Genomic DNA, 72,089 nt, shown 5'->3' with positions numbered 1-72,089 from the left:
TATTTTTTGAGCTGCCAATCTTACCTTAAGCTAGGCTAATCATGTCCTGGCTCCAGCTCCAAGCAGAGGCAGAAAAGCGCTATCAGTAAAAAGGATTTAGGGTAGAGCAGAAAAATACAACTTAACCAGATCAGATTAAAAAGCAAAAACAGGTAGCGGATGCAGCAACAATTCCTTGCACAAAACAACCATGATGTGCTGTGTTTCTCTCAGCAGATATATATTACTTCCTGCTTTCTCCCAGCTGAATCTCAGGAAACCCTGCGATTGTGCAAGAAAGTGTGTGCATTGGTTACATGCTGCAGTAAATTGGGAAGTGAAATAAATAAAAGACTTCATGTTTGGCAGGATGAAGAGCAACTAAATCCACTAACACCATTGATGGAAATTCATTCTTGCTCAGGGATTTGTTAAGGTGGCATCTCCTGCACTTAAATAAAGGACATTTAACACGTCTGAGTTCATTCCAAGCTCATATACACAGACATTAGTGTTGCCTCGGAAAATAACTTATTTACCCAAGTATCTGTTATGACCATTTTTAATTTCAGACAGAAAAAGCTTGTTCTCTCTGGGGTATTTCCATCTGTCATTCCATCACTGCTACCTCTGCTTTCCTTTGTTACTCAGGAACTGATGTTTACCTACCGTCATGCTGACTGTCCCGATATTTTGACATCCGTCATAGCAGTTTTGTCAGAGGAAACAGTGAAGTAACTTTTCAATAAATATCTTCACATGCTTTGGCCTTCAGCACATACAGTATAAGTTGCTTGACCTAAATACAGCATTCTGTAGTGTAACAATAAAGCCCATAGCTCTTTTCTGCTGATACTATACATCAAATATGTATTTGTCCTAGAAACCATGAACAGAGACTTATACAGACTTCATCATAACCCTTGAAGCATATGAAAGCTTTTTCCTTCCTATAACACTACACACAAAATTCAAATTCAGAATAGATTTCATGATACACTATTTAAAAATTAGTTGCTTTCTGTAATTTAAATCAGTTGGGTATGATTAAACATGATTAAGCCTTAACTGGCTTACCACTAGAGCCACTTGATATGAAATCAGTACTGATATTCATGATTATGCAAATTTTTTTTTCTTTAAAGTCTCATCTCAGTTCTATACAAATCCCCTCCTTCTGCAATATATTTTCCACCCCTCATTAGAGCCATACTTCCTGGGGAGGAGATGAGAGGTTGTGTGGGAGGAGAGGAACCAAGATGTAGGAAGACAAACAGAACGCAAACTGAATGCATGTATGCTCCGCGATGGATGACAGCACTGACAAGGCAGCCTACGAGATCAACGTTTCGCTAGATTTATAATGAAGCCATTTCAAATAAGACTCCATGACCTGTGCAGGGTTCCCCAACCTCTGCTGTCAATAACTGGCAACAAAATCTTTAAGCGTCTTCGGTTACTTTAGAGACCTTTCAGTAGCACCGAGTTACCTCTCTTCCCTCCTGCACGACAAATGTGGATGTTTTTCTTGGCGGAAAAAGAAAATGCACAAAATACACAAATATTCTCATTAAATCACAATAGATAAAGCAAAAGATCCAGTGTTGTGGCTGAGTTCTGTTGGGCATACAGCAGAACTGGATGGGCATCATAAGGCTTAAATGGCGTTATCTCTCTCAGAAGGTAATGATATCCAAATGATTATTTTGCCGGCACATTGCACATACACACAAGATGAGACTGCTGAGAGAGTCCTCATAAAATGCTTCAAATTGCATTACAACAATAACACAATGGATTCTGTAAGAAAATTGCTCTATATGTCAAGGCATAGCCATTTGCTAAAGTATATTCTGCTTCAGCAACCACGAACAGGAAGAAATTTGCAAGTGGAGCCTTTATACCTGCTTAGCAAACAGATGGGCTTATTCTCGCCAATGACAAATATCTTTGAGGTCACTCATTGGTATTCCTTCCTTCCATGTTATCAGGGGTTATTATTATTTTTCTCTCCAGATGCTGTATCATGCGATTCACCTTTCACTAGGCCCCGAAGCAACGCGTGTCCTTTCATTTAAGCTGCACACTTTTGCAGCAGTTGAGCTTTACATGAAGTTTGCTCAACATGACGGACCACTGCTAACCGTGTAACCTGACTCATTCTGTGTGTTCATTTTTTTTATTTCCATAGCTGCTTCACACATATCACATGTGAAAGACCCAACATTTTTGTGAAAAGGTACCAGACTGAGGCTTAATTGGTAGTAAATTTCCACAAAAAAATCTATTTAAACTGGTTTAGTAGAACTGTATGGTAAGTGACCCCCTCTATACATTTTAGCTTTCCCTATCCAAGTAAATTACAGATGGGATGGTGTATAGTGAAATTTAAATTTGGCTGCACATACCCAGAATACAAATATGGTTCAAAACCTGCCTTAGATTTTATCCAGATTTTGGTAGTAATGTGTAAAAAGCTGTTTGGTAAATCTCAAAAAGACCAGAAGAAGAGCAACTTAGTAATTTAGCAGTTCATTTGAAAGCTCAAACACATGAGCAACTACCATGAAGAGACTCAAACGATTCCCCACCTGAGCACAGAACAGTTAAAGCAGCACGGTGTACCTGTCCAGCTGCATGTGTTGTAATGTAGCTGGTGACACTTCCTCTTGTCACTTCAGGCTGAACTACAGCTAATTTCAGTGCAATTTCAGGGTAACTTTAGCCGCTGTTATCTCAGAGGACAGACCTGGTTGAGGCTGCTTTAACAGACCGCTTACTGACATACTCCAGGTTCACTTGGGACGAGTAAATTTTACGGCCTTTTAACATCTGCTTAGAACATGTCAAACTTTAGCAACATTTTTTTTTTTAATGAATCTCAATTGCTTCTTGCATTGATGCATCTGAAACACCTGGAACGGTCAATGTAAATCGGGTCAGTGAAATAATGGGAGCAGTTTCATTTTACAGTAGTCATATTACCGGTGCTGTCCAAAAAGTTATAACCCTTCATCTTCACTGGAAACAGATGGCTAATATTACTGTTGTTGTTATCATCTAATAAAAAAAGTGCATAGAAGGAAACAATGTTTAAACCTGCAACATAAAACCACACTTTTGATCAACACTAGACAAACAAAGGCACCGGTTATGCTGTGAGAGATGAGCCAGGTATAGCTGTTTCTTCATATAAGGGCTAAGACAGTTGTTTATTCAAAGGCATCACAAATGCCTGTAGCTGGGGGTGTATGTCCTGGCAGCCTAGGCCAAACAAACCTTTAAGATTAAAAAAGTAATAATAATCAAATATCAGCTACAGGTCAAATTCAGCGTAATGAGTTTCATTTATAGACACCAAAGTGTTTAACTGAAAACGTCACCATCTCCAGCTCTAGTTTGTGATGTTTGACTTGATTATTTTGACCTTATCTGCGGTATATCACATGCTCACGTGTTTAAAGAAAACATCCTACCCCTAAAACTTATGATCACGTTTAACTTATAGATTGTGCATCAGTTGTGAAGCTCTTGAGTAACACCAGACTAAGAGTAAATAATGCTATAATGCGGAGCCAATAATTAGGACACACATACTGATTTGCATATTTGCAGCTCTAGGGCAAAGTACAACAAAGCTGGAGACTTACTTACATTTAACTCATTAAATATTCAAACATCTTTCATTTATTTATTTGCTTGGCACACACTAAAAAGTATTTTATTAGCACGCTTAGTGTTTCTTGTTTCCTACCAGTTATGGGCATTGCTTGAAAATACATGTGCTACTTCACTGTGACAACTTTGAAGTAATATATATAAATAAATCCTTCCATTTTCTTTCGTTTATCCAATCCAGGGCCATCCTGGCTGTCATGAGGCAAGAGCCAGGGTATCCAGGTTGTCAGTATAACACAGGGCTAACACAGAAAGACAGACAAACATTCACACCTAAGGCTAGTTTAGAATCAACAATTAACTTAACAAGCATGTGTTTAGATTCTGAGAGGAAGCCAGTGTACCCTGGGGGAACCCCTGCTGGCAGTAGGAGAATATGTAAACTGGTGGATTCATACCTAGGATCTTTTTGCTGTGAAGGGAAAGTGAACCAATAAACCACTGCGCCATCGGTTTACATAAATGTGATGAATTTTCACCATAAAAAAACAGAATTAAGTTTCTCTAATGGGCTAAAAATCTCTAAATGTCTCCCTTTTGCTTAACAAAACAGTTTTCTGTTAGTCAGTAACAGATGAGGGCACAAAGGTTGCCATTGTGTTTCCATATTAGGAACATTTCAGTCAACTGCTGCCAGCCTGAGGCTAAAAGAAAAGAGAGAGATGCTGACATGGTGCTGTTGTCTGTGGATGTAGGTTATTTCCAGGCTGGTTGGCAAATAAAAATGATGAGAGCATTAAAAAAAATCACAATGTGGCTCAACATTTTCAAGGAAGTATTTAGTGTGAAGGAAAAACAAGAACCAGTTACATGCTACTTACTGCAGATATCATGCTCATTTAAACGTGAGATTAGCGTTTCAGCGTTATGTTCCAAGGATAACTTTAGAGTCGAAACGATGCTGCTGGCTGCAAACATAACTTTAAAAAACAAATGTTTTTACCCCGTTCAAGATTTTTTATTTTTACTTATTTTTTTCCCTTTTTTTCTGAAACAAGCTGATATTCATGTTGCAAGATAATTTGCATTTTTCCAGGGTTTCTTTTTCCTTCATACGTGACTCATCTATTTTAACACTCGAGTGGACAGAGATAAAAGCACTGCAAATCTGACATTTTATATTTCACTTTACATCACTGTCATATAGGCTGTAGCTTATGTAAGCTATGGAAATATGTCCTCAATTTGAACGTTCACATTCGATTTCATACAACTTAAACATACCACTCCTGTTGGGAAGAGGTTATGGGAATGTAGGACAATGAGGACATTCATTTGCAGGAATCTAAGAGACATATGCTGTGCATGTAAGGCAGTTACACTTGTTGTGGTGCATCTGTAGAAAATGGGACATCAAAATTGAACATTAAAACTCGCAGTATGAATTTGCCCATTACTGTCAGAATTATAATGCTAAACAAATTAGTTTTAGACTCTAGGTTGCTTCTTTAATGTGTCATCAATATATTCAAGGAGAAGTGAGAGTAAGTGCTGTTACATAAGGATGGCTACGTGAAGTGCACTACAAGTTAAAACAGAGTGGGGAATGCTGTGCACTTATCACTCTAAGTGGTGACCATCTTGACTACATAGCATAGAGTAGGTAGTAGACTGAAGTCAGGTCACCAGTCCCGATGACAATGTCAGTGGTAGCTGGCTTTGTTTCTTTTTTCTTTTCTTTTTTTAAGCTTTGATGTCACGTTAGGTCATGTTTGGTATTTATGTGTGTCAAATTATTATCTTCAGTCTACGAGAATTTAGTCATTTGTGAGGTCAGGTGCATTAAAAGTAGAAAATATGCACAACCTATGGCAGCTAGAATTACACTTACAGTCAAATGTTACAATTATTAATTCTGTTAGTTAAATTAAACGTGCCATTGCACAAAAGTCTGAAGGCACTCAGCATATCTTTATATTTTACTTCAAAGGAGAAATTTTTAAAGCAGTCTTGAGCAACAGTTCTCTAGTTTTCATAAGATCTTTGAGAGGTTTTCTTTGGACTGTGGCTGCTTTTTCATTTCTTTTCAGTCCAGTCCTTGTACCTGATCATTTGCAAAGGAATGTTTTTTGTTTGTAAAGCCATTTGCACACTGAGTTATTCAAACATATAAAAGGTGTCTAACTCAAGAGATGAATGAGTGTTGTGTCTATACATAACATAACCTAGCCTAGCAAACAATGACAAGAAGCCATTATTAAGGAAGGGAAGCAGGAAGAAAAGGCTTAGGTATGCTAAACTACACAAGACTGCTCTGTCATGTTTTGGGGCTGCATTTCGGCCAGTGGTGTTGGGGACCTTGTCAAAATCGATGGAACTATGAACACAGAAACCATCAGATATTGACCCACCGTGCACCATACAATTTGAAAAGTGTCTGATTAGCAGCTTCCCTTTTTTTAGTTTGACAGCGACCCCAAAAATACTGTCGGCGCAGTAAAAACATACCTGAATTGAAAAAAAAATACAATGGAAGAATCTTGGTTTGTTCAGAGCCTGGACATCAACATTAGTGAAGCAGTGTAGGATCATCTCTACAGAATAGAACAAAAGGCAGCCGACGTCCAAAGTAGGGCTTCAAATATCCATTAAGGAGCCTAGAGAACTATTGGTGAAGACTACTTAAAGACATTCCAAGAAAACCTTGCCCAAGAGAGTTCACAAAATATTGAAGAACAAAGGTAGTCAGACCAAATAGTGAATTTCAAAGTCATTAAAATTGTACAACCCCCTTTTTTTTTACCTCAAAATTCATTTTCCAGGAAATCTTCTTACCCGTCCTTCAATAAAGGATTAAGGGGTGATTCAACACTTTTGCAAGGTACTGCATGTAGACTAGGATACATAATGCATTACATGGATGTGGGTTAACAGATAATAAGAATTCAGGTACAGACCTTTCAACTTGCCTGGTGGGCTGAAAATCATGATTTAATGGAAAATTACAGAGCTTACCAGACGGTTGTTCACATTCCTTTCTCACTCTTAATATTTGAGACTTTAAGTAACCATGTTGCCAGAGCTATGCAGTCCATAGTTAAAGAAGTAATAACTCTTTAAAACACATCTTGCACCCTGGCTGTCAGCATAACTGACAACCTCTGCAACTGACCGTTCAACCATGGGTCATCGCCAAGACACCATTACCGAAAGAAGACAGGAGCACACAGTTCACACTCAGCGAGGTGCTGCAGGGTCCACATATCACTGATCACTTCTGCTCCACAAGGACAACCCTAATGGCCACACACTTGATAGCTTGTTTTTGTTGCCGTTGTTCTATACTGCATCATACACACAAACCAGACTCACATTACCACTGAGATCAACCGACACTATAAGCTCTGAGGTTAGTGTAACCACTCACAAATGGGAGCTTTTTGACTGCCATTTCTCTGGTTGCTTACAGGGAGTATCTGTCTTTTTAATGCCTAGCAGCACTATCCAACAGCCATAACAGTAATGAGATTTACACACAGTGCAATACGAAACATGGGCATTCAAAAGCTCTGGCCAATTAAAGGTGACTGGAGGTTAAGAAGACAGGTCAGGGAATTATGCTAATATCATGACTTGGATTAAATGTCATACAATAACAATAACCTTCAGCAAATGACTTGTTAGGTTTTGACAAGCGGGGTTGACACTCTGGTGGGAGGACATAGTCTCTGGCCTTTTAATTTGATATAAAATGATGGTGCAGGCAAGAGCACAGATGATGGGTTTTTTTCCTTTTTTCCCCCACTTGCCCTGGACTTTGAGGTGCCTGTGTCACAGGTGGTCAAATTAGTGTCATGTTGATTTCGTGACAATTATAATCCCTGTAGCTCGGGTCCCCTTTGGTTCAGACATTTAATGGCTGGTGTTAAATCAAATATTTTGTCCTTTCCAAAAGAAAAAAAAAAGATTGTTTGAAGTTTGGTTTTCCAAAGTAAAAATAAATTGTACTCAATGTCTTGAAATTTCATCAACAGGATAGCGCAGACATTTCCAATAGTGTGATTAGACTGTATATGTGTTTCTTCACTTCTGCATCATTTCTCTTGCAATCTCTTCTCACCATCTCTCTCAGGCTACACTAATGCAAGATACATCTGTAAACTGCTTCCAACTTGGCACATATTTATGTGAATACATGTCTGGCAAGAGCATCACCTACCACTCTGTGTCAGTGGTCATTTCAGCAGATGCCCAAAACAGTTAAATAATACAACACCATGGAGCACATCCAGTATTCCTCTCCATCAAAGTACAGCCTAGTTTAGCTACTCTCTCCTGTCATGCCACTCAGGCTACATGCAGTAATGGTTCTCTCATTTCTTCTCCATCTGAATTCACAATTAATACAACGGAAAAAAGAAGCAACGATGCGCATAAATAGGTAGCTCACCCCAAACTCTTGATGAAGTCTTTCTTTTACAAAGCAGTAACCCAAAAAATCTATGAGGAGGTTCTTTTGACAACTAACCAGCCTATTTTACATTATTCATCCCTTCAGAGAGTGTGTACACCCAATAACCTATTCTAACTTCCAGTGTTTGTGTCCTGGATGTCTTGTTTCTTGTTTTCCCACTCAGTATTCATATCAAAACTCTACACTGTCCCGGCAGACCCTGCAGTGCAAGTAGAAAGCCATCGGTGCCTTCTATCCGACTTTCCTCAGACTGAAGGCACAAATTCAGACTCTCATGTTTATTTGTATTCTAAAGTATGTTTAATTTCAGCACAACTGTTCGGTTTGTCTTTGGAAATAATAGATAAGGGGAAAAAATGTAGAATATGCACCAAAATCCCAACTCTCACCTCAGTGGGTTTCTGAGATGGTTGCTACACTTCTGTAGCAACTCAATTATACCCACTGAACAACGATTATGCTCGTGTTTAGTATTTGCCATACTGATGACGGGAAAATTGAGTTGTGATTTACACTTTGAAAATACTTACAAATACAAAATTCAACTCATTTCCTGTGAAGACATTCCCACACTTTAAATGTCTACTTCTAAAGTTATTTAGGAGTTGTGATTGTGCAGCATTACTGAAAAATGTGCTGAATCTCAGTATTAAAAGCATATTTTAGCATTCATAAACCGTGTAAGTTTTGCAAGCAGTTTAAAGTGGACTCATTTCCAACTCTATATTTTTTATTATTGAACTTTAGTAGACTAGACTGCATGATTCACATTTAATAATCCTTATTTATCTTATACCGGGCCTCAGCACAGCCCCTCAGCCTATCCACCATTTGAAATTCTAGCTCCTTTCCCTCTAAGACAACTTTTTTTCTGTTGGCTGCCCCTCATGAACAGAAAGTATGATCAGCAGATGGATGGATCTGCTTTGCTCACATTCAGAGGTGCGTGTCTCTCTCTTCTCTCTCTGACATCATACAGACTGAAAGGTAGGAAAAAACTGCGAGACCAGCTGTTTAGAGCAGTCTGAATCCTGAGCTTTTGTGCATACGCTGACCTTTGGTTATAAGCGTCCAACTTTGTAAAACTATACATATATATGAAAAATGAGAAAAAGCATCAGAGGTCACTTGCAAAATATATTTTACTTGCCACATGTTTTTAACTTGTGCACACAACCCCTTCTTGTCACCGCAAACCTGCCTTTCCTCATCTGTTCACCGCCACACCTGAGCCTCGGTATAATCACCTCACTTGTAAAAGATGGCATATGCTACCGTCACTTTGTTCGCGCCTTTTTTATGGTGTTCTGTCTGCGTCTTTACTTCTGTCTGCCTGAGCCCCCTTTGTTTTCCTTCTCAGTTTACTTTCAAGTACCAGATCTGAGATGGAGTGTCACGGAAACCAGTCAAAACACATAAATCAAAAAGCCGAGACAAGAAGGGCTCTTGAATTCATGCAATTTGTTTTGTAGCGAAGACAATCAGAGATGAACATTGTAGCTTAACATGTTATATATATATTAAAAAAATATATCCGAAAAATATCGAGCCGTGGGTCTCATTTCAACTGCGTTTACCAGCCGCCTGCATCGTTACTGACAAAACACAACCTCTCACTTTTTTTCTCTACAACTGTTGCTACTCCTGGGTGTGTGATATACATTAGCATTCCCGCACGTTGATGGCCTATTGTGCTCAATTGCTGAGCAAATTGCTCAATCAGTTGGCTGCAGATTGAATTTACTCATGACAGTGTGTGGTGTAAACATCCTGCTGTTACTTTTCCCAACTAAGTGAAAGGAGACATATAATGCACATACACTAAGACCTAAGAATGGAGACAATGTTGATTACAAAAAAGAAAAGATTGTGCTACATCCAAGTCTTAACAAGTCAAAGCTGTTAAATACTTGTGAGTGACAAAAGAGTTCAGACTGGTGATGCACTGAGTCTGCGCAGTCGCTAGTTTGCTGACGTCTTTATGTTTAGATGCAACTGCATTGCAGGTCCACAAATTATGGTTTTACTCATACGGCTCTAACCTACTCTCCAGTAAATCTGTCAAGCACTGTTGTCCCCACAGTTATTCACACACACAACACTCCTCCTCTTTCTTCTCTTTTTACTACTGTGAACTCAACCCACGGAAAACATACAAAGCAGAGGCATTTCATCTGCTGACGACATTCAAAGACACGTTGGCTGCATTTCTGGCATAAAACGCTGGATACAGAGAAGTGACATTTCTCAGCAGAGCGTCTTACTCCCCCACACCACTAAAACCCCCACTGACACCCAAGAAGGCCCCCTATGGCTCTTTGTTGTCTAACACTCAGTGAGTACAGATGCCTCTGTGAAGACAAAGATGGCGTCTTCTCTACTTGTTCAATGGTTATTTCATTTAAAGTGTCAATCCAAGTCTAGAAATACTGGCAGTTGGTAAGAGTCAGAGGGGGGCTTGTCACTATGCTCTTTGAAGCATCGAAGGGTGTAATTTGTGTGACGGAGGTTGTCATAGTCCACAAGCAGATGGGAATACTGATGACAAAGCAACCGCACAAGTTGAGGTCTTATAGTCTGATCTAATGTGAATATAAAAACACATTGTTGGCTAGTCGTTTAATGCTTTCAGAAACTCGTGTAATTTTTCAATCAAGAGTCATTTGGCATGATCCAATGTGCAATATTTTGAGCTTAGTGTATATCCATCCATCCATTCATCCATCCATCAGTTCATCTTTTTCCGCTTCTCCACTTCAGTGTTGTGGTGCTGCCATTCTGTCACAGGGCTAACACAGAGAGACAGACAACCATTCACACTCACATTCACACCTATGGGAAATTTTAGAATTACCAATTAACCTATCCCCGATAATTGCACGTCTCTAGACCTTGGGTCAGAAGTCAGAGGAACTGGCGAGAATCCACGCAGACATGGGAAAAACATGCAAATTCCACACAGAAGTGTGTGGAGATGTCCAGATGCTGGACCCAAACCCAGAAACTTCATGCTGTTAGGCAACAGTGCGCTTTTTCAGTGTGTCTTCTGTCCCTTTTTCCTCCCCTAACCTCAAACCAGTTGCAGCAGATGGCAGCCACTCCCTGAGCCTGGTTCTGCTGGTAGTTTCTTCGTGTTAAAATTGAGTTTTTCCCTCCTACTGTCGTCAAGTGCTTGCTCATAGGGGATCATCTGATTGTTGGGGTTTTCTCTGTATTACTGTGAGGGTTTTACTTTATAATATAAAGCTCCTTGAGGCAACTGTTGTTATGATTTGGTGCTATGTAAATAAAGTAGACATCACACTAGAGTCCCAATCCTTATTGCATTTTATGAACTATTCAAAATTTTAAAACATTTTGGAAACAGAGTTACAAATTCTCTAACACAAATCTTTCAATTTGGGCTTTAAACCTAATCAAGCATAGTTTCACCTCAGACAGGAGAGCAAGAGTTCACAAGGTTCAAGGTTGTTCAGCCAATCAGCAAATGCCATGCAGGATGTGTCATTTCACTTGCTTTAGCCTGTCCATGCTGTAACCTGCATGCCACTTTGCAACCCACTTTCACTCCAGCCCCATCTGTTGTCATAGATGCATGCTCTGTCCTGTTTTGTATGGGGGTCTTGCAGCTCCTCTTCCCAGAATAGAGCCATAATACCAAATGTGAAGTTCTGCAGATGGCAATAACAATCTTCTTTTAACTGCAATGGTCTTTACAGTGATAACATTTTGTATGCTTGCCTCTATCTTTAACAAGCAGTTGGGGGATTGAGAATGGGAAAGCAGTGACTGCCTTTTAACCCCTCTTTTTATTTTCAACTTATTTATATTTCAGTTACTGCTGCCAGATGAGAAACCGTACTAATCCTAAGCAGGAATCACAACAGTCAGAGCCAGTGTGATAAAGGTGTTTATCAATTTATAGACAGCAGGACTTATCTCACAAAGGGGGACATTTGAGGACCCTTGGTCTACATTACATTATAAGCCTTGAGGCTTATAATGTAATGTAGTCTGAAGGCAAAGGCCCATCTCTTACAGGATGTCCTTCCTGCTGTGAGGAGATAGATACCGCACATTGAGATATCATTTTTTATCTTTTTGCTTAATATATTACCACTGAACTGAATTACCTACTTTTTATAGAAGAGCACATACTGTACCATGAAATGAACTCCCAATGAAAAATGTTATTAACCTTTTTTTTTTTTTGAGGAGATTGATGGTCTCAGAAAAACTCTCTTTTATTTGTTTCTCTTGTAAGTGCACGTAGCTGCACTCCAAACACTTAAACCCACAGTTCATTTCAATATATTCTAATGAAAAAAAGCCCTGCACGTTGCCACATGTTGTACGTATAGAGGATTTGGATGGATTTGCTCTGGTTTAATCCAAAACTTGTTTGGACACAATGCTCAGTGCTCGATAACTGATTACAGACAGAGAGGCAGAAACTATCAGTGTTGATTTTCATCTTTTCCTGATGAAGCTGCACAATTGTTTCTAATTAGTAGGTGGTGTCTAACAAGGGGACAGACTAAAAAACACTGTAACTAGTGTTGTAGCAGTTCTTTGCTTAGTTTTTTCTTTAAATATTGGTTATGTGTCCTACCATCAGTGCTTTTTGAGCTTAGCGTCCCTGTTTTATTTTCATGTTGTGAAATTGCCTTACAGGAAGAGACGCTGCTAAGCATATTTACGTATCGCACAGCAAATAATTCCTAAGTTTGGAGAGGCAGAATGGAGGAGTGGAAATAAAGTGAAAGCATGTTATGTTTGTCGATGTCTAATGAAGTGTTTGGATTCTAGCCCTATTGAGAAATACTGATTTAGATTATTCTTTGTACAGACTTTTTGTTAAATGTAGAATATGTTCTGTCCATATGAAATTTAATGGAGAATATGTTCAGCACTGATGCTGATGCCTTATCTAGTTTCTCATCGTGTCATCCCCACTAAGAGTTATCAAGCTTTGAGCAGCAGGGCATAGGCAGTGACAGCAATTACTATCCCCCCAGAAGAATATAGACTGAGAGTGTATAGGAATGATGGTGGGGTCTTTGCAATGTTGCATGAACAGCAACACTGGGAAAAATGATGGCAGAGCCTTCTTCGTGCAATGTGGCAGCAAGTATATCGAAAATGAGTGAGTACTGACAGCCTGAACACACCAGCACACGTCAAACCTTACATAAATTGAAATTACATATATGGCCTAAAATATATATATAATACATTGCTTTAAACAAACATAAGCAACATCTGCTTCATGTGATCTTACTGATGATTTTAGGAGGTTATAGTTTTTAGAAGGGATGACAGACGTCATTGCTCATCACAAGATGCTCATGAAACTACTGGTAAGATTTACTTTAGTTGCTGCTTGACAGATTGCTTTCCTTTTGTCTCCAGTGGCTGTCCTGTAGGAACTGAGGGGGTCACTGTCAGTCTTTGTCTGTCTGCGTGGGTTTGCACACATCTATCTCAGTTTGTCTCTCTCTGGGAGTATCTTTTCGCTTGCCTCTGTTCATTGATATCCGTCTCTGTCTTTGTATGTGCATCAGTGCCTGAGTTGTGTAGAAATGAAAGTAGACCATACTGTAGCTTTTCAATCACAAGGCCAAATTCGAGTTGCGCTTAAGAAAATTAATATTTTGCTTGATTTTTCTCGGTACATGTATCATTCCACTGTGCATGTTTTTGCAAATTTATTTTTAATTCAGGTGGATAAATATTCATTTTATTGAGTTATGAGCTGCGAAAATCTGGTCTTTTTGCACCTTAACAATGTCAGCAAAATCGTTCTTAATATTCCTTTAAATGAGCAGAAGCCGCCTCAGCAGAGCAAGAATTTAACTTCTGATTGTACTGAGGGTTCATCTTCTCCAACTAGATATGATTAGAATGCATGTATCAGATCCCAGGATAAACATTATTTGAATCTTAAGCAGTCTGCTCATTGTTGAGAATATGGTAGTGTTTGATGTGCGGCAGGCATAGCTGCAGGATTGTAGCAGTTGTCAAAAAGTCTGAACGTCTTGACAAACAAGCTGGAGTTACAGAGGCTGAAGATCAATGGAATGTCTTATCTTGACGCTTTGAAAAAATGCTAACTTTTAACTTAAAATGCAGAGTTCTTCTTTTTAATTTGCTACATTTTAGTCTCCATAAGATTAGGAGTTTTTGTGTCTCGGTTCATGTCATGCTCAGCCAGTTTTTGCTGTGTGGTAGTATTATTGAAGCGCACCTGAAAGCATCACGTTTGAAGGCAGGTATCACTTTGTCGAAAAGTTAAGTTGCAAAGTAGGTTATTGAATCTGCCAGCACAGGCTGTTTCTGTCATGCTCTACCTCAGTATAAATTGTATTTTTTTTAAATACTGGTTTACAGTTTAATGCATGAATGAATTAATTGGGCCTCAGAAATATAACACACCACGTGCAACATCTTTACATTTTTGGGGTAATTCTCAAACCCCGCCTCTCGCCCTATGACAGCTGGGATAGGCTCCAGCACCCCCCGCGACCCTGAAAAGGATAAGCGGAAGCGAATGGATGGATGGATGGATTCTCAAGCCATTCTCAAACTATAGGAGACAGTGAACATAACAACACACAATCGCTTTGCCAGACCTCAGAAATACCACAAACCTTACTTTACAATTCTAAAAAAAAAAAAGTAATAAATGCATAAATTTTCCTCTCAGTGAAAGAAAATAAAAAAAATTCAAAACATCTAATTTAATATAGTTGATACTATGGCAGTAAACTACCTAATAATTACTAGGAAATATTGGTGTTTTCAGTCTGCAGGATTTTCCTTTTTGCATAATTACATCCCAGTTTTACACACAATGGGCAACATGGTGTGAAGGCTGAAAAAGCATTTGAGTTTCTTTCTACATTCTGACAAGCAAGTCACCCGAGACTTTAAACTGCCTTTCTGCGTTGACCCTTTGATGGTCTGGCTTTATGTTTCACTGCCTTACACAACTTAAACTGATACTGTGCAAAGTCTCAAGACACCCCACACTTTATATTGTTCTTCCAATGAGCCAGACTTTCTTGTAATTTTTTTAAAAGGGCTTTTGAGCAATAGTTCTCCAGGCTTTGCAAAAGACTTTGAAAGTTTTTCTTCAGACATTGGGTTCTTTTTCATTCATTTTCAGTCCGGTCCTTGTACTGGATCATTTTCAGAGGGATTTTTGTTTTGGTTGCTAAGCCACTTAATACTGCTCATGAATCATTCAAGCGCAAAAAGGCACCTAACCCAAAGGACGAATCAGTGTTGTGTGTACACATAACAAACAACTTAGCAAACAACCAATTTAATATTATATTTTTACACACTTTATTTGCAGCCTGTGGCAAAAGCACAGACTTAGCTTAATCTTTGAAAAATGAAAAAAATTAACACACTTTGATATGCATAAAACAGCATATTTGCCCCAAAGAGTTTTACCTGGTATATCTCAGCAAGGTGTGCAGTGTATACTTAAAAAAATTTGAGGAAACTGGACAAATGGAGGACAAAAGAAGAAGTAGCCAGCCTAAAAGAACTATTTACAGTGGATGAACAGTATCTGACAGTCATGACCTTAAGAGGTAGAAAACATTCAACAAAAACTTTACATTGGGCCCGAGACGTGTGTCTGCCTCTTCAGTTGCTCCACCCGCTGCTTACCAAAGAATCATCAGAAATGGTTGCACAATTTCAGACATACATGGCGGAGATTTGTACAGTGAAGTAAGATTTGGTCTAATCCAGGTAACTTCAGAATTAATCCTGTTTTGTTTTTTTTTTCTACTACAAAGGTGGTTTACTTCTACCTGGAGTATATCGCTATGGTAACTTTCCGCAAACCTAACTTGCTCTGTAGCAGGCATTCGATATTCAAGGGATCAATGGGTATGAAATTCCCACCTGTAATCTGATACTGACCAATCAAAGTCATCATTCCTCAGACCTCGGTGTGAGGAAAGGAGGAGGGTCCAAAAAACAAAGTCTAAGTGTGTCTCTGATGAGATTTATTTATTTATTACATTGGCTGCAAACAGCAATACAAAACTATGTCACTGTTCTAAAAACATTAATATATGATCATAAAACATGAACTGATATCAAATTTGAACATAGTGTACTGCAGGCCTACATTTGAATTCTGGTTTTATATTTATTCTTCACTTGGTCTCATCAGGGCTGCAGCTGAAATAATAAAAACTAAAACTGTCTTTAAACATTAATTTAATGGAATACTTGATTATAATCCATCAGATTCTCCCATGCCTTAATGATAGAGTTGTGCTGTTGAAAAGTCTGTTAACTTAAGCAGTCGACATTTTTGCCAGTTTTTGTTCCTGGCTTCAAATATGCTAGATTTTATAAATATAGCCGATCTTGTCCAGTCTTACTGACCAACACGTTTAAATCGCACATGCAAGCTTTTCATACTAAACCACTATTTTTCCTCTTTCACACACACACACTCACACACATACCTCTGCTGTGTCTGCAGCAGCTGTGTTGCTTTCAGTCTATATTATGTGAGACCTGACACAAGACCTGAGAGATGCATCTGACCCTTTGGCTGATCCATCTGTTCACTGAAGCCTCATCAGAAATGGTCTCAGTGGAGGGGTGGCTGTAAAGAAGCCACTGTTAAGGAATGGAAACAGGGAGAAAAGGCTGAGGTATGCCAAAATAGTCAAGAATGGACTGAAAATCAGTGGTAACAGGTTTTTTAGAGCGATAATTCCAAGTTTGAGGTTTTTGGCTCAAATTGTCAGCAATATGTACAGATGAGGTCAGGATGGAGGTCCAACAATGAATGCTTTTGGCCACTGTGCTTCCACTGTAATAAATCTGGGCTGTATTTTAGCCGGTGGTATGAGGGATCTTGTCAAAATTAATAGAATTATCAAGGCAGAAATGTGCTGGCAGATTTTTATCCACCATGCAATACCATCTGAAAATCATCTGACTGGCTTAATTTTTAGCATGGTAATGATCCCAGACACACTGCCAAAGAAGTAAAAGGATACCTGGATGCAAAAGCACATATCAGTCATTGATTGGCCTCCCCAGAGCCTGGACCTGAAAAGCAGTGTATAGCAGTGTGGAGTCAACTTGGTAGAGAACGTAACAAAAAGTAGGAAACATCCAAAGATGCCATTTAAATGTCGTTCAAAAAGCCCGGAGAAATATTTGTGAAGGCTACTTAAAGAAATTACAAGAAAGCTTTTCTAAGAGAGCTGAAAAAAAGAGTAAAGGTGCTCAAACCAAATATTGACTTTCAAGCAAAATACAAACTTTGTTGAGTTTTTGCCTCATGTACGGTATTTATATATATATGTTTGCATGTTTGCACAAATTGCTGCACCTGTTTCCCATTTATCTCATCATAAACTATAAAGAATTAAGGGGTGGTTTAAGAGTTTTGTATATAATAATATTAGACATGTCACAGTCCACTATATTGTAACGGTGGATGTGAACCTGTGTAAATTGGTCTGATTAGGCAAAAAGGACGCAGTAAAATCAAAAGATTATCGCTGCTGAACTTTTAGCTAATTTCTAAACCCTAAGCCACTGCAGCCACTGCATTGCTGCCGCTCCAGAAAGGAACCCCGCTGTTAGAGATGACGACATATTGAGCCCCATTTTATCAGCACCCTCACTTAGGGCTTTCTGGTATGAATACAACACTGAGGAGATTCTGCAAAGAAGGCAAGAAAGATCTGCGTCTCTGAGTCAAGCAGCTTCCCTGAGGAAAAATATTACCGGGGCAGATGGAGAGACGGTGATCGGTGAAGCATGCGCAGATACAGCACAACGATGCTCACGGAGATTGAAATTAGAGGATAAACCTAAGGAAATCAGACCATGCTTGCGCGAATCTGTGACTCATGCCAGAGAAATGGTCAACAGGCCAATCAGATAAAGTGTACAAGAGAAATGAAAAGGGCTCTTACCTTGATTTCATTCTCTCTCTTATATAACCCAACGCACAACTTTACTATGGCTTTGATATAAGGCAGCCTTACAAGATCAGCGTGTTGAAAAGCACAATACATATCTATCCATTTGAGTTATGAAGAATGGCAAAGATAAGCAATTCATCAACATCCCTTCTTGGCTCATTTGTTTTGTCCCCATATTTGTTGCTCTCAAAACACAGAAATTTTACAGAATGTTTTTCCGAAACTGTGGTCGTTGCTTTGAAATAAAGAGAAACATCACTGACAGATACGCCTGTGAAGGCAAATTGCTTCAAAATTAACCAAATGTGCCTTCCAAAATGAACAGGTGTGTGGAAACCACTGAGCTTTGTTTGGCAATGATCTTTGTTTAATTTAATTAGCATAATTTAAATATAATGCCAATGCTGTGAAGCAGCTTAATATCTACTCGTTATAAGAGCCAATGTTTTGGTTTTTTTAAGTCCCACATTTTCGGTCAGAGATGAGTGTGTGTTTAATGATGGAGTGGAGTGTATGCAAATAGTCCACATGCCACCTTTTAACAATATTGTATCTGGTCTATTGCAATCTAAACAAGTAGCCAGTGTCATCTGCTGAACTGGCAGCCTCTCCTATCTCCGCCATCGTTTATCTGTCTTTTGATTTATGTAGCCACTACAAGGCTGCAGTTTGGTTCTCATCTCTGATCAAAAGCACAGCGCAGATGTCGTACTGGATGAACGTCTCCAGCTGTTCAAAACACCGCAAGCGACTCTTCGAGATACTTTGAAAGGAGATCACGCGCTCCGCTCTTGCACACACAGAATGCCTCACCTGACATTCAAACTCCAAAATTATATTTTACTTTATTCCATTAGTCAGTCTTGTGTTGAAATTTTGTCACTGCTGCTTTCGCCGAAGCCAAAACAATAGAGATTATTCTAATCGAATTAATCAGGTGTGCATTCCTCGGGGATCACATAATATGTGTGAGGTGATTTTTGTGCTGTCAGACTCACTGACTGGAATTTTAAACTGAGTGAACTTGATTGAAGGATTTGAATCATCAAGTATTATTCATTTAAAAAAAGTAGAAATTAAAGAACTATTCTCTAGTGACTCTAAAAGGCTTTCAAAGTCACAACTTTTTAACCCTTTAAGCATCTTTTATGTTATAATTCCTACGCTGCCACTGAACCAACACACATCATATGTTTGTATTAAATATCAAAGGACCTACTAATTTTCAGAAAACTTTAGCTTTAAAAAAAATGATGCCATTGCACAAACTACTGAAAGTGTCTCCCAAAATTCAGAGAACACACACTACTAGCTCTCAGTAATGTTTTTTTTATCTTTAGAAAGAAATTAAATTAAAAGTCTAATAATGAATAACCTAATTAACAAAAAAAAAAAGATAACATTGAGGAGCACAACTTTTCTCGCCCCTCTTTTTTTTGGGACTTACTTATGCAACTCTTCGGATCCTTGCTTTGGCCAGCAATTAAAACCAAATTTGCAAATTTTCCCTTTGATGCAGAAGGAACATTATTAGTCCTGCCAAAGTTAACTGGAGTATGAACAAGGCTAAGTTCTTCGCATGCTGTTATTCCGTCCTTTAGGAATCCTTGTGAGAAATGTGCAGAGGCAGGGAAATCCTCTTTCAGTCTGATAGAGTCAACAACTGTCTCTTCTTACAAACAGGAGCATGAGATAGGATCACTTTTCCTTCAGCCAGTACCAAACTACTCTAATCTACAATGTGGTATCTAAGTGAAGGTGGAAGTAGTTTGAAGACGGTACTTGTGCTTTACACGTCTGGTCTTTGCGTCTGACACATCAGCACGTACAGCTCTTCTACAGCACTTGTCAATCATCTTGATGAGCCATCCATCTTGAGATGGTTTGTTGCCTGAGGCATCTTCTGTAAAGCCAACATAGGCATATTCATTGACAATGTGCAAGACAAGCAAAAAGCTTTGCTGTGGTTCATGTAGTCCACTCGATGCACACCTGTGACTTGATTTTCTTGATTTTAGCATCAGGGCAATGTTTACTCATTAGTCTTGAACTAATATGAATATTTTGCATGTCCGTTTTCTGCTTTGGCCTTTGTTTGTGCCACTGAGCACTCAAATTTGTCACCCAGACACTTGAAAGGCCCTTTTTGCAGAAGCCCCACTTGGTGACAATCAGTATTAAACTTACACCAGCAGATTTAACACCGTTCTTAATAAAGCATGTTGGTTTTTGCTTTTTCGCAAGCAGCGATAGCGGCTGAATTGATATTTAATAAACCTCTCCAATGCAGAAGAATACAAATCAGGCAGTAGGAAGATCTGCATACTTTGTAGATTTAAAAGGCAAAACAGACCCTCTTTGTGCCGTTCCAATAAAATAACATTTTAAAAAAGGAAAAAATGAAAGAAAAGCAAAAAAATAAATAAATAATTAACACCACCTTCCCTTCCTCTTCTGTTATCACTGTCTGTGGTGTGCAACTAAAATGCCTATTGACACCTTGATGGATACAATCAGTCAGGTTATTTAGGACAAACGTATTATTGGAGATGTGTTAATTGCGATATAATTACAGAGGATTAGATAGATCAGCTTTTATTTGCCTGATTTATGTGCAGTTGTTTTTTAACAGTCATTTCCTTTTATTTTAGTGTTAGAGAGTGTTTTTTCTGTCATTTACAGTTGCCCTAATTCCTCTCTTTTGTTTCACCATGTGTGCAGTGAAGATAATGTTACTCAAGTTGATGGCAGTAGAAGCAAGTGCAATAAAAGCTACTGATGGCAGAACAGGGAAGCTAGTCCTGGACAGAGAACCAGCAGACTAACAGCTGTAAAGTTGGATGTAAAACGAAATGAAAACGTTCAACTAATTCAAAAACGTTAAAAAATGTTCCTCCTCCCGAGCCCCGCAATCTTGTAGTAATCAAACCACTTTAAACTCAGTTTTCTACCTCATTGCAAAACACAAGGACGACATAAAAAAGGTATATGCAGTCATTCGCTCACCTAGAGGCAAAAATAGCCAGAATATCAGGGAACATGCAGCAGAAATACAGTACATATATAACGCATAAAACACGAATCTGTTTCTATGACACACGAGTAGAAAGAGATTAAAACAAAAATCTTTAATTGTTATACATTAAAATATGAGGCAATCTTTGAAGTATCTCAGCAATATTGGATTCAGACAGAAGAGAGCCTTTAAAAGATGAGATTAAAGCCAGAGAGACGATATTTGAAAGCTGAGTGATGAATCTTATGTTGCCCTAAGCATTTACACCATGTAATCAGAGATCAGAAAATGTATTATGGAACTTAAACTTTAAAATGGCTTCGACTATTGTATCGTAGCAGCGTGATTGATGAGCAATGTATTATTTTTGAAAAGAAATTGGTCCAGCAGATTGTGTTTCATGTCTGTGTTGAGATAGTTTGTGACTGACACCTTGTCACAGTCTAGGTATCTTGATGACAATCAAACCACATGCGATAAATAGTGTTGTGCAAAAGTCTTGAGCCACCCCTCATTTCTTTATACTTTGCTTGGGAAATAGGTTAAGCAATTTACAAAAACACATAGGAAGGAAATACAGCATATAAGGATAAATTATATTGAGTTTAAAAGTCAATATTTGGCATGACCGCCTTTATTCTTCAATACAGCCTGAAGTCTCTTGGGGAAGCTTTTTTAAGATAATTTTTTTGGCACTTTTTCCTTTATTGGATAGTGGAGCAGTGAGGATGGGAAAGTGGGAAGAGAGAAAAGAGGAGGACAGACAGCAAAGGGCCGCGGGTCTAGGTATGCTTTTACTGCAATGACAGTGTGTGTGCGGAATCATTGTCAGGGTAAAAAATGAAGCCAGTCAGAAGCTTTCTAGACGGTATTGTTGCACAGTGGGTCAAAATCTGAATGCATTTTTTTGTTCATAATTCCATCGATTTTCACAAGATCACCCGAATACCAGCAGCTGAAATGCAGTCCCAAAACATGACAGAGCCTCCACTTTTTTATAATATAGTCTGATTCCTGTGGTGGCTAAAAACTTTTAAACAAAATATGTATCCAGCCAAATTATTACATTAAATTGAAGCCACCCTCCAAAGTCAAAAACTACCCAAAATGGAGAGAATGAACAGATTAGTCTCAAGTGCAGATGAAATGTGGGATAAAAAATACAGCTCTATGAGGTTTTTGTGTACCAGTTAAAATGTGTACTACTGTTATACTTACAGGGCATTAAATGGAAATTTTACAAAACGTGTCCTGTCAAGATCACTCAGGGAGAGAGCGTGCCCTTGCAGCTGTAGCCTGAAATGGTGAAAAAAGTTACTTTAGTATATTTAGCCTGACCCCTACACTGCCTGCTTTTAAATCCTGCCTCAAACTCAAAATGAGTGGCACGCCTCCTCTCTTGATGCAATGACCTTACTGTTTTTATCTCATTTTAATGCATCCGTCTATTAAACTACTGGTTTTAAAGCAGTGTAAATAGACTTTAAATACAAAGCTGTTTTTGCCTAATTCAATTTAAGTGTACGATAAAGACGAGCAGTGTCATGAAAAATATTGTCTGCTTTGAAACCTGTCCTAGATTTGAGTTATCTTGAATTATGCAGATGCCTGTACCCCCTTATTCAAATACATACAAGTAGAACATATTCTGTGACACAACTGTTTAATAAAAGATAGTGTTTTGTAAACACCAGATATCTCACAGAGTATATATGTCAGCTGTAATGTACAATGCGCATCATGCCTGAAGAAAAGAGCCCGTGGACAAGTGTGGTGACATGACAATGTAAAATTTATCGCTGAAAATATAATGCACATCTGTCATATTTTCAAGATACTGAGAGGAGATTTACAGCTGTACAACAGCATTACATGCAAATAGTATTCATGAAAGCCAGCTCCATTTTACCTTTAGCCTTCACTATGGCAATGGAGCTTATCATAGGGCATCAAAGTGTCTGGTTAGGTAGGTTGCAGGAAAGGGTGTACTTCAGCTCTCTTTCAACCACCGGTAGCAGGACAATATATATGTATTAATAATTACAGTACTGAGCACAAAATGGCTTTTGTAGAAACAAAAATGGTGTCTATAATACAGAAATCCATCCATCCATCCATGTTTGGGTCACAGAGGCAGCAGAGTAAGCAGAGCCACCTGGACCTTCCTCTCCCCAGCCACCTACCCCGGCTCATCCAGGGGGGACAAGCGTTCCCACCCCAGCCAAGAGACATAATCTCTCCAGCGTGTCCTGGCTCTGCCACGGGAACCACCTTCCAGGAGGATATGCCCGAAACACCTCACCTAAGAGGCATCCAGGAGGCAGGTTATGGTCAGGTAAAGAAATTGATTTCCAGAATACGTCTTGATGCATTCTCAATCATCCAGGTAAGTAAATCTCCAAAAGTTGATTCATTATGCAAATGTACTGTTTATAGTTGGGGAAACCTGCAGTCAGCTGAGACTGAAGAAGTCACGTGGATGAGTGACGAAACGTTTCTCCCACAAAACGCTACGTCCAGATGAACAGAATCAACTTTGTAACAGTGATTAAATGTGTTAAAATTCATAAATAGACTCATAAATACTTAAACATTCTCAGATCTCAATGACAACAGCAGATGGTGAATTTCCCCCCCCAAAAGAAGTAGTTGTCACCAAACACGGAGACAGGAGAAAAAACTGAAGGCTAACCGAAACATAATTAATACATGAAGTAAAAATAACCAAAAACCTACGAATCACATGGAATATTCGAAAATAAACATCATAATGTCCAGAAACTTAGAAACACTGGGTCACAGACTGAGTACTATGACATATGCAAAGCATGCACAGCTGCCACTTTAAACCATCTACATCTGAACAGTTTGTAGGATGGTCATAAAAATGAATAGAACAGGTAGAGCTTTCTGCCAAATTAGTCACTAAAGGAAAAAGAAATACATCCTGACACTTAAGGTCTCAGAGAACCTTACACAGGATTTTTTATTATTAAAAAACAATATTATAACATAATATTCATCTAATAGGAACACAATAATTATACAGTCACATTGTGTTTAATGACGTTTGCATAAAGCTGGTATGAATCCTGCTATTAAGATCAATGAACCTCAATAAATCTCTATGATTGTTGGCATTTTGTGTATGTACACCACAACAGTGGATTTTAGTTAAATCAAGATGTGACTGAAGTGCAAATGTTCAGCTTTAATTCAAGAGTTCAAAATAAATAAAGAGCATTAATCCATCATTTTCAGAGACCCAAAAGTAATTGGGCAAGTGACTGGTGAGCAGTTTCAAGCTAAGGTAAGGTTTTCATGCTATTTTAGGGCAGATGAAATAGGCATCGTATCTGAGGTTCATTCAAAGTGTTTAATTTGTATTTTGTAACTTTTCACTTTAATTTTTAAAGATATGCCCCAAAGACATGCTAAATTATTCAGAGAAACTGCAAAAACTTTAGGAATGGCCAAATTAAAAATCTGGTACATTTTAAAAAATAATGAATTCGCTGGCAGCTTAGCAACATCGAAAAACCTAAAGTCAACTAAAGTGACAGTGAGAGTGACAGAATTATCTTCATGGTTAAGGAAAGCAGCTTCATAATATCACTTTGAAAGTGGCAGGTATATCACTGTCAAGGTCAGGAGAGGCATTCAAAAATGAATGCAAATGCAGAGGGTTCATAACCAGGTGCAAACCACTGGTTACACTCAAAAACAGAAAGGCAACATTAGACACTGCCTGAAAACGTCTAAACCAAGATTAGCCTGTTCCTCAATAACAGGAAGAGAAAATGCTGGAGGAGAGAAACAGCTCATGATCTGAATCCTACCACATTATCTATCAAACATGGGGAGGTAGTTTTATGGCATGAGCATGTAGGGATGCCAGTGGAACCAGCCTGGCAGTGTTTATTGATGATGTGACTCCTGATAGACGTAGCAGGATGAATTGTGAAGTGTACAGGGCTCTACTCTCTGCTCAGATTCAGCCAAATGCTGAAAAATGGATCAGGCTGCACTTCACAGTGCAAACGGATAATGACCCAAACTGTAAAGGCAGCCCAAGACTTTTCTCAAAGCAAAGAAATGGGATATTCTTCAATGGCCAAGTCAGTCACCTAATCTCAACCCAACAGAGCATGCTTTTCAGTTATTAAATACAAAACTGAAGGCAGAAAGTCCCACAAACAAGCAACTGAGGATGGCTGCAGTAAAGACCTGGCAGCATCTATAGGGTGGAAACACAACACTTGGTTGTGTCTTTGAATCTTCACATTTAAAATTGTGTTATTTAATCTAGTAGTAGTAGAAAAAATATGTTCTTAACACTTACGTTGCATATTTTGACAATATAACCTGTCCTGAACTTGTGTTCTGATGTTACATGGAGCGCTCATTATTCATTGGTTTTGGCACAGACTGTCATGTGACCATTACAATTGTGCCATGACTTTTTTTTCTTTAACCTCACAGCGATGCAGTTTGGACTAGTCATTTAAATGTCTGTAAGTGTTAAAACAATGTCAAATAAATCTACAGCACTGTCAAGAATAATTTCCTTGACCTCAGCTACAGTTGTAACAGTTGTACTATCCATTAACATGGCATTTAGCGTTATTATACTGTCAAATTCTTTCATAATGAACAATAATTTAACTTTTAGAATGTAAGAGTTGAGGACGTGGCTACAGACCCAGATTTAGCATAAGGCAACCCCACTGTACGATGATATCTGCAGATTTCTTTTTTTTTTTTTTACTTTTTCTTGATAAAGCCATGGTGACATGCTTCACATCCACACACCACGACTGGAAGCATTACAAGATCTGTTGTGCTATCCCTCTTTCAAATGGAAAGAAAACAACTCAGGAGACATCCGGTTCAGCCAGGTGCAACGATCCATCAAAGTGATCCAGAGGCAATGTTTTTCCAAAATTGCTTCAGAACAGTAATAGAGCATGAACTTCGGCTCCACTTCAGTCCTCTGTCCTAATTTTCTCTCTCTCTCCCTTTTTTTGGTCTTACTTTCTTTCCATCAGTCCCTATTGATAAATCTTTGAAATCTGATAATCCTGGGTTTGTACTTGTATTAAACACATTTTAACCTAAAATGACAAACAAAAAACTTTAAAAAGCAACTGGGGCAAACTGAACTCAGCAGTTCCCAAATGAGAATGTAGGAAAAGCTGTATATGAAACTGGGAAATTGTGGCTTGTTTGTTTTTCTTTTAATGATCCATATAAAAGTGCTTGAGAAATAAGAACAGAATGTGAAAATTATTCTGCAGGATGAGAATACAAGAGTCAACAATCCTGTCTCCGGATTCAGAAAGCCCTCGGAAAACAGCCGCTGCTGGCACACCTCAGTCAAAGAACCAACAGGAATTCTGCTAGACTGTTTGTTTCATTACATTTCTCCTTTGCAGCTGCTGATCCAGCTTCAGTCCGCAGTATAGTTGTGATCAAAATTAGCTTCTGTGACATTTCCTGGCGGACGTGATGACATTTTATTTTGTGATGAAAGCCATGTGCTAATGAAAATGCACTCTAGTCATTGAAATTTATCAGATGGGTCGCTAGTGAAATGGATCAACTACTTTTCTGCACAAGCAACAGCTTGAAGTCACATATGTGCCGTTTTGATGCACCTGCCAAAATTTTGATTTTAATAAATTCATGTAAAACATTCTGCTAATGTGCTGCAGTCTAAAGTCATAATTAGTTTCATCCCACCTATGGATATATTCTATGACTAGTCAAATTAAATTTTCCCCTTTTAAGCCGCCTCTTATGGCTCACGGTTTCTCCTGCTCTTTATACTTGCTGAAGCTGCACTGTTGAAAACACTACATAAGCATATAGAGGAGCAAGTCTAGCTCAGCTGGCAAGAGCGCAGCATTATAACCCATTATGGTTCAGAGTTCACTGCCTTTAATGTGTTAGGAAATTAAATACCCCATTAACATCTATTGTGGAATTCCAAAAAAGTGCAATACGCAATTGTACCCAATTAATGTTCATTGTGAATAAGGTTACTGAACAATGCCTTCTGTAATAACTCTTTCAGCAAACAACTGCCCGCTATGCAGGGAAGAGAAAAAAACACAACAACTCTATTTACAGTAAATGTGTGATTTCAATGTATTCCATCGACCGCACAACGATAAAAAGCCTTATTTAAACTTTAAATACGCCTGTACACCTGTTACTGCTACGCTTTGTTGCAAAATCATTTCTACAATAATCGAATTAACACTATTCATTGCATTTTTTAATATTATTGGAAAGGTCGGGCGTAATTTAGCTCCTGTAGTCAGTTTGGGGGAAGGTCTGTTGTAGGATTTAAATTGACATTCCCACCAGAACGGCTTGTCTGGGCAGGTTTACCTCATTTTAATTGGAAAAGATGTTATTACTTCTCAGTCTAGTCAAGGTCCAGCATTGGTATTGTTCTGACTTTGAGGCCCAAATGAATCATTTCTGTTTAGTGAACTTTTCAAAGAACAAATGTGAAAAAAGCCAAGGTGTTCTTCAGATAGACAATCCTGAGCCGTATCAGTGGTACAGTTGAGCCGTAAAAGAATCTACTGTGCTGTGGAAATTGGATGCTGAAGTAGGTAGGTAGCAAAGCCAACGTAAACTCAATCAGGTGAATCAATGTGTTTGTTCAAATGTGGGCAGAGCTTAAAGCAAGCAGTAAAGGTTTGTCTAAGGTAGAAGTTAGAGCAGTGAGAGGCTGATATGGCACTACTGATACACTACACAATGATGTGACTTTAGGATAACTGCATAGTTTAGCAGAACATTATTATAGTTGATTATGAAGGGTGCATCTACTGATTTTTCTGTGGGATTCTCGAGCCCTTATTATTGCCTTGGACATATGTGTATAATGATTTTCTCCTGTAGTTTAGTAATGCTATATTCTATAGGTTTAGCTTGCATAGGCGGTGGGTCACATCAGTTTGGGGGTTTTAATTTAAAACCTGACTGATATAGTATTTTTAAGACTGATATCAATACCAATATTTGATCATTTAAAAAATCAAAACATCAGGTGCATGAAGCGTAAAAAAGATTTCCCTAAAATTTGTCATGTGTATTTACTCATGAGTCCTTAATAATATGATAATACTGACTCTGCTTGGATCAGCTGGTTGTTGTGTTTGTGGCGCTCTAAACACATGTTGCCCTCTGGTGTATCAACACTCATAAAACAGTTGAAGGGTGTTTCTCCAGTCTCTTCTTTACATTTTATAAATGTCGATACCAATAGGTTGCCAAAAAGCTAATATCGGTGAGTATATTCGTCAATATATGGGCCCAAATTGTGTCTAATTGAAATCAAATTTTGGGCCATTTTGAGAAATACAATAGTTGAGTTTATATTACTCTAATGTGTTGTAAATGACACCAAATTGTTGCAAATGTTAGTTAATGATGATTCACCGGGGCTAGACTCTGTCGACATTATAGTGTGTTATCATGTCAAGGATAATTGGAAGTGTGGGAGGGAATACCAATCAAGGATACTGAGGACAGAATGATGGTTAAAGAAAGCAGTGAAAGCCCAGAACAATAATTGAGCTGCCTGCAGAGATGTGAGAAAATATATGACATGACAATTTTAAACCCAATATAGGTTAGCATGTCTATTAAAATCACATGCAGGTATAAACATTCACTAGAGAAAACATCTGCCTCCATATCAAATTAATTTTCTACAACTGCACTGCATTTTTCAAACATTACATTTACAACAGCAACAGAAAAAATGCATACCTGACAGAAATCCTTTGATAAAGTAGGCAAGGTTAAAATGAAAGGAAGATGGGACTGTAGTTTCATTCTGTTGTAAGATTAAACTTACAAAGTGCTGATGGGAAATTCAAATTGTTCCTACATTTAGCTGTAGGCATCCCCAAGAGCAAATTTAGTCCATCCTCAAAGAAGAATTCCTCATTGTATCCTTTTTATGCATCAGGTAGCTGTATCATACGAGTATACTGTTATGTATTTGTGCAAACATAATTGTTTAAATTCTTTAAATATTACAATATTTAAATATCACCCCTGTAAAAATGTCTCCAGAAAAAGACCACTTTTATATAACCACCCTGGAAGCTTCCCAAGGAGGAGCAACTAGCAGCAGCTTGTTATAATTGCTCTACGAGAACAGAGCGAGTTTATAACAAGCCCATCTATGTCTCCCTCTCCTCAAACATAGCTGAGGACGAAACATTCCAGACATCAGAAAGGGAGGTAAAGCAATGTCGGAAGCCCCCGTCCAACGACTTGCATCGTATGTACCGACTCCACAAGGATGACAGTGCAGGATAAATGTGGGGAGTTAAAACAATAGCAGCATTACTATAGCGCAGGAGCAACCTGGAATTGAACCAGCTACAAAAAAAGGTGAATCTGACAAAATTGTTTGGAGCTACTGAGTCTTCCTTTTATAAACATGAAGCTGTTGTGCTCCTCTCGGACTGTGATACTGCCCACACACAGTCTGTGTGTATATGTGCACAGTTAAAACGAATCCATAAATACTGAGCTTATGGGAGGGGTGGGGGAAGAATTAACTGTTCCACATGACTGGCTCTGACACCTCAGCTGTGACTTTTGTTCAATGTAACCGGAGAGAGAGAGAAATTGTGCTTCCAGAATGAAGCTTCCAAGATCATGGCATGATGGCTGAATCCTCCCAGAACATTTTAGGCGATGAGACAATGGCAGTGTAACACTCAGCACTATTTTAAAGATTATCTTCAGTGTGGCGTTATCACTTCAAGGCTTGCGTCGCTCCTTTGCTGCTGGAGTGGTGTAACAACACTGCCCCCTGCTGATTTTATTGTGCACAACAGCTCACATACAACGGACACGTCCACACTCGGGTGTACATGTTCGCCTGCTCTCCTCGGTAAGGAACGGATTAAATGATAGAGTCTATATTGCTGTCAGGTGACACAAGGGGCAGAGCCACACGAGCAGAGCAGTGCCATAAATCTGTTTCCTTATCGTGTTGTCTTTTCTAATTGCCAGCTGGCTTTGTGCACCTCTCTGGGTGTGTATTTATCTGTGTGGTCCCATATGTTGCCTGGTCACAATTTGCAGTAAATAATTTTTCAAAAGCAGCCTTAACAGATGTAGCCATATTGGATATAATCAGTTTGATTTGACAAGTTGCTTAAAGGTACAGCTCCGGTAATACAGCGCTTCATTCAGTGCAAAAAAGCGAGAAAAAATGGAAAGACAGATGAAAATATAATACTTACAAAATAAAATAAAAGTTGGCATTAAAGTGGAACAATGATGCTAAACTTCACAAATTAGAGGGAAAAACAAACCTGATTTCTTTTCTTTTTTTTTTTTTTTTGAACAATATTCCCCCAGAAAGATGATTTTCCGAGTGGGAAAAACATCAAGGTCTCCAGCGTGCATCAAGATTTAAAAAAAACTCCTCTCAAAAGAGAAGAAAACCTGAGGTGGAGGATGCAGGTACAGAGGAAGACAGAAAGGGAAAGTGGATGCTGCTTTTGGGCACTACATTTATTATATCATCAAAAATGTATATGTCTGCTACTAAAGAGATGGACATGATGTACTGAGTGGCACACGCTAGGAATATAGGCTCAAAATAAACGCACGCTGCCCTGAAACTGCTGACTTAGTTATGTGTTTTTGCTCACACTTACAAACTGGCACCATCCCTCCTTGTTTTATCACCAATGTCATATTCTCCCGTTGGTCACAGATTCGTGAGACAAGCCCATTTACGTCCTTATCCTCCATTACCACCACAGCACGAAAACACAGGAGCTAAAATCATCTTTTTTCTGGGTCAGCGAGGAAGCGAGAGATGAGTTTTGGAGCTGTAGGATACGTGTCTGATCTTGTTCAGTCCACTGTTCTGATTTCTTACTGCTGTTCCCATTGTTTTAGCTTAATCAAAGTAACCTTTCAGTGATGCTAATCACAACCGTGGCCATGTTCTTGCCACGGGCAAGCTGTGAGTTAAACATGAGGCATTTGAGCTGCTTAATGACCTGCATTTTTTTTCCTCCCCCCCCCATGCGCACCTCTCATATGCAAATTAATGCAGCAAGGTACTCCCAAAATCTAATCAGATCATCAGCTCTCCAGGGGAAACCTGTGGTGAAAGTGTGTTTGTTGGTTTATTTCGAATAGTTTTTGAGTTATCGTGTTTGGAAGAGAACAACGTCTCTACAGACAGAGTGGGAGAACTGTAATATAGGAGAGGAAATTACAGTGTAACTAACAACACAATAATATCACAATATGTTGCTCATATATCTGCAATACTTGATGCATTGGAATATCTGTGTAATGGAAGATTTTTCTGTCTCAATACTAATGTAATATGTAAAAAAAAAAACAACAAAATAGAGCTGGGCGATAGAACGATAACGATATGTATTGCGAAATAACTTTTTCTCGATAGAAAAATTAAACTATTGCGATAGGCCTCATCTCTCTTGTCCTCTTAAAAAAAAAAAGAAAAGAACAGCCAATCCAAATTAAGTAGCGCAGAGCCGAACCAATCACAGCCGCAGCCACGTGACTTGTTATGTACAGCACAAGTGCCAAGGCGCACATGTGTATTTGTTTTTGCAGCCGTGCAACCCGGGTAATGAAGGAAATTAGTTTGCCGACTAGAGAAAAATCAACCGAGAGCGTGAGCGAAGATGATGGTTCCAGTGCCGGAGAGCTTGTCGAACGGAAGGGCCACAGAAGTTCTGTAGTGTGAAGGTATTTCGGCTATTTCAAGTCTGACAAAAAACAGAGTAGCACGCACTGTAAATTGTGCCGAAACCAAGTCTGGAAATACAATAAAGCGGTGCATGCTCAATCTCTGACTGAAAGCGCTAATTCGTCATTCGGCTTTTGTCAGACTAAAGTAACTGTTAAAACTGTTTGAAAAGCTAAGCTATACAACAAGGAGAGATTGAGAATTTCCTTTTAGTTCTCAGTTTATTTGATATTGACAAAAGTTAGTCAATTTTGTCTGTTCTTCTGTAAAACAAACTAAGATTTATTTTTAGAATTAAAATTTTGTTTCTAAGTGGAATTGACAATTTAGTGGTCTTTTGTTTGTTCTATTTTGAAACTTAAACGCTTTAGTGGCTGCCTTTTGTTTAGTTTGCAATATTTGCCTTTATTTATCTGAAACTGAAGTCTCATGTTCCTTAAGTACATCTACCCTGTTGAACTTATTATGGGAAATAAATATTTAAATCAAAACAAGCTGCAGATTATTTCACATTTTACTCTTGAGCAACGGCACATTTAAATCTTACAAATATAGTTATTTGGCTTATATCGTGATATATATCGTTATCGCCAGAAATGAAAAAAACATATCATGATATGAAAAAATCTTATATCGCCCAGCTCTACAACAATATAGTATTTAATAGCCAAAATAGATGATTGACAATGTGATTCTGCAGTCTGAGGTAACGCAATGTCTTCTTCTTTCTTGATCTTTGGTGATAGACATGAAAAAAACTGAATTGTGGTATCAACAACCAAGTCGAGCTGCAACAATCCAAACTTTGGCCAAACTCAGAATTTAATAAGAAGCAATGGATGTATTATTTCTCAGCCCGTAAACCTACGTCTGATAAAACATGTAGCCATGGCCATGCACTGTGTTTCAAATATGGATGCCGCTGCTACAGACTGTAAAAAAAGATGGTTCGCACACTCGAGTTCATCCTGGTAACACAGAATACCTATACAATCACCAAAGTTTTAACTTATTGTAATTTACATATGCTAATTCACAACATACATCATCATCAAGGTTTTAAACCTAAGTAGAGTAAGCATGTCTCTTTAAGCAAGCAGTTTAAAGTACAGGCACCAAGGAGCCAGTATCTCATAACATGTGAAAATTTGAATTTTTAAGTATAAAACATCATCATTTCATCCTATTCTAATTGGCATTTGTGTGGAATTAATTTTCAGCATTATTAAGATAAAGTCTTTACTTAAAGCTACAAAAACTGAAGTCCTATACAAAGCACCAAATTCTAATCTGATGATCTTTTTTTCCTAAATTTTACAGACAAGACAAAAAGCCGTTGCTGTTGCCACTGCGGAGGCATAAAATGAACGAGCACAGACGTAGTGCATGCTGCAACCGATATATTGTTAGTATGTGAACAGAGGCTGGCTTTATGTTCTGTTCAGTTAAATGTTTAATATGATACAGCAAGGGGTTCGACTGTGGACAGTGTACCCGCAGGCAATGCACGGCATGTGTAGTATATTATGTTAGACGAAGGCTTTCAAAGGGTTTTTTGCATGATGCATTTATACGTTCTAAAGTGGGAAGAGCAGCATGAAAACATTCAAATGCAAATCAAGGGAACAACATGGTTAGGCCTGTTGTGTGTCTTTTACTGGAACAGATCACATACCTACTGGTGATCCAACTAACTGAGGTCTTTTATGAGACCTCAATATGAGATCAAATTAATATCGGAGTCATGCACTCAGTGGATTCATGGTGACTTTTTTCAAACAGCAGACAGTGATTCAGCAGGTCAGAAAAGCTTGTGCATAGCTGTGTTTTCCACTAGATGGTACTGTTGTCTCTCCTTGATTCACCGAGGGCTCCAAAAAATAGCCTAGAAATGTAATCCCTGGCTCATAAACAGCTGTTTTATCTAATAAAAACCCATTTTCCAAAAGAAAACACACGCTCCAGCTATTCACAGACACCCAGAGGTCCACTTAGAAGAAGAAATATTATAACCACAAAACAGTTTATAGGCTAGAAGGCTCTATGAATATCAACAAGAAGATTATTTCCTAGCCAATATGGAAAAAAATGAATATAACATTATTAAAAATGATATATTCTGCCATATTAAAAGTACTAAACACACTATGCTCAATTGCATAGTGTTTAGCTGCAATATTCAGAGTTCAGAAGACCCTGTGGCCTGACAGAAGTGGACTGAAACTGACTTTACTCCTACACAGCACCCCGTGCTATCATTCAATAGTGTAACTATGCCTAAAAACAACATAAATCTTGTATTAACTGTGTAGAATATACCTATTTGCATGGGCAACGGCAGCTGCTATTAGCTTAAACTCATGCAGATTTTCATATAAATTTTAATAATATCCAGACCTCAGAATATTTATGTCAAGTTGTCAAATTACCCATAGAGTCGACATGATTAAAATGTCTTACTGCCTCATTTTCAATGTGTTGGCAAAAATGGATGAAAACCCGAAGCTATCCACAGATAACAGTTTCTGGTCAAAACTAACCCAAAGCATACACGGCTCCCATTTCTTCTGTCTTCATGTTCCTGATTAACACCCGTGCCGCACAGACATAAGCTGTGTTTTCCGACATATTTTTGCCACAGCAGTGGGCATTTGGAGCATAGTGAGCATGCAGATGGACAGTGAAGAAGCTGATTGTGCAACAGAGCGGTTTAAGAAGTTCATACTCAAGTTGTTGTGTTTCTCTGTGTCAGAAAATCATGTCACAGCTGGAATCAACTGAAACCAGGATGGACTAAACCGGCTGCAGACCACTGACCCGGAGACAGCCTACAACCTGCTTCTAATGGCTAATATTTGAGTCTAGTGAGGATTTAATGCGTTTTGCATTTAGTATTTTTCACACAAATGTCTGATGTAGTAAAAGGTAACCACTAAAGAACCATGCGAAACACTTCAACAGCCAGTGCTCCGTCAAACTCTTTGAAAGCATGCATATGTATACGAGTAATTTATTTTTATGATCAACAAAATTACTCTCTTGGGCCTTTAACGAGTCATTAATCTTTATAACATGAAGTGAGTTATGCAGAAACTGGCCTAGGGCCCCGGTAATTGGTTAGTGTTGATCTTGTGATATACATTATATCAATTCCACGCTAATAAATGTCTACCTGCAGGTGTTCTCACACTGTGAAAGGTTCAGTGTTCTTAGGGGACACATCACAGGAATGATGACCGTATGGAGAATATCCTGAAAGTGAGCTTCTGCAAAGTAAAGCACATTCTCCCCGAGTTGTTGAGTCTGTATAGATATTTCATTTGATTAAATATGAAAAATCATATGCAGACAACAATATTAACTCTGACTATGAAGGGCCCATTTCTAGCCGTCACTGGATCGCTGTCACCTCACAACACGTCTTGGGTTCAAACCAACTGCCTGGCTGGGTCTTCTCTGTGCATGTTCTCCAAATGCATGCATGGGTTCTTCCTGGGTTCTTCACTTTCCAGCCCAAGTAGAGACAAGCATGTTAGGTTAACCGGTGATTCTAAATTGGTCAGAAGTCTGACTGTGAAGGCGAATGGTTGTCTGACTCCTTAATATAGCCAAGTTAGGCTTAACCCAACAGCCCAAAGGATTAACAATGCAAATGATTATTAAATAAGCAAATGTCTTTTGCCAGTTCAGTCAGAAATCCTTTGACTTTTAACATGGGAACAAAGATTTCATTGACACCTGATATATAAACAATACTGCAGAGGGAAATATCTAGTTAATAATTAACAACGTCTCAGATTAATGCAGATTATGAGGACAGATATCGACTGATACCATCCAATAATCTGCACTTTACACTTCACAGATGAGGAGAAATTTTAAAATGAAGTCTATAGAAATTCTGTTGCCACAGTGTGGAAGGAGGTAAAAGCAGTGCTTGGCAGTTTCATTAATATGTGTTCATTGCATTTGCATCATATTTAAATGAAATTTAAGCCTAAGCTGGTGATGAAAATGTTCTCTTTCCAAATAAACAGACTGATGTCAGTATAAAATGAGCATTAAATTAAAAGTATCTGATTGAGATCAAGAACACTGTCCCAGTGTGTGGTGAAAAGGATAATTGCCTGAAATGTTATCCAAGTTTGAAACACCTTTGCCAAAAGCAATTTCTGGAACTGGCTTTAACCACCAAGAGTAACAGTCGTCACATTTAAATGTTTCCATTTCCAAACACTTGCAAGCCGGCTGACTACCAATGCTTTCTTCTGTGCCAGGTGACTAACTGCCAGGCCTCAGCATCAGGGAGTGATAGAGGGGATGAAATTTCTCACCGTGACGTGACTAAAACATTTAAGGAGCATTCAAACTGAATTTAAGAACATGTAATACTTTTTAGGTTGCTTTATCAGCGAATGGAAATAAGTTGGGGCAAATGTATAAAATGTAAATAAAAACAGAATGCAATGATTTGTAAATTTCATATTTTATTCACAGTAAGCCATAGAAAAGATATCAAATGTTTAGACTGACGTGTTTAATTTGATGGGCGAAACACGTCTCAAAACAGTTGGGACAGGGGCGACTAAAGGCTGAAACAGCTGGAGCAACATTTCACAACAAATCAGGTTAATTGGCAACAGGTCGGTAACATGATTAGATATAAAATGAGCATATTAGAGAGATAATGTGCAATAAACTGTCTACAAATTGTGGAACAATTTCCAAGTGTTTGTTAAGTTATCAAGACATCGGGTACAGTGTACTATATCATCAAAAAATTCTGGGTGTATGGAGAAATCATTCTGTGCAAGGGATAAGGCTGAAAATCAATGCTGGATGCTTATGATCTTTGGGCCCTCGGGCAGCACTGCATTAAAATCAGGCATGATTCTGTCATGGAAATCATTGCAAACACCCAGGAACACTCCCAGAAATCATTATCCATGAACAGAGTTCATGTGCAATCCACAAGTGCAGGTCTGTGCCGAAGTTTATTTAAAAAGGATAAGACAAAGTGGAAAACTGTTCTGTGATCAGATGAGTCAAAATTTGAAATTCTTTTGGGAAAACACAGATGTAGCATCCTCTGGGCTAAAGAGGAGAGGGACCATGTGGCTTGTTATCAGCACTCAGTTCTAAAGCCCGTGTCTCTGATGGGGTTGGTTTGCATTAGCGCCTGTGGTATTGACACCTTGCATATCTGGAAAGGCAACATCGATGCTGAAAGGTATTTACAGGTTTTAATGCATATTCTCCCATCCAGGTCTTTTTCAGGAAAGCCCTTGCACATTTTAGTAAGACAATGCTTAATAGCTTACTGCGTCTATTACAACAAAAACGTGGCTTCATAGTAGAAGAGTCCGGGTGTGAACTGACCTGCCTGCAGTTCAGACATTTCCCCAACGGAAAGCATTTGGTCCCTCATGAAATGAACGATACAGATGATCCAGGACTGTCAAGCTGCCAGAGTCCCCAGTAAGAAAAGAATAGGACAGCATTCCTCAATTCCCAGACTTTTTCCCAGACTGCTTTTAAAAGAAGAGGGTAATAAGTAGTAAACATGCAACTGTCCCAATTTTATTTATTTTTTACATGTTGCTGCCAATCACATTCAAAATGAGCTTATTTTTGTTTTAAAGTGAGACATTTTCTCAGTTCAAACATTTGATATATATTTTTTATGTTCTACTGTTAATAAAACATGGGTTTTAATGCTTGCAAATCATTGCCTTTACACATTTTTCCACAGCATCCCAACTTTGTTGGAATTGAAGTTGAAATTGAAGCATTGCAATGCTTTTTGAGACACGCTGGCACAATCCGTGTAGCACCAGTTGACTGATTGATGAATTTGCTTGCAAGCTCATAATCAAAGTGTTTGCCTTTACATGTATACTCTCATTATTTACTTTTATCCCCAGCTTTGGTATTACAGTTCAGTAGAGTAGCCACAGTCATTCCCACCCCCAAACTGCATTATACTGCAGACACCTTTTTTTTAAAAAAAAAAAAAAAATGAGTAATAAGTGTCAGATCATTTCTTCCTATTCCAAGCTGGCAGTGTCTTGTTTTTATGGATCTGAAGGGATGGAAAACATATCACAAGCAAACAAAAGTTACTGTGAAATATCAAAAATCACGGCTCTGAAAGAGGCAGTTAAACGTCTCTTTGCTGTTCCGCATTTTCTCCTAGATAAATAATCCTGTGAACATGGCATAACTGCACTTTTCTTCTTATTCTTTAGCTAATTTGAACACAATTTACACATTTATTTTAATCAGGAGCAGCAGATCAACCTCATGTAAATTCAAGAGAATAAAGAGCATAACAAGTAAATGAAGGGTGTTCTGGACTCCAAGTGATTTTTGACAGCAGAATGACTTGTTATATATATTTATTTAAGTTATCAGTATATGACTTTCACTGGAAAAATGCTGACCTGAGGTGATAAGCCACCCAGAGCTTGATGCATCTTGCCTTTTGATCAGTGCAGCTTGTAGATTACACCCGTACATGTATGGCATTTGCTCTGTAAAGTCAGACTCTTAGGATTTTTTTTCCACCCCTTTAGGGTTAATGTTGTATTTCTTCTGATGATAGCAGAGGTGGGCATACTTCAGGCAAGGCTGCCTAGTTCCAAGATGAGTTCTTTTTTGATTTTCTGTAGAAACGCCTTTAAGCATGGCACGATTTCAGATGTCCTGTACACAACATATTTCCTACATAACATTTTAATACAGTGTTTAATATAACTGTCATTTTAGGGGCAGAATTTGTGGGAGAAAAAAAAAATCTGCAAGATCCCCGAGTGTTCTGCCAAGTAAACTCTTGAGCACAACCATCTCATTTTTTACCCATTCTCGAAATCTGATTGGAGGAATTTTTTAAGTCCACAAAAGCAAACTTTGATAGAAAAAGTTTTGTTAGCAGTTATCACAATTTATACAGTAACGGCAATTTCAGATAAAGAAGCAATGTGATTTTCTTTTCTTTTTTCTGCTTAATTCCACTTCCACCCTTGGTGCTGTTTAATTTGAGGGATTGAAATACTTTGAAACTTTGCTCTTCAGAATAAAAGATTCAGACTCCTCACTCCCTCAAAACAGAAGAGCATAAACTGGGGGTTTCTAAACAAACTGAAGAACTGAGGCAGGGTGGCAATGAAGACTCGCTTCATTGAGATCCAGACACTTGAAAATCGTCACAATTTAGTCGTTTTTAATTTCAATTTTAGAGATTTATGTCAAACCTGTCACGCGGGCCTGCGGGTTACATAAATATATAATAAGCTATTATAAATGTTGATTTTCCACGAGGTTAATAAGTGAGCTCCATTCAGCTGGAATCGCTCTTACACGTCTTTTACATGTGTAACCTGCTCGCCGCTGGCAAACCATTTGTTGCGACTGCCTTAACAGCTTGATGTAAATGGAGGCTCTTAATGGCTTTATTAAGGTTATTGGGCGTACAGCTGCATGACGTCACGCCCTCGCACGCTGCATCCCCAGCTTCTGCGTTTTTTTCCATTAGAGTGGAGGACAGTCCAGATCCAACCGCGTTATTTTAGGTTTTACGCTTTAAAGTCCTTTCATCTAAACGGAGTATTTTTCCCCCTTTTTTTCGTTTAACTGGATGTAAAATAATAAATAAATTTAAAAAAACAAACACTTTCATTCCATTCCAGGCAGTGATGGACTGCTCAAGATAAAATAATCCATTTTTCAAGTTGGACTGATTGCTTTTAGGGTTTTGTGATGTGATTTCCAGAGATTCTGTTTGCAAAGTTTTCCTCCTCCAACCTGCAGGACTGCGTCGGACTAAGCACCCCCGCAGACAAGCAGGAGTTGACGCGAATAGGGTGAAGTGGAGATGGCCCATCAGCGCGCTTCTTTGCGTCTCACTCGCTTTTTGTGTCGTCCTAAAGTCCGGCAGGTTCGCACGGTTTGGTTTTAGCCGCCGGACTCCGGTGGAGAGCTGGGATTCTCACTGTTGGATCTACAGGATGCTTCGTCTTTTTCTCTCGCACAATGTGCAACCAGAGGACAAGTGGATCAGTTTGACAAGTTCTCGTGTCATTTTCTTTTAATCCCGGAAACACCTCGTTAAAAAAAAAAAGAACATTTTCTAAAGCGCAATGATTTTAACAACTTTTGTCATTATACTGTCCTTTCTGGGTAAGTGCCACATTCATCTGTTGAATTCCTATAATTTATACATAAACATGCGTTTTCAAAACGGCGCGTGCTCCTTTGCAGCTCATATGAATAAATTCAAGCAACAGAAGGGTGGTGGTGAACAAGGAGCGTCCTTCGCCAAGCGGCAAAACAGAAGTTAATTGAACTGATTTGTTCTGCTTGCTGGGACACGGTTGTGAGCCTCCGGGGTTCATAGCTTTTCTGGTGCTCGCTGCATATTTGCGTGTCAGGAGTAATGTGTAGCCTATGTGTATTGTGTATGAAACAGCACAACAACAACAAAAGTGCTCTCCAATTAAGTAGTGTGTACTGACAGATGTCTAAGCTGTGCGTAATGCAGTGTTAGTAAAGTAGTTTACACGGACTCCACAAATCATTCTCATTCACTCTTGTTTCTTACTCCCAGATTCTGTGTTCACCCTGAAGGGTGACAGCGGCTCAGCCTCCCGAGCCGTCCGACTGGACTGCGTAAAGGCCAGTGAACAATGTCTAAAGGAGTACTCCTGCAGCACCAAGTACCGGACAATGAGGCAGTGTGTGGCGGGGAGGGAGAGCAACTTCAGCGCGGTCCACGGTGTCGAGGCGCAGGGCGAGTGCCGCAGCGCTATAGATGCCATGAAGCAGAGCCCCCTTTACAACTGTCGATGCCGAAGAGGCATGAAAAAGGAGAAAAACTGCTTGCGGATATTTTGGAGCATATATCAGAGTTTACAGGGTAATTCATGTGCATTTATAGTAGAGGACTGGGCATTAATAAAGACTACTCAAGTAAAAGCATCAGTACAAGTTAGTCCTGAACTTATAAATGTACATTTATACTTATGTAAAGGCACAGAAATATAAAGTATTTAAAGTACAGTGATTACAAAGTAGGCTGAACGCCTCCTGTTCTATGATATTACATACTGCTGGACAGTTACCACTCATACGTTGGTAAACGTGGAACAAATTTGCAAGGTTATATACTGCAATAATACTTCAGTTTTTATAAGCTTATCATAAATGTCAAGAAACTGCAACGTAGAGACAAATCTGTACCTCAAACCTGTACCTGGGTGAGCTACTTGATTTCAGGTTATGTCTGAACTCATCATCATCAAAGTTTATCAGTCTACATATCTGTTTATGACTTCAAGCAGGGAACATTTTTTGTATCTGTAATATCACGGTGAGACACATTACAGTACATGCCAAGATAAACCTTGTTCTCACACTGCATCAAACTGGGATTAATTCCATTTGATCATAATAAATCCAAACCTAACATCAAATCGTCATTAAATGACAACAAATTCATATCTGCGTGAGGGTTTATGGATCTGATATTATGGTGTTACACACACAAACACACACCTTTCCTCTTTGCCATGCAGGTAATGATTTGCTGGAATACTCTCCATATGAACCAGTGAATAGCCGGCTCTCGGATATCTTCCGCCTGGCTCCCATCATAGCTGGTAAGAACCTGTTTTTGCATTCCTGAGGTTTCACTTTGGACGCTGTGCAGTGTTAAGTCACGGCCATTATTTCTCAGTTGTTCTTTAAACCCAGCTTAAGTCACCACATCGCTGCCACAAATCTGTCACTATTTGACAACCACTTTTTGCTATTGCTGTCTGGTTTCAGGCTGCAGCTTTCAACGCCCATTATCCATCACAAAAGCTTTTATCTGCCACTGTGACCCACCATACACAAAGCAGAGTAATTTAGTGTATTTCACCCTCAAAGCAATGATGAGGGGTCTGCATGTTATTCCACTGTCACAGTATAACGCGGGGAGTAGCGTTTATGTGCTAGTTTTGAATTAATCATCCTTTTAGCATAGAGGAGGTTTTGTCTGAGCTGCTGGAGACCGCGAGCGCTGAATGCCTGGTTTGAAAAGCGAGAGAAAGAAAAAACAGGAACCATTTGCTTGTTGTAAAGGTAAATGCCATATGTGTCCTCAAATGTCAAAAGAGTGCAGGTGGACCAGGGAGGGTACACCTAGGCAGGCCCAAAATTAGATCTGCAGAGATCCCATAAACACATTCACAGTGAGGCAATTAACCATCTGTGTGCATTCAATGGCACTGATAGAACAAGAGGTGTGTGTGTGTGTGTCAAGTGCAGAACTCTCTGGCATGCCTCAATATTGGGCTTCTGGCAGGAGGAGGGCGTCTATTGCACTGGCCAGCTACCATTTCATTGCAAAAAAAGAAAAAAGTGGTCATTTGATTCTTTCTCCATGTCTCTCGCTCTTCCTATGACTGAATCCACTTGGCATATCACAGTGGTGCTGCTTCAGAGACGAGGGCACAACTGTATTTCAACACTGAGAAAAAGAAAACATTACTTTAATTGACATTTCTCACCTGTGCTGGAATTATAGCAAGATACTGAAGAGATACCTGTAGGTATGGCAATGAGAGACTGTGAAGAATTGCAAAAGTGACAAAGCATCCACGATAACCAGTAAAACCAAGTCGGATTTATTAAAAGGCCAAGAAATAAAACAAAATCAGCTTGAAATAGTGCCACAAAATCATGTGCAAGTTCCACGACATCCCAAAAATTCCAAGGAATCCTTTTGAATACATGGGAAAAATCTTTATCAAGATATACTTTAAAAAAAAGAAATTCAAAACTTACTCGTCATTATTGAAATATTATTTTAAGTAATAATTTAGACTACCTAGACACTGTGAGCAAGACAAATCAGGAAGCAGCGATGGCTCTGAGGAGCCATTATAACGTAAGCAGCTATAGCCTTTACAAATAAATAAATAAATCATTCAGTAGTCTAGATATCAGGAATCCATTTGCCATAAGTGACCTCATTCCTGCCGGCAACTAAGCCAGGCCTCGGGCAATCAAAAGGGTAAAATGATGCACATGCGAGCCAAGATCCAGTGATAGGTACTGTACCCCCTGGAGTCTACTGTTAAGGCATAATACTCCCCATTCTGACTGCTATATCACCCAGATAATAAATATTTGAACAGTAACACTTTTTTTCTGCTCTGTGCTTCAGGACATTTAACTAGAAGTAAAGTACAGGCGTCTCCAGTAAATGCCATGTCTCATCATGGATTTTTAACAGTATAAGAAAGAAATGTAGCTTTTTTAAAAAGAGTTTGGGGATTTAAATTGGTCAGAAACATACAAACAAAAAAAGGAATTTTATTTGTTATTTTGTTTAAAGGACTGACGTTCACTGCAGCCAGCGTCAGCACTTGTTATGATGTCTCCTTTCCCTCAGTCAACAAGAAGAGCTCAGTGAGACTGATATTGGTTGATCTCCTTGGCTTGAGTTACTCGGTCAGAGTATTCCTCTTCTTCACCCCAGCGGAGCTCTTTGAAATTTCTGTCCAATTTTTTTATCATCACTGATCTACTGAATGATAAAATGATGTCCAATGAGTTTTTTATGCTCTCTAAAGCACAGAGAGTTCTCCCAGAAGCCTCTGCTGCCATCCTTTTCCTTTAGTCAGCAGTGAAATCATATAAAATGCCAGTGCATCAATCAGTCCTTAAAACATTGTTCCCAGACTAGTTAGAAGTAGCGATATATATATTTTTGATGACTTTGCAAACACTTTTTGTGGTAAATTATTTGATGTTAATCATTAAGGCTTATCTTGCTCAATGACAAGTATATATATGTATATATCCCTTAGTGCATCTATGAATTTGCTGTGCGTGTTATGAAAACATATAATTAGTTCCAATTTCTTTAGTTGTGATTAGAAAAACAGTGTAGAAAAAAAAATGGCATTTTTCATTATTTTTGATGGGCACTAAATAGTATGTTTACCATAACAAGGTGATTTCTAAACAGCCATTAGATGAAGACTTGTTATATCTTGGCATGGTGTGCACTGTATCCTGAAAAATAAAGAGGAAAGTAGGTAAGGATAAAAAGATGCAGCTGGCCTAAAGAAGGAAGAAAAACAGATTTGTCAAATTACACAAGAACTTGACTGAAAGTCAGTAACAACAGGTCTTATCGAATTATTGTTATCAATACATACAGGGAGATACAACGGTGAGTGTCTACAGCCAATTGTAAAACATGGTGGAGGCTCTATCATGGTTTGGGGCTACATTTCAGCGTGTCGTTATCAAAAATTGTAAAAGAACCATCAGGTTTTGATCTGGCATGCAAAACACCTGATTGGCAACAGCTTCACTTTTCAGCATGACAATGATCCCAAACACATTGCCAATGTAGTACACAATGGAGTACTGTCTGCCATGGATTGGCCTCCCCAGAGACCTGTTGTCACCGTTACTGAAGCAGTGTGAGATCATGTTGAAAGAGAACAGAACAAAAGGCAGAAAAGCTTTGGGATGTCCTTCAGGAAGCCTGGAGAACTGTTTCTGAAGACGTCATTGCAATTAATCCAGTGTTTGTTGAGATAGGCGTGTAGAATATCAAATGAACGAATAACACAGAGGGCATTCATAATGCAAAGTCAAGACAATTACTCTACCTCTTTTGATTTTTGAGTATTGCCTGTGTTACGTCATTATGGCACCAGCGAAAAGATTTTCTTATGTCATACTAATAACATTATCGATTCAAACTGAAAGGCGTGACATCGAGGCCACTAACTGGTAGAATATAGCCGCGAGGAGCTACTGAAATGAAATGCTGCGTCATTTTTAAATCAATGATGGCGATCAATCAGTGAGAGTGCTTTTTACAGATACTGGTGTGCAGACAGAGGGAACCGTGGGGCTACAGCACTGCCCTTAACACACTGCATTTATGTCTATTAAAATCTACGAGGGTACTTCAGGGCATTCAAGGCTGGCAGCGGTGGTATGAGCGCCGAATCCATTCCAAGAGGCTCTTTTCAGTAGCACATAGTGTACATAATATTAAGCAATAAATTAAGCAAATACAATTTCATTTTTAATAAAATGCTTCCTCTTAAAAAGGAAAGCTGTTCATATCAGTTATTTATGTTTGCATGCATTGCTTCTTTGAAATTTGAGATTGGATTGTGTCAGTGCAGTCTTATGCATGCTTTTTGTACTTAATTCCTACCATTAAATTCCAGCCGCTCATGTTCATATGAAGCTACTTTATAACCACTACAAATCTGAACAAATGTTCTTCACCCCATCCTTAATTGATATCTTGCAGAAGTTTCCAAAACCTCCTCAAGCCAGATCCTCAAATTTAACACAGAAGCAGTTATTTTCTTGAAGAAAATCTCACTACTAGTTACTGGCCCTAGAGCTGATCCCAGTATCTTTCCCCCCTCCTCCCAGTCCATCCGCAGATCTCATCAGCAGTCCCGCTGAGGATATAGCCACTGAAAAAGAGATGAAGCTTGCCATGATGATTTTCCATTGCAAGAATCTCAAGAATAATTCAGTGGGTCTAGATGCCTGAAGCAACAGATTAATCCTCAGTAGTATTTGTCCTCTGCTGCTGGCCTCAGTCTTCCTGTGAACTATCCATATGTGAGCAAACTTCTCCAGCTGAACATCAGTGTGGCTATCAGCAGAAGAAACACTTTAAATTTGCTGACTCTTTCTGCACAAACCTGCTTTTAGCCGTATCAGCAAATCACTGGATGGCACTTCCTCTCCCCTTTGTTTTTTTCTGCCCCCTCTGAAACCGCAAAAAGCTCAGTTTATTCCAACTGAATTCAATTATGAGGTCTGAAATTCACTTATATGTTGAGTAATTACACAGCAAATATCAGATATTCGGTGCCATGAAGTAAAAACAACAAAACTTTATTGTATAGTAAGCACACCATTTAAAATATAAGAGGTTTTAGTTATATGCTACTGCATCTAAATATGAAGACTACACAAATCCACCAATATCTGTACACTAAAATCCAATGAAGATGTTGAATAACCATCTCCAGCATGGTATGTCAGTGAACTGGAGATATACTGCATTACTCTCTTATTATTAAATACATGCATTTGTTAGTTTACTGTGAAAGACAGCTAAATAGTTGTGTTTGCTGGACATGCCTCGTAAAACTGAAAAACAGCCTAATTTCTTTGCCATGAAGCTCTGTAACTGAACTATTGCTACCTTCCCTAATTCATGCAAAGCAAAACTATTTGGTCAATGACATTCTTGGCATGATTGATAGTATCAAATACTAGGTATGGAAACTACAAAATACACAAAAATGCAAGTTCGCAGGCTGTCATTTGCAAACGTGCTAACCCAATTCCAGCATTTCTTGCCGCTCTGACACATATAAATGTTACCGGAAGAAGTAAAATGGCCTGAAAAGCATAAATTCCTCAACATGATGAGTGTACCTTATGGCTTAGCCATGATAAGTTGTGCGCAGCAGGCAGAGTGGATATGCAACCATAAGTGATGCAGGCAATTGCTAATGATAGCTTTGAGATGCGAAAATAAAGTGCTGTAGGTTGCAGGTGACACATGATAGTGTTTTCTGACAAGCGTGCTGTTATTTTATGTGAGTTTACCACACCGTATGCCCACACACAGGAATATGTACACATACACATTGTCATGAATGTGTGCATTACTCGTTTACAGAAAAAAACACTCTCGGCATTCTAATGTTTTGATTGTGTCATATATGCAGTTAAACTCTGAAGAACTGCAGTGATTACGGTAGTTTTAATGGGCAAAAAGTCCAACAAAAATGTAATTAACTACTATTGCTTTAATCTAATAATTGTTTTACTTTATATTATCGTTTTAGATATGAGAAATTTGCACAGATCAGTTGATCTCAGTTTGATACCTTTTGATCCATGTAATTGGAAAATTTGCAGTAGTGGTGCTATTTAGGTAGTTTTAATATGCACATTTTTGCTGCAAGCCCTTGTGCAACCCATCCCAACCACTGCTTGTTATTCTGTGTCTGATTTAATCATTGTGACAGCTGTCACTGTAGACTTCTTTCTTCTTGGTAAAAAGGTGAATTACACAATAAAAAGAAATAATCTATGTGAGATCTAAGCATATGATTAGAAAACTCATGTGGTTCTTAGCATGTTTTAAAATTAAGTCAATATAATGTTAGATGAACATAAGTGCATGACATATTACACTTTCTATTGATTTATTAATTTCTATTTAACAAAAATATTCAGGTCAAATCCAGGAGTGCAGGTCCTGTGGCCTCAAGAAAAGCCCAAATCATCACCCCTCCAATACTGTGCTTAACATTTTCAGGCATTTGTGCTGATGTGCCATTCGTCTTTTGCCAAACGTGCTCCTGTGTTTTATGGCCAAATATCTCGACTTTGGTCTTATCCATTCAAAGGACATTGTTCCAGAAGTATTGTTGTTGGTTCAGATAAAGTTTTCCAAACCTAAGCTTAAGCTTTGCTTTTTAAAAATTATACAGTGAAGAAGATTAACCTTTAACTTGCTAATCATTTGTTTTCTGAGATGTAGCCCTTGGTTGTTTGTGTGTTTTGGAAGATTTCCTGAGCATTGAATGGTCTGACCTTGGAGTGAATTTGCTGAGACATCCACTGCTGGGAACTGCCTTTCTCTGTCTTTCTCACTGTAGAATCTTGGACTTCAAATTATTTGGAAATTTCCTTAAAACCCTTCCCAGACTGAAGGGCAGCAACAATTGCTTCTCTAAGATCATTGCTGATGTATTTTGTCCATGGTATTGGGTTAGCACCCACCTAAATGCTCCAGACCTGAAAACTGCCCAAACTTGTGCTTTTATAGAGGCGTTCCTTCTTGCTGATGATCAGTTAATCAAGTGCATTTAATTAGCTGCACCTCGTTACTACCTAACTGCTTAATTTCCACGTAATAAGATTTAATGCTGTACTTACTGCACTGAGTTTTTCACCCACTGCTCCATTTTGACTAAATCTTTCTAAAATGAATAATTACATTTAATTTTAAGACTTAGTACTGATAAAATGGTACCAGTCTAAACTCATCTGGTAAAGACTGGATTTCTAACAATAATGTTTTGATAAGTAAAAACTTAGGACTGAAAGACTACTGTTTTTCCATGACAGGATGTACAAGGAAAGTACAAAGTATGCACAAAAAAAGGCTTTAAAAACAATGTTGTTGTGTAACATTTGTCCACACAGTTCACTGTAATTTTACAGATAAAACCTAACCATCAAAAAAAAAACAGTTGTTGCTCTGGCCAGGCCTTTTTGTACATCTCTTTGAGTAACACACAAAACAAAAACCCTGCAAAGTAAGAGCAAAAACGGAAAGAAAATTACCATTTTTAACTGGCAAACAACAAAACAACAAAATAGAACAAAAGCACAAAGCAGAGGTGCACCTGGGTATCATATCTGACTCACAGCAATCAGAGCTCAGAGCTCAGCCTTTCTTTCTGCAATATCCTGCACTGATAGCACACCAAGTCCAATCAAAAACACTCTACTTTAAGTAGAAGCTGTCTGGTAACAGAAAATGCCCCCAACAACCTGAAATTTAAAAGGGTAGTTCAGCTTCCATAGTGACATGTTTGTCACTGCGCACATGCATTATTATTACAGGAAAATTTGATCATGTGAGTAATGTCCGCAGGCAATCATAATCATCGGGGACTCTGTAGGGAATTTCATTCTCAGCATAACATTTCTGCAGCTACTTAAGCTTACTCTTTAAATCAATGCACGATAAATGAGCTACTAGAGGATTAAATGGAGGAAAGGAATAATGGCTGCGGTAAAAACTAAGGGGGATTTTGCTAATTGCATTGGTGCATTTAATAAATTGGTCTTGGGTCTGGTCAAGTATTAAGACACTGGTGTGGATTTAGTGATGCTGGCAGGAAACCTGACAGAAGGCCAGATGCCATGATGGAGAGGCTCTGACCAATTCAGGGCTTTTTTAAATTACAAAGACGACACTGAATAGAGAGACGGGTTATAATAGATGAAGTAAATCACTGATACGCTATGAACAATATTAATTTGAATCATTATCTAAATGGCAAAGTTCTTGTTTTTAAGTTTAGGTATGTGACTTTGTGAATTTTGAGTAAAGTGAGGAGAGAGTCGAATCAGGCATTGTGCCAGACTGTTATACAGCCTGAAGACATTTAACACTACTGGCCTTATTTTACTCATAAAATAAGATATCTCATTTATACGAGAGTCAAATAAATAAATAAAGAGTCCTGAAAAGTATTGAAAGATTTATAAGAAAATCTATGATTAATCAAACCTCTCAGAAAATCAGTTATAACAGACAGACAGCTATAACAATAGCCAGGGAACCATTATGGTAGTTAAAATTCATTTTTCAATTAAACAGCAATCTTTCATAAATTCAATAATGCACTTGGCAGAAGGCTAAAAAAGTATTATGTTAAAACATGACGTGATAAGATTAGAAATTTTGCTGCACTCTATGGGGAATGTCATAGTATTTTTAACTAAACCTGTTCAGTGAGTTTCACAGTAATCCACACCTTTTTAAGACTTATTGACTTGAGAGCTTCAGGCACACAGCTGGCTGTTGATGGTTAGCTTAAGGGTCACATGAATTCTCAGTATTACTCTAATCTGTGTCCCTTGGACAAGAGAGGATTTTTATGTCATACGCAGACAAAAGTGCAACTCCACGATGTTCCTATCAATGTTCTTGGATTACATTCAGAGAAAAAAAAAAAAGGAGCAGATCGAGCAATTTCTTTGCCGAACATTGTTATCCAGGACCGCTTCAGTGAAATGGAAGGCTATAGCAAAGGGACAGCGCTACTGTTTCTGAATGGAATGTGTTTAATGGTAGCATCAATCCAGAAAATTTTGTGTGCTTCATTCCATGTGCAGTCTGCATAGAAATGAGAAATTTGTCTGAATCCATAAAGATATGCTAAAGAAAGGGGACGGCAGAGGTGCACAAAGCTTTGAGGATTTCCCTGCCGGGAAACCTGGATGCAACAAACCCTACATGCAGGATCCTCCCTTTTTTTCCTGCTTTGATTGCTATACACTTCAAAGTTTGGGTGGACTGAAATGATTAGTCAGTTAATTAAATTTTAAATTCACAAAAACAACAACCTACAACTACCTCATGATTTTTTATGAGTAGTTTGAAAGTAGTAAACAGGTGTGTAACCTTAGAATTCAAGGTCAGTTATCTACCTTAATTTTAGGGTCACTGTTCAGCGCAGTAGTACTGCAGAGAGCATAAAATGGCAGTGAGAAAAAAAAAACACTCAAGTGTCTCATTAGCCACGTAACACTTATAAACAACATCACTCTCAACAAGAAAAAATAAATAAATAATAAACAACTTGGCTGACCCCAACTATCAGATGATTATTGGGGTTTTCTCTGTATTATTATAGGGTGCTTACCTTACAATGTAAATTGCCTTGAGGCGCCTTGAACTGAAATTAAAGGCTTCGGTGTTATTTCAAGGGCCCTAGTTTCTTCCAGTTTTCAGTGTACTCTATATACACAGTAGACAACACTGTAGAAGACCAGGACAAACCTATGTACAGAAATATGTCTGGATGCTGACTTCAGTGAAGAAGCATTTGCTCTTTCCTATCTGCGGAATAGACAGACAAAAGTTCAACCTTTTGGAAGGCTTGATTTGGGTTCCATCACCTGGCATAAACCTAACCCAGCCTTTCATTAAGAGAACATCATACTAACAGTAAAACATGGTGGTGGTAGTGTTACTGCCTGGGGCTGCTTTGCCGCTTCAGGAGCTGACAACTTGCTGTAATTGATGGAACCATGAATTCTGCCTTCTACCAGAAAAACCTGAAGGAAAATGTCCGGTCATCATTTTGTGTGCTGAAGCTCAAGAGCACTTGGGTTATTTAAAATCCAAAATTCAAAAGACAGCAGCAAGTCCATATCTAAATGGCCTAAGCCAGGGGTGTCCAACTCCAGGCCTCAAGGGCCGGTGTCCTGCAGGTTTTAGATATCACCCTGATACCACCAGCACACCTGAATCAAATGATTAGTTCATTACCAGGCCTCTGGAGAACTTCAAGACATGTTGAGGAGGTAATTTAGCCATTTAAATCAGCTGTGGTGGATCAAGGACACACCTAAAACCTGCAGGACACCGGCCCCTGAGGCCTGGAGTTGGACACCCCTGACCTAGGCACAGTCCAGACTTTAATTCAATTGGGATGATTTGGCATGACCTTAGACAGCACGTTTATGCTAGAACCCCTCCAATGTTGCTCAGTTCTACAAAAAAAAGAGTGAGCCAAAATTCCTCCACAGTGATGTGAAGGACTTATTGACAGTTATCGCAAACGGTTACATGCAGTTCTTTCTATTAGGTTTAGGAGGGAATGATTTTTTCTCAGAGGGCCGGGTAGATTTGCATACATTTTTTTCTTAATAAATGAATCATCATTTAAGATCTGAATTTTGTATTTACTCAGGTTATCTTTGTCTAATGCTAAAATTAGTTTGATGATTGAAAGCATATAAGTGTGAAAAATATGCAAATAACTAAGAAGGGAAGGGGAAAATACTTTCTCACAACATTACACATATAGGTTTGTTGGAGAGGTGCAGGTGCTTTGTGATCATTACTCCCCCAAGGCTAGTATAATTATCCTCTTGTCTGAGTTTCATATGTAGGCCTACCTGGCCGACAGTCTTTCAAATGCTTTGTATCATCCCATTAGAGGTCATGGGGTCAGATCCCTCGGTTTGTCATTTACTGCAGTGGTGGTCTTGCTCGGGGGGGAGAAACAGAAGAAGGCTGTGTGAGACTTGTTTTTTCTCGGTAGCAGGCCTTATAACTGAATATGTTACTCATAAAGTTTTTATCTTTGAATATTCAGTGTTTATTTCACAAAGAAACACAGAAAGAAAAATACAACACAAGAATCAACTAAACAAACAAATACATACTGGTACACAATAGAGCATTCAAATGGAATTTCCCAGTCCCATTGATGCTGTATAACCCAGTGGCAATGTAAAAGTGCCTTAATGTCAACACTAAATTTGTTAAGAAATAGAATCATATTACTGTTTTATGTGATGCTGTTTTAGGACATAATGTTCTCTGAGGGAGGATGTGGGTTAGGTAATTGTTGAACTTTGCTATATCAACATCATTACTCTTTGTGATCTCAAATTACTCTAAAGTATAAATCCAAAATGAGCTTCCTAACTGCTAAAACGCTTTTTTTGTTGTTCATTTCTACCTGCTGTGAGGTATTATGTCAATGTGGCTTCAGAGTATGACCTTCTGACTAACACACAACCCGGCCAGTTAATTTGCACATGCAGATAACCACATTTGAACCCTGGTCCTCAAAAGTGATAACTTTTTCAAAACAGTTTTTAAATCCAACTTAGTTCAGCATTTTCCTGCAGGTTAACAGTAATGGAGGTAAAACCGTAACACCCACGACCCCAAAAGCTACAAACAGCCACTGAAGGATCACAGCCCACATCTCTAGTCACTTGTCAGATGTAAGTAATGGGTTTTGTAATATGTGATTAACCCAAAGTTCAAGAATGTATTCAGATTTAATCATAGCTCATTCTGTGGTGCATGAAAGAGAGCAGTGAGCTTCAATTCCACCTCAAAAGGCAAAATTACAGAATTCATTCTTCCATGTCGAGGCAGAGGATACAGTCTGTGTTACTGTGCAGGAAGCAGTGGAGCAGGAAGGACTTTAATGACAACAAATGAGAAGTGAGAGGCATTATTTTGGCCACAGAATGCTTTTTTTCTGTGACGGAAGGCGAGGCACACAGGGATGGAAACGGAGATGACCCGATTTCCATAACTTAAGCCAAGGAATGTGAACCGTGCCTGAGGATGCGCTTGTATTTTTGAGGCAAAATCAGCCTCGGTTACATATGTTATGAGAACACGAAAAACAGTCGCAATCACAAAAATCACATAACATCTGCTTTTTTTAATGCTCTCAAAGATGGGTTTTTAGCTTTTATCCAGTCGGGAATGATAAACTGTCAAGATGCTCCAACTATTGAGTTCTGCTGCTAAAAGTATAAATGGAAGGCCTGATCAGAGAGACCTGAGATGTTCCGATGGAGCTATATGGTACATACATAAAGCAACTCCACCGCATGCATTAAATGAAGCAACAAATTGCTTGAATGTTTTGTGCTAAATTGCTAGAAAAGACTTCTCTATCTGAACAGTTGTTCTCATATATTCTGCAGTTTCAAACAATTTAACGGTAAATGATCCAAATGCATTCAAAATCAGATGCTTTGTTCTGGAGATTGATGGGGATAAATTCTCAGTTCCCATCATATAGATCAATAATGGCAACATAATCAATAATAAATAGTTTTTATTGTTCTCAATCATATAACACTGTAGTTTTTGATGCACCTGAGAGCTACTTTGAAAATAGATGCAAACTAATAAAAACAGGTACTTTTAGAGGAAAGGGGGCTTTATCACAAAGTGAAAATAATGTTGGGAAAGAATAAAAAATGCACTGATGATCCTGTTTTCTTCGTCTTCATTTGACAACTGATTTGAAAATATTTCTACGCTTATTTTTTGTATTTCTTACTATTCACTCATGTAACTTACCTACCATGTTAATTTTGATTGGCTTGACTTTTGTCATGATTAAACAACAGCGCACAAAAATCAGTAAGTCTCACATTAGAAAATATTAAATAACTGCGTGACTCTCTCCTCTTTCTTAGCCGAGCCTGCCTCCACAAAGGAGAACAACTGTCTGAACGCTGCCAAGGCCTGTAACTTGAATGACACATGTAAGAAGTATCGCTCGGCTTACATCAACCCCTGCACTAGCAGGGTGTCCACTTCTGAGGTTTGCAACAAGCGCAAATGCCACAAGGCTCTAAGACAGTTCTTTGACAAGGTAATTATCCTCCCAATTTCCTACACATTTTCTATTTCGAAAATCTCTGCTTTTGCATACACAAATTTCGAGGCTCGTCTGTAGATTTTTTTCAGACCATATTTGACACCGGAGGTTTATTTTGAAGATAAACAGTTTTAAAATCCTGCTTATTACTTTCTGACTACTGGCTGCTGTTATGTTGCCAGATTATAGCTCTTGATACTGTAGTTCATATACGTCAAACACAACATTTTACTGAGGATGAATGCTTAAACAGCAGCAACGAAGCAACAGCCAAGCAGAGCAGCATCTCTAAACAGGAAGTAAACCAGCCTATATCAGTGTTTTAAACATGTTTAATGACTATTATAGAAATGTTGTATTGCTGTAAATAAGAAGAACAGCTCGGTTAAAATAGTTAAACTATTTACATTTCACAGCAGTAGTGCAACATTGTTTATTCACTGCATCCACACAAAATCTCTATGAAGAGAAAAACGTTGCCACATAATCTTCTTTTTGGTTATCTGTGATGCTAAGTACAAAACATATGAAATTTAAATTGTCTTTCAGTCTAATTTCTATCTCCATTCACATAGCTGCAGTATAGCTGCATACCCACACCATACTTTCTGCCTTGCTTTATGATGTTCAGTTTACACATCGGCTTGCGAGGGCTCAAAGAGTGGTTAATATTTTGGCTGTGCTGGATGCATGCCATGCCATCAAAACAATGCAGAAATTTATATAGAACACAGATGTTTGAGAAAGCAAGCGTTAAATGTCAAATGCCGTTTCCTTTCCAAAACCAAGGTTCCAACGAAATACAGCTACGGGATGCTGTTTTGCTCCTGTCCAACGGGGGATCAGACAGCATGTGCAGAACGCAGACGTCAAACCATTGTACCGGTGTGCTCCTACGAGGATAAGGACAAAACCAACTGTTTATCTCTTCAAAACACATGTAAGACCAACTACATATGCAGGTAAGGCACCTCGAGATACTTAGACTTCTTTCCAGTTTATTCATTTTACATGATGTTTTTCTGTGGCAGTAAATAGGACCATAAATTAACCACTAAGATTTTTTTCCCCATTCTGTCCATCTTGAGCAAAGTACAAATTGAAAACTGAACATTCAAAATGTAATTTATCGTAAATTGCAGCCACTTTAAGTCTGTAATCGAACTGCTAAAAATATGTGCAAATTAGACTAGGTTGCCGTGTACTGTCAGTTATAAACATTGCATAAATTAGGTACATTTTTATTCACTCGTGGAGTTTTGCCACAATATGTCTTAAATCTACAGCCAGGTGACCAGTAAAAGTAAAGTAATTAGTAAGTAGATAAAGAGCCGTGAAGATGAAGTGGCTAAAAAGGCCATAGAGTAAATGAATCCTACAATTATAACAACATATTATTAATATAATAATAATACTAATTTAGTTTCACCCTCTTGTCCATTGTCATCCATGGATTCCCTCATTCCGTCATTGTGTCATGTGTTGCAAGTGCTTCATTTGTCACCCTTCACCTTTGGGCTGAGGTCGGCGCTGCGGGTAGCTCCGTCTATTTGATTTGGCAGACTTTTGCCCTTCCTGATGCAACCCCAAAGGCATTCAGGGATCTTCACTTGTTAGGCCGATGTGTGAAGTGGCCACTATCCTCTCAGAGTAGTTTGCATCAAGCGCTCTCCTTCAGACACCTCAGGACATTAAAATTGACAGTTAGACCCCGGGGTGCAAATTTATAGAAACCTATAAATGAATTAAAAAAAAAACAAAACAAAGACTGCCGTGCACCTGACCTGATGCTGCAGCTTTAAGCATGAAAACTCTGGACTCTTTGCACAGAAGATCACTTTTTAGTCTTGGGTGCCAAAGACCTACACTGTCATGAGTAACTATCATCAACATGACAGTCAGGACATTTTGACACAAAAGCTGATGTTTGCACAAACAACATGTGCTAGTGGTCTGAACGGGAAATCCAGGGAATGATCAAACATAGCAGGAAGTGATATAATGCTTTTAAAAGTGACAACCTCGAAAAATTGACTTGAAGTTACTGATCATTTACTCAAAAATATGTCAAAACCCCAAGACAGCGACTTCTTCTACCTCTTTTAACTCTTGTTCATAGGTCAAGACTGGCAGACTTCATCAGCAACTGTCAGCCAGAGGTTCACTCCATATCCGGCTGTCTTAGAGAGAACTATGCTGACTGTCTGCTTTCTTACTCAGGTCTTATTGGTAAGTTAATCAGGTTGTAAAGCTGGATTACTTTTGATATTTTAGTGAAACTGCTGCCACTATTAGGACAAACTAGCATTACGACATTCAACCAAAGTCATTATACCTTTGTATTTTCTTTTTTACAAATTCTCTATTTACTTTGGTGTGGGGGGATTTTTGGTCACAGTTTTCAGTCATTTGCAGATTTTTGTCAGCTCAATTAGAAGTAAAATGCAGTTTTAAACACATTTGCTTTTTCTTAAAGTACAAGCCAACAGAAACCCATTAAAAGTAGGGAAAAAAGTGATGTGAATATATTCCATGCCATTATAAATTACATTTTATATAAGCTCCGCTTCTTTGCCTCTCTGCAGCTAGCATGCTGACCTGCAAACTGCAAGTTTGGCATGCATTTTCCAAAGTAGAGCTTAAGATACGAGGTTAAAGCCGCAAGAAACCCAAGTTCACAGTCAATAAATTTCAAATTTGTAGCGTGTACAAGGCATCGCACTTCATAAGCCAAAACACTGCAGAAAAGTACTTAATTCAGGATTTTTTTTCCATCAGCAGGTTTAATTATGTAGAAAGGAAAAATGATGTCCCACTGAGTTTTTGTAATGAGATTTGAACGCAGGGCAACAGTGACCAATTGCAAACTCAACAGGCAGACATTTTAATCTGCACCATTCATATCATGCTTCACACAGTTTACACCCTCTAATGGGCCCCCCCGAGTTTAACCGCTCATTTCTGCCTTCACACACAAAAATCTGCATGTACTTGCGGAGCTAATAACTATGAGCCTACTCAACCCCAATGATCCCTAAACAAATCAGCATTTTATTCAGTTTCATTAAGATGGAAAAAAATAACCAAGAATAGTTTCATCTGGCTATTTCGTCCATAAAGTACAATGTGCCCCAGTTTGGTCGTAACTGTGGACTCACAATGGGTGTTAAGCGTCAGCAGCCCCGAAAACACTTGTCACAACTCTCTTCAGAGCTGCTATGTGTCACCTGCAGTGACATTAGCACTTGTTTGAATGTGGATGCTCTTGAAAAGGAAAAAAAGCCATTGGCCGTGCCACATAATGAGGATACTGTACCAGGCAATGAGTGTCATAATCATGATGCAGCAAGTTGTCAATGTCAAGTGTCAATGTCGAGACAGAGAGTTTCACTCTAATGTAGCATCTTTTAATTCAGTGCAAGTTCTGTAAAACTTATAAACAGGTTAAAGTTTGCCTACAGTGGAGAATCTGCTTACCCACACAGACTGACCTGAATATTTCTATTTATGTATGCAGAGCCTCGAGCCTACCCGATAAACCAAAGACGTCCTGGTAGTAGGTTTGCACTGGAATAATGGGACGACAGTCACATTCACTAACAGTGGTCTACCTGTGTTTTATGCTGCAGGTACAGTGATGACACCCAATTATGTGCGATCCTTTGGAATTAGCCTGTCGCCGTGGTGTGACTGCAGTGGCAGTGGGAACAGCAAGCCAGACTGTGATAAATTTGTTGAGCTGTTCACCAACAACCGATGTCTACGTAAGTGCCCATATTCAACTTGTCTCCCATCTTTGCATTATTCTTTTCTGCTTGGGGTCAGACTCACCAGGTGTGTTATCCAGACTTAAAAATGGCGCTATAAATTGTATCAGATCTGAGATGCCAGAATTTAACAGCAGTGATTCAACAATACTGGTCATAAAACTCAATATGCATATATTGCGGTTTGTCTGCATATGTTATATTATGAAGATATTATATATGCAAGTTAACACTTAACATTACTTTGGACAGTATCACTCTAATAGAGAAATAACTGTTGAAGTGAGCCTGAGGAGCAGCAGTAATTTGCTACATCAGTACACTCACTGAACGAAGCCTGAGTATGCTTTGCTACCTTAATGACAAACAACTGACAAGAGTCTGAGGAGCAGAGCAGAGCTATAATTAAACAGAAACCTGACTTTTATTAGCCACTTGGTTTGACATAACAACCACGGGGGGGGGGGATACTTAAGATAGTGTCTACAATAATTGTACATCAAGCAGCAATAAGTCTGTATACAGTCTGTGTTTAGAATGAGCCGGATTCAATGAATGAGTGACTGAATTCAGTTCAATATCAATTCATTTTATTGATAAAGACCAAATCACAAAAACAATCATCTCAAGGCACTTTATAGTGTAAGGTAGAGTCCCTGCAATAAAAAAGAAAACCCCCAACAATCAGCGACAGTGGGAAGGAAAAACTCCCTTTTAAGAGGAAGAAACCTCCAGCAGAACCAGGCTCAGGGAGGGACAGCCATCTGTCACATCTGGTTTTCAGTGTAGCTTACTGGACAGTTTTATAACCACATGTAAGGGACTGAGATGTTACTCTAAATCATCCATTGGTGGCTTTAAGAACATTGTGATCACCGCAGTTGCCACTTTTGCAAACCTTACAATAAACCTTACAATGAATGTCAACTTAATCTTGCCAAAGTTAGATTATAGAAATTATCTTTAAGGTTTTGGTGTTTCCTTTGTGGAGCCAATTTTGGGCTGTTTTGTAAATCACAGATATTACATGCAGCCACTGCTTTTAAAGAGGCTCTTAAGAAAGGTCACGTCATGTCTTTTCCTCCTCAATTACTGAAAGTATCAATTAGTAGCAGCTTTTAGTTGGACATTAATAAAACGTTTGGTGTCATGGTACTTGCACTTATTTCTGAAGCAAATACAGACAACTAAGACTAAACTTTGCAGAACAGATCAATACTTTTTTACTCTTTTCTTGTAGGTAACGCCATCCAGGCTTTTGGGAATGGTACAGACGTTGGAGTCTGGCAACCCCAGCCCCCGATTCAGCCCACAGTAGACCCTAGCATCACTCGGAAGGGTAAAGCACGAACCAATAATGCTCTGGATGCACTGACGGACATGACCAAACTGGATCTTGATGGCAACTCACTATATCACATCTGCGGGACCCTGCAGGTGAAGTTTTTGTTTGAGTATGGCCTGTATCTTTTGTCTCCCCATCAACACAGCTGCTATATTTGAAACTAAAGGGGTTGGGAATACAATTATAGAGAAATATGAAGCTTGAACCCTAATAAACAGACACCATTGTGATGATACTCATTTTAGTTCAGTTCGATGTGATTTATTGTCCCAGAGGGAGCACCTTGGCTTGTTGTCAAGGAGGCCAGATAATGACCACATTAGTACAAAAACTACACCAAACATTCAAAAATTAAATGTAAGAAATATTTGCTACAGATACATAAAAAAAACCAACAAAAGCCAGTCTCTAAAACGCTGGGGTAGCAAGTGCAAATTAAGCAGGAGGAAACAAAAGAGGTTTTTCTCCTCTTGCAGTTTTATTTGACTCTGTAGTTTTTAAACTGTACCAAAAGCCAATATAAGCTACCAGTGTCACAAATCTTCAATTACAGAGTGAACAAATTAAATTCTATAAAACTCACAGGGATGTTGTCAATCAGTGTAAACCTCCACTGATCTCATTAACTAGGAAATGTTTAATTGCCTTCTAAGGAGCTACTCGCTTAAGCGAAAGGGCACTGCGCTGCAAGGTAATGGTCCAGCAGAGTGGCTTCCACTTCATTGTTTACAATAATCACAGCACTGCCTGCAGCACATATAGAGGAGTATACATCACAGCTGAACAGACAGTGGTCAGCAATATGATATGCGCATATGAAACACATAGGTTTCAAAATGGGGTGAAAGTAATCGCCATGACCCCAAAAATTAGGCTTCAAATTGCACAAAAAAAATCTTACTTTTTTTTTTTTTACATATCAACATTTACATTGAGCTCACATAAGCACGTGAATTTCTATTAATATGAATTAGAAGCAACAGAGCTCACACAAACAGCCATGCTACTCTAGAATACCCAAATAAATAAAAATAAAAATACAGGGCTGAAAAAGAGCATAATAGGTCTCCATTCAGGGAAAATGAATATAATTTAAAGGTCTTCCAGAAAATATTCTGATAACTGTCCAGGCTTCTTTTCTGCCTTTTGGAGGATTCAAAAAGCTCTTCAAACTTGTAAAAGAATGTGGCTGAATCCAAATTGAGACCTAAACATCAGATAGAGATCTATTCAGAGCTGCTGCCTGAGTGTCAGACGTCTGGCTCTGTCACCTTGATGGATCAGGGATGGTTTTATGATGGCATGCACAGAATCCCCCCTCCTGGGCAGAAAGATGAGATGTCAGTGTGGAGTCAGAGTTTCCTAAGCTGTCATGTCAAAGCTAATTGGTTGCCACTGTAACATCAGAAATGGCCCACAGGGGTAGTGTGTATGTGACTGTGTGTGTTTGCAGAGCAGGGACAAAGTATCATCGCATGGATGAACCAAATGTGTTTCCCCCCTAATGTTAAATGGTGAAATAGAATGAGATTAAAGTTACGCAGTTAACTTTGTTACAACTGTAGCAGCTCGTAGTTCAGTGATAAAGTGGAATCACCTCCTGGTTGATTACCAACCCCAGTCAACTGCGTTTACATCAATGTCAGCCCAGACTTGACTTTTTACTGTAGATATGAAATGTCATCACTTATTTTTGTTGTTGTTGTTTGTTTGTTAGAGATTTGTGTGGAATGGAGTTGTAATTAACACATTCTTGTGTTTTTGAAGGTCACAGCGACCACTGACTGCTACACCCTAATCAGTCCAAGTGAATATTTGTTCCACCCCTCACCTAACCCCAACCGGTCATGGCAGATTGCCAGCCCTCCATGAGCCTGGTTCTGCTGTTAAAAGGGAGTTTTTCCTTCCCACTGTCGCCAAAGCGCTTGCTCATAGGGTCATATGAAAGTCGGTGTTTTCTCTGTTTTCTTTATTATTGTAGGGTCTTTATCTTACAATATAAACTGCCTTGAGGCAACTGTTCTTGTGATTTAGCGCTATATAACTGATCGATTCCATTTACATGTGAGACACTAATTCGTCTGCAAACACTTGCCAACTACTTGCCAAACAGTAAACCGGAAATGGAGATTCACCTACAAAGTTAAAGTTGTTTCTAACATGTTTCAAAAGGCTCACTGTTTACTTTGAAACGGAACAATCTCCATTTACAGTTTCACTTCTGCTCCTTGAGTGGTTGATGAGTGTTTGTAAATAATTTGGTATCTTGCTCTACAAAAGCAATGGCTGGATGTGTTTGGTGCAACACCTTATACCTCTTTTTAACCATATTCACCTTGCAACACCAGCAACCACTCACCAACTGGTCAGAGAATACACAGCAAGTGATGTTTGTCAGGAGATCACTGACTAGTCTCTAGGCCTGTGTTACTGGCTCTATAACTACAATTAAAAGCATCTCACTACAGTTTTTTTTAATTACGCAAACTACTATGGCACTTTTTGGACACCATTTTGGACACTAATTTTATATTTTTCTAATTTTGTACCAAAACCGATCCAATCAGAAATCTGATCATTAAAAGCTTGAAAAGAACACTAAACTGACCTTGTGTTAATATTGTATTTTAGAGTATTTCACATAGCTCAAACTTATTTTAATTCAACAGGTATCGAACTGCATGTATGAGTACACAATTCTAAACCATCTTATTTGCAATAATGTCTGCTAAGTGACACTTTTAAAAAACTGCTGCAGGGAATTTTCATAGCAGTGGCAGATAATGACATGCAAATGGATATTTCAAATATCAAATGCAATAGTAGGAAATCAATTTAGTGTGCTGATTCTGACATTTAACATCATAAATGGCATGTTTTGCTTGATTGTGCTTATAGCAGCTCTAGCTCCTTCTGAAATTTTTGGCCCCACCAGCACACACTCAGATATCTGCTATTCTCCTCTGATAAATACCATGGGGCTATATTTTTAAATGAGATGATATCACATACTTTAAGCGAGACAATCTATCATATTGGCTTTTAATAGCGATAATATGATTTATCACCAGTAAAACATCCTCTAGGAGAAAAGACCTCCGATAGAGCAATTAATCATTCTTCTCCGCAATCCTGGTTCATAGAATTTTTTTCTACTTAAGAACCAACACATGGGGTGTTTATTGTGTTTCCAAACTGCTATAGAGTCACTTTATCATTTATGTTCTCCATCTGTATCTATGAGTTTGCCTTTTGTTTGTGTGTGTAGCTGTGTTTGTGCAAATGCATGTGGGTATTTTTATGTTTGGCTGAAAAGGTTTTGAGCCGTCTGAGAAAACTTCTAATGCATAAGACTGTCATAACCTTGAGCTTGAACAAAGAAGGGACACACTTTTTCACAAACACGCACTTGAATCCTATACATCTTGCACAAGGGGAAGATTATTCGAAGAGTTAAGACCTGTAATATATGGGGATTGCAAAATAAAGCAGTCTGCTATTTTCATTTTTGCACCTCTCCAAGTCTGGGTGTAATCTGAAATACTTGCAAACCCATTAAAAAAAATAGAATGAAAGCTAATGTCTCTATTTTTTTCTTGTTTTCCTTACAGGCTCAAAAGCTAGTGTCAAATCAAACAGTGGACTCTGCTCTGTGTGTGGTAAGAACTGTTTTATTCTGTGAAGTCAAATAATAGTGGACTTGTAGGAGATATGAAATACAATAATTCTTTAGTTCTACATAATTATGCAGCATTGAAAAAGAAAGCGTTCACAGGAGTCTATGGCCATGGGCATTCAGGTGTGTCTTATAGTCTCTCGGCAAATTTCACCCCAAGGTCAAACTATGAGAGTTTGCAGCTCAGAAGAGTTGCAAAAGAAAAAGAACTCAAGCGCTCAAGACTGTGTAGACCTCAGTTAGGATGTTACATTTTAAAGTTTACAACAGTGCAATTCAAAAAAGATTGAACAAGTATGGTTTGTTTAGAGGGAAAGCTTTTTCTCTCCTAAAAACCCCCCAAAAACAAAAACGACATGAGGCAGCAGTGCTTAGGTTTGCAAAGCTGCACTTGAACAAACCCAAAGATGTCTGGAGCAGTTTCCTTATGGACAGATCAGACCAGAGTGAACAATGGTGGGGAGTTGATGATTTGACAAGACTGATGGAAGGTCACCAAAATACGAGTATATTGATATATTATTAACACAGCCACAAAGCTCTACATAGCTAAATGTAACCTGGGGTGAATATAGCTGAACTTTGATGCATCGGTATCAACAAATCTTTCATGAACTTTCCACTTTGATTCTTACATCTTAATCTTTTCTCTTAGAACCATCAACTGGATGAGTCCAACGACTCAAACGCCATTGCTAGAAGTTCACCAGCTGAAATCACCTGCTCACACCCCTCAGTGATGCTCCTCGCACTGGCCTTAGCCTTCACATCAACACTACTGCAGCTTGAAGGTTTCCTGCTTTTGTAGACTCTGAGGACTATCGCTCAACATTTTTATCTGGAGAACTGATTGGACCCTTTTTAATTTAGGCATCTGCCCAAGTGCAGCAGCTACATTTTTCTTTAATTAGAAGCGACCAAACAGCACGGTAAGAACAGTGAAATCAGGCAACAGTGGATTGTATCTAAGGATGACATGTTGGCTGCTGTGTGGAAAACAGACTTGCTGAATCTGTTGCTGAGATATCAGCTCATTTGCCTTCCATGCCTCATGGGGGCAATTTGGTGACTTCAAGAATCTGATTCATGCTTAGGAGCCTTCTTTTTTTTAAGGGGTGGAAATAAACCCTGTGATCTGATGTGAATTAATGCATTTCTTTGGAATGTGTGCAGCCGCTGCATATTTGACTGAATAGACTGCCAACATGCTGAAGAGTGTTTTAAGCATAAAATGCATCATTCTTTGCACAACTGTGCTATGATTTGCCCGTCAATAACCTTGATTTAGGTCACGAAAAGCAGAAATGGAAAAGCGTTAAACTAAAAGCGGACAAAATTGACAAGTAACATTTACTGGTGTGACATTTGATTCATCAAACGCTGAAACTCATTCCAATTTGTCAAGATATCCTCAAAGGACAAAAAAGACACATCTGCCAGAAGAAAGTAACACATTTTTCTTCTACACGTTCAGTACTTGGTATAGACTAGTTTTGTATATTTGATTGTCATGGTGCTTTGTGGCTTTATCCCATCGCCTTTGTAAAAATGACACACGAGTGCACACTATTACTGTATGCTGCTGTTAGCTTGTAACATATTGTCTGTAATATTTTGGGATTCTATGTTAGTATCTGGTAACTGAGGCGCCTCAGCTTTATCCAGCTTAGCTGTGATCTATGAAATGTGATGAGGTGTGGTTCTTTTCCTCACGTGATTACAGATATGACTTTATCGTGTGACTATATTTTGATGGTAAAGTGCATAATGTTAGCTTAAACAGTATTTTTCTCTAACGTCAAACTCTCTGTAACAGTACCAAGAACATAAAGAATTCTCAAAAGTGACTCTAATGGCTAAAAAGTCAAATATGCTTTGTTTTGTTTGATCCCGGCTCTTCAGGCTGCCAGCATTCTCATTTCTTTCTGGGGTTTGATGAATAAAGAATGTGAACATACCCACAACTAGAGCAAATGCCAAAAGACAAAAGCCAATAGACATTAATTGCTGGCAATTACTGCTGATGCAAATGGAGGAAAAGATTAAAAAAAACATTATGTACTTAATGGCACCGCAATTATCAAAGACATTCAAAGAATATACAAAATAATGAAGACTTGTTTTAAAACATCCCTACCATTACCAAAAATGTGTAAAGTGTGTCTCTTATTATAATCCTGTCATATAGGAGCCTTGTTGATATCTAAGCTAAAGCCTGTAATGATGCACTTCTTGGCTGTTGTGCATCAGCCAGGGTTTGGGTTAAACAGTCAGACACTTTATGTACAAGTTAAAATTTGGTCATTTGGTGTTTGGCAATCTGCTGAAATAAAAATGATGATCATTGACCTATTCTGGTTTCCACGATAGCGGATCATGGATCGTATCATTTCTTTTCCCTAATGCTTGTCTTTTTCTATATATAAGGGACACCTGTAAAGCAGGATTATAAGATAGCACCTGGCAGACAGGCTGCTGTTGTCAGTCAGATTGCATCAGCGCCGGCACAAAGTGACACAAGTGGACAAGGACGCAGGCAACAGAGGACAGATTTCTCAGTGGACTGAAGAGGGGCATGCATTGCCAAGAATATGGCCCACCTGCTTTGGCACAGTGATGGAGTGCTTGACCTAGACAGAGAGCTAAAGATTTATTAGACATGTCACCAGAAAACAAAAAGGCACGAAACATCCTCTTCATGTTATGTATGAGATGGAAATGACAGCTGTGCATGACGATGCAGAAGGAAAGTGTGGGATTTTTAACAGAATTAACTAGCAACTCTGGCTTTGTGCAGCAGTGAAAGAAACTCAACCCATCAACACATCTAAACCTCACTAATTAACATACAATGTTTGTTGAAGTAAAAAAAAAAAAATGGGTGTAAATGTAACATTTTAAGGAAGGTTAGAGGCCTGAATTATTTCTTTTCTGGAGTGAAGATCTCTTACTGGTGCCCACTGGTGAGTTTTAGGTACTTGTATATATATTTTGTTTATTCTGTGTCTAGATGGTTTCTTATTTTAGCTGTTTTTTCTTATTTTGAGGTGGGTATCAATGTTTATTAATCTTTAAAAAAAAAAACAACTAAAAATTACACTTTACAAAATGTAAAATTAACCTTCATATGACCTCTCTTATACCACTGAAAACCAAAACTGCTACACAAACATCTTCCCAAACCATGATACTCATAAGGAGCTGTTAATGCCCATTTTCTTGAAGGCCGTCCCTTTTAAAGATTGTTCAAATGATTTGTAAACTAGTAATAACATCAGATGGAGTTTAATGGAGTTCATTTGTTGTTTATGATCCAGTCACAATCAAGGGAACAGGCATGTGGTAGCAGTTTTTTTTTCTTGAGAAAAGCCATTATATGACCCAAAAATCAACATTAGTACTGAACCATTGTATGTGTTAATTGTTTAGGGGTCTTTAATCAGAAAATTTGCTAACAGTGCATGTCAAAATAGGTGTTATTGTGCTTTTAAATAAATAACAATGCTCCACATGAACTAAAGAAAAAAAATAACATATTTTAAAGCTGAACTGGAAAAATGAAGAACAGCAGCTATGGTGTACTGATCACCACTTCTGCTCAGGACATAAAATTTGGCGGACGTGTGTGATGTGGGTCCTGAGAACTGCAGTGACCAATACTTTGTATTGCATAACCACTTAGTTAGCCCAACGTCATGTGATCGCATAATGGCCTGGGCCACAGAAGGGCTTCAAATCCAGCAGAAGGACTGATATTTCCTCCTTTGTGTTCAGAGTAGGAACAAGAAGGTCAATGCCACTACAAAATTATGCGCGTGCATGTTTCCGAGTAAACTGTCTGAAATCGACTTCATCATGACAGCATGAGGTCTCAATGTCCTTTAGTCTGGAACTGTGCACACAGACCAGTGCTGTGTAACTCAACTGGCATTTGCCAAAGAACACCAGAACCGGCAGGTCTCTTCGGACGAGAGCAGGTTCACAATGAGCACATGTGAGAGACGCGAGTCTGGAGACATCTTGGCAAATGTTATGCTGCCTGCAACATTATGCATTAGATGTTGTTTGTGATTCGGGTCGGCGTTGGAATCATGCATGACTGCAGTGCACTAAAGTGTATTGTAGAGCTGTGACAATCTTCCTCCCTGCTGTGCTGTGCTCCTCACACAAAGGAGCAGAAACCAGTCGTGCTCCTTGGTTGATGCCTTCCTTTGGCCCTGTCTAGCTCTCCTCATGTAACGGCACAGCTCCTGGTATCCCCTTCACTCTTCTGAAACTGGAACAGCAAACTTTCTTGCAACAGCACATAAGGAGGTACAATCTTCCTAACTGGACAGATTGATATCCCTGAAGTTTAACTGACTTTGTGTTGTAGTGTGATTATCAAGTCTTCTATTAATTTGTGCCGTAGTGCATTTTAAGACACATTTAACCCATTCACTCAGTGAGTGCCCGGGGAGCAGTGTGTAGGGATGGTATCTTGCTCAGGGGTACCTCAGGGTAGCCATTCAGTGGATTTGGACCCCCGACCTTCCGATCATGAGCCACCACTCTACCTACTGAGCCATCCCTGCCCCAATGCTTAAAATAACAAATATACTATGGTCATGAAATTTAAAATTAACTGATTTTGAGCAGGTATTGGCAAATTATTTTATGTTTCTTTACGGCAAAAAATGCTTTTTTTAAAGAGAAGGAAACTCTCCTGAACTACCACAGCACTCTACACTTTAACATACAGCATTGCATTTAAAGATACCATTTAGAGCAATGAATGACAGTGCAGTTTAAAAGTTCAACTTTTAAGAAAGCAGTTGACTGAAGCCTTAACTCATAGCTGTCATTAAAACCTGCGATTAATACTATTGCTCCCAGGTTTACTGTTCTCCTGCTATAAAGCTCCAAGGACTGGAAGATAGACTCGCCACCCCAACCCTTCTACAACTTATAAACCCACTCCATGGTCTGCTCAGTCCCAGTGTTCACCCTTGGTATAGATTAAAGTGGACACTGATAAAATAGTTCAATCATGGCAGTGTTGCCTGGTAGGGATCACATCTAATTACTCTAACTCTGACCTCTGCAGCACCATTGTTTGACCACCTCAGAACTACTCTGTGGATTTCACCTTTCCTATTAACCAACAGAGCTGCAGCAATTTCACTTTATTACTTCTGTTTTGTTTTTTTGTTTGTTTTTTGTTGTTTTTGTTGTGCTCAAATGTCAGGGTGAGCCTGACTTTTTACAGTAAACACTCCTTGGTATCAGTTATTTTATGATGCTTCTCTTCAAATCTTTGTACAGGGGCGAAGATAAGCACTAGTCATGCAGACTCTTGATTGAACACTTAAGTCAAAACCTTAAGCTCTACTAAGATACTGATAAAGAAAATGGAGTGGAGATAATATAGTGCAGATGGTTATGACCTTTGAGTGTCCAGGCTAGAGGACAGACCCATCACTATGTCTTATTCTTGGTATGATTTTGCTTAAATCATAATCGGGATTAGCTTTAGTATGTGATATTATTAACTCTTGAAACAGCCAGCAAACTATAGGCTATACTAACTTTTTTTTTTTTTTTTTTTTTACATTTTATTCAAATCTTATCACAACTGACCAGGATGTAAGATGACATCTTCAAATGTCTTGTTTTGTCAAAAGAAATTCAGTTTACAATGCCTGAAAACAAAATAAATTTAAATCCTCACTTTAGATAAGAAAATGGATGGTACTGCAAAAATAATAGTCATTGTTCAATTGCAAAAACTGTCACAAAATTGCTCAAAATTGCCACAGAATTAAGTCTTCATCAGCAACAAAAAATAAGACATTAGTCATGGCATAATGTAAGACTGATGTAATCTCTGCTTCACAGTGCAGCAAATCAACATGACATTATAGCTACATTCGTATTGTTTTTACCTTCGTTTGACACACCTGATCCAAACATGCAAATTTACTCCAACCTCACTGTAAGAAAAAGTCAACGTGAGGTCACTCAGCTCCTATGAAGTTCTCCATTTTCCAAAAAGCTCGATAAAAGGTTCACTTCAACATGGTTAAAGATTTGACTTATCATGTGATATATTGCTGTGCATATCGTATAACTAACAAAATGCAATAGTTGCTTAGTAGAGTGTGGTAGAGCACTACATTGGCTCTTTCCTTCTTTTATCTCTTTGATGTTGAGATTAAATCTATAGCCAGTAAGATAAGAGATGAATCTTTGATTAAACTATGATTTTATGTTGCTTATATTGAGAGAAAGATGTTTAGAGGATTCAGTATTAAATCTCTTAAATGATGAAATTGTCTCACTGTTTGAGCAACAGTAAGTGTAAAACTCTGGAAAGTCATGCTGCCTGACCAGGAGTTCAGCACCATGGAGAGCGCCATTTCCACAGAGGGCAGCCTGGGGTGAAAACTGGAGAGTATGATACCAGCTGTTCTCAATCAAAGTAATGAGTCTCCCACATCAGAGCTTGACCCTGACTAATTTTAAATTACTAAAAGTCCATCCATTTTCCCATGACCAATTCAGAATCTGTAGGCTGTCATCCTACTCGGACATTTTCTAAGGTAATCTATCTCCATTCGACTTCTTAAAAAAAAAAAAAAAAAAGAGGCATGTATGAACCTTATTATTGCATAGTGGCTTTGCAGCTGTCCCTTGTTCCTGCAGGTTCTGTTAAAAAGAAAGATTTTAATGATATTCTCTAAAAGTTAATTCCTGACAATAATTATTATACGTGTTTCAAAAGGGAGACATGTTGTACTTTGAATGCAGTGTTGCATATAGCAGCTACCTCCGAGACCTTGACTACGTCCTTCATGATAAGGGGTATACAGCCAGCTGGTGGCTCATCATTACAGACACATGATACCTCAAATGATTGTAGCTGAGTGGAGCGTGTGCTCTGAAGCTCTCTGGTACAAGGCGGCCAAGTCACAGCTGATATATCTATCACAGCAGACTTTGGGGAGCAGTTATAATAACATCCTTCTCAAAGCAAAGCGAGATACAGACATAGATACCACCCATATTGCTCTTTAGCAGAACAGAAAATAGGTTACAGTTTAGAAAATAAATTGACAAATTTACACCTAGAAAGCCATTTATGTCAATTTCTGTATGTTTGGACTATAATACCATTCTTTTCAGAAGATAAAAAAAATTCACAGATATAAATGAGACCGTAATTTTATTGATTTAAGTTGAGCTATTGTTTGATTTAAATGTTATATAGCACTGTGTGGAAGCAGATCACTAGAAATACATCAATAAAGCTTAAGCTAACAATGAGTGCCACCTGAGTGTAGTAGCAACATCAATTAAAGCTTAAGGAGCCAGTGAGATGTACACCCAATGACTTGGCTGAAATGTTTTAAAGCCTGATAGATATGAGTTGTGTGTACAGAAAGATGAACGTGTTACTGTTTGCCAATAATACACATAAATAACTTGTATGTGCTGTGTGGAACACATTTATTGGCTTTCTTCATTAAAATCAACATACATTAACCTCTTGTTCTAAAGAGAAGTTTCCAGTCAACCCACAATTCAAAGTTGAGTCAAAACCTTTAGCTCTACTAAGATACTGATAAAGAACAAATAGTTGAGATAATATAGTGCAGATGGTAACAACCTTGTGTCCAGGCTGAGGACAGACCTATCCCTCTGTCTTATTCTTGGTATGATTTCATGGCTTAAATCATAATCAGGATTTGCTTTAGTATGTGATATTAACTCTTGAAATGACCGGCAAACTCTAGCTTTTGGTTTAACTTGGTGACATGTTTTATTGTTTTACTCAAATCTTATCACAGCTGATCAGGGTCTAAGATGACATCTTCAAATGTCATGTTTTGTGTGATTCAAACAAATAACAGTTTTCAGAAAAAAATCATTAAACCCTCACATTAGATAAGATGGAACCAGACAATGGATGTTATTTCAAAAATAATCAACTCAATACTCAATTCTCAAAGCTGTCTCACACCTCAAACGCATTACAGAGAAAGCATTCATCAACAACAACAACAACTTTTATAAAGGAATTAATCATCTTTTCATTTAAGACTGATGTAGCACATAGCTCACCCTAATGCAATTTTGCCAGACAACTAAACAATTAGCTCAGCCACTAAAAGAAATTAATAACTGATACATGCAAAGCCAATATAAAAGTATAAAGTCCAATATCAAATTAAAAAAAGACAACTACAAACAAGACATGGATACATGGCAACTGTTCCAAGCAGAGCCTAGTCAATACATCAGCCAATACATTTTGTATTATTTACATATTTTATATTGGTATCAGTATATTGACATCTGTATTTATAACAACCGAGAAATGAAAATTAAAAAGAGAAATGGCCTTCAACTTTGTTTCAAGCGTTGCTATTGCATATATTATTGTGTAATCCACAACTTGCTTCATAACATGTTAGTAATGCCTCAGATCTGTGTCTGAAAGGGGGGAAAGAAAAAAAAAAAGGCTGATATGTAGGATTTTAAAATCACCAAACTGGTATCCGTTTTGACAATCCTATATCAATCAGACTGTAGTTCATAACCTCTCATTTATATACACATAAACAGCAAAGTTTTACTTATGCATGGTCCGAAAATTTGCCACAGTCCCAAATGAGAAAGTTTTAACAAATGTATCCAATATTTTGTCCCGAAGCAACATAAGAGTGTCTTTGGCAGTGAAAAAAATACCTGCAAATCCTGCACAGCCAGCGGCAGGCCGTTTTCTGTTTGTAAACTAGCAAATTAGCGGCTAACAACTACTAACAGTTTAATTAGCCCCTCTTGCTGCAGGTGTGTTAGTCATGTGACATTCTTGCATAACTAAAAGTCAGTCAACATGACCAACAGACTGGGAAAAATGCCCACCTAAGTGCAGAAGAAGATGAAGTATTTCTGACAGCAAACATATCTTCCAGCTGGCAAACAAAGTTGGCAAGCTAACACTGCCCACTTCCTTGTGCCAAAATGGCTGATGCTAAAGAGAACTTGGAAAGGTCCTGTGGATAGTTATGAGGAGCTAAGCTTCACCACAAAGTGGGCCATTAGTTGTATCATTAAGAAAATGTTAACTGAACAGCTAACTACATGACAAAAATGTAAAAAAAAAAAATCAACTGTGTAACTCAACAAATTTCCTGTTTGTTTATATGGATTCGTTCACCACTGCTGCCTACATAAAAGTTAACTTGTGTGATAAGATATTCTTTGAACAAAAGGAAAGAGGGAATAAGGAGAAGTGTAAATCTTTGATTGAATGATGAATTGTATGACATAATAACGACTTTATGTCATTAGTAGGCTAAGTATAATGCAGTCAACCTCATAAGTGAGAATGGACAGCAAATTATTATTTACACTGTACCAGGGCAAATACCTGAAGACCTCTATCATGCTTCATTAACT

At 38.5% G+C, this 72,089-nt stretch overlaps 1 protein-coding gene across 1 annotated transcript; it reads left to right on the top strand.

Moving 5' to 3' along the window:
* The first annotated feature begins 39,376 nt into the window (after window positions 1-39,376).
* Window positions 39,377-65,029, top strand: gfra1b (gdnf family receptor alpha 1b). Its single transcript, XM_003441935.4, has 10 exons — window positions 39,377-40,028; window positions 40,456-40,764; window positions 41,423-41,506; window positions 53,673-53,851; window positions 54,647-54,819; window positions 55,977-56,086; window positions 57,487-57,621; window positions 58,865-59,061; window positions 62,581-62,628; window positions 63,301-65,029. The coding sequence occupies exons 1-10, from the start codon at window positions 39,989-39,991 to the stop codon at window positions 63,451-63,453; spliced, it is 1,428 nt and encodes a 475-aa protein (XP_003441983.1). The 5' UTR covers window positions 39,377-39,988; the 3' UTR covers window positions 63,454-65,029.
* Window positions 65,030-72,089: the final 7,060 nt, after the last annotated feature.

The sequence above is a fragment of the Oreochromis niloticus genome, linkage group LG8 (assembly GCF_001858045.2).
Source record: "Oreochromis niloticus isolate F11D_XX linkage group LG8, O_niloticus_UMD_NMBU, whole genome shotgun sequence".
Classification (NCBI taxonomy): domain Eukaryota; kingdom Metazoa; phylum Chordata; class Actinopteri; order Cichliformes; family Cichlidae; genus Oreochromis; species Oreochromis niloticus.
Note: the sequence above shows the minus strand (reverse complement) of the source record. Positions and strands in the feature narration are given on the sequence as shown.

Excerpts from the sequence above, each read along its gene's own strand:
- gfra1b (XM_003441935.4), top strand. The coding sequence starts at position 39,989 with ATGATTTTAACAACTTTTGTCATTATACTGTCCTTTCTGG. Across the intron at positions 54,820-55,976 it reads AAGACCAACTACATATGCAG|GTCAAGACTGGCAGACTTCA; the intron begins GTAAGGCACCTC and ends TCTTGTTCATAG. Across the intron at positions 62,629-63,300 it reads TGGACTCTGCTCTGTGTGTG|AACCATCAACTGGATGAGTC; the intron begins GTAAGAACTGTT and ends CTTTTCTCTTAG.